Source organism: Amblyomma americanum, chromosome 2, assembly GCF_052857255.1.
Source record: "Amblyomma americanum isolate KBUSLIRL-KWMA chromosome 2, ASM5285725v1, whole genome shotgun sequence".
Lineage (NCBI taxonomy): Eukaryota > Metazoa > Arthropoda > Arachnida > Ixodida > Ixodidae > Amblyomma > Amblyomma americanum.
Genome location: NC_135498.1, coordinates 177879974 through 177952062, shown reverse-complemented (window position 1 = coordinate 177952062; position 72089 = coordinate 177879974). Strand labels below are relative to the sequence as shown.

Below are 72089 nucleotides of genomic sequence, written 5' to 3'. Positions count from 1 at the left end.
ATAATGATTCGAGGCGAAGGCGACGGTACAGATTCTTTTCAGTTGCCAGCACGTGTGCCCTACCCCAGTCAATATCGTGGCCAGTTCATACGGAGTGTTCGGCGATAGCATTAGAGTTCACTTTTTTGTTTTTAACATCATTACAATGTTCTTTTAGGCGTCTTTTAAAATCACCAATCTCGCCGATGTAGACGCTGTCACAATCGGAACACGGGACGCTGTAAACAACGCCAGCGTACTTTTCTTTGGGGAGAACGTCTTTGACGTTAACCAGCGCATGCCGTAGTTTCCTTGTGGGGACATGGTGTCACGGATCTCTCCGGAGAACACTCTGACCGAAAGAATGGACTAGGCGACGGGTGTACCCACACAGACGCACATTTAATACACGCTACGTGGCACACACACTAGAACAAAAAACAAACAAAACTAACACAAAGCACAAAGACTATAAATACACGCGACCCGGGCACACTGCTACTAGCGTCTACTACTAGTGTTCTACTATTAGCAGTCGGCGTTCGTGCTCACGGTTGGTTCGGTGTGGCTGCGGCGTTGTATGGATACCGTAGCCGGCGTCGAGGCTGCGTTCGGCGTGCTTGGGCTGGCGTCGCTGACGGTGTTCGACGTGCTCGGGCTGGCGTCGCTGGCTGCGTCGTACAAGCTCCAGGTCCAAGCGCCCGTGGAGATGATGCCGGTGTTGTTGGCGTGCGTGGCAACAGCGCTGGAGAGACCCCTGGCCGTAGCAGGTGGTAGCGTCCTCTGTTGACTCCCCGGAATGGGCTCAGGCACGGCAGGAAGTCCACGATGCGGAGTCGTAGAACGCGAGCTCACCGGAGCAGCAGCCGGCGTCGCTCTCTTCCAGCCAAAGTGTCCCTGACCCGCCTGAGCCTCCACTTCTCTGCTGTTCCCCCCGGGCCTCGCTCTCACTCGCCCTTTTATAGCCTCGGTGTTAGTCCACGTATGCCTTGTCGTCGTCTTCTTCTCTTCTCCACCAATCATCTCTCTCCACCTCACCGAATGCTTCTCCACCAATCATCTCCCTCCACCTCACCGAATGCTTCTTCTTCCTCTTCTTTATTCTTCGTTTAACTCGCGTCGTCTTCTTCACACCTTTTTCCTTTACAATTTAATTTAGGCTCCTTAATATATGTGACAAGGGCCCCCTCTCTCAAGAGGTTTTTCCATGAAAAAGTGCTCACGTCATCCTCATCTTCAAGCTATCCAGCCAGCCGACTCTCTTCTGTGGCGATTCTGGACTCAGCACACACCACACCGAAGATGTCCAGCACACACCAAACAGATACCACTAACACAGCACACCAAACTGCATTATCAGAACACTAACACACCGCTGCCGCCGTCCGTACAGAGTCCTTAATAAACATGTTCGTGTCCACAACACAGTCTCTTGTATAATCACATAACACCAACAACAGCAACAACAACAAGATAAATCCCAGAGATACATTAACACCGCAACCACAAAAATCAACAATACCAAAAAGATACATTCCAGAGATAGCTAGAGCTGCTTGATTCTCTTCTTGCAAAAGTACGGTTCCTACTACTCTCTCTGGTACTTCACTGCGAAGAACAAATTCTTTATCCAATGCCAATAGCCACTCTTTGAAGCGGTAGGCCGATGGCTGGCGTCTTGCCCATAGCTACGGGACCAACTCTTCCTTTCGGGACTGTGCGCTGGCACACGTCACATGAGCCAACAAAGCGCTTAACGTCACTCTGAACACCCGGCCAAAAGAACTCCTTGGTGATCCTAGACGCCGTTTTTTTTAACACCCTGGTGTCCGGCCATAATGGCGTAATGTCCTAAGCGTAGCACGGTCTCTCGCATATCTCTTGGTAACACCAGCTGTTGGACCCGCCTTCCTGAACTAAATATGCATTCCCTGTGCAGAAGACCATTTACCAATTGATACTCGAATGACGTCTGACTCTTCGTTCTTTTCACTCTTTCCCCGACTCTTTCGAAGCAAGCCTTCAAGCTCGGGTCTTCCTTTTGCCTAATTGCAATTTCGCCCGTTGTTACGCTCAGGCACATCGTAACAGGAGAAGAGAGCGGACGCTGCGTTGCTCGGGCTGTCGTTTGAGCTCTTGTCTCCACTGCAAACGAAAAACTGATTGCACCCGTCTGAGCTGTCATGGGCCTTTCCTCCTTTGGATGTTCTTCAACGCCGAGCATCCTCCACTCGTGATCGGGGTCTTCGACACTTCTTGCACTCGTAATGTTTCCCAGGATGAGATCGTAGATGGGTTGGTCTACGCATTTTGCCACTACCTCCCCCGTATAATATGGCGTGGACTCTAGAATCCTGGCTTCAGGAAGGTACCTCCCTGCGCTATCTACAAGAGTGACGGCCGACGCTTCCCCTGTAAGATCCTCGTCCTTCACCAGGCTTCTCCGAACCAAGACTGTGTTGGCTCCGCTGTCTCTAAACACCAATATAGGATGGTCCCTATTTGCCCAACCACCACTGGCATTGCTGCTTTCGACTTTTGTGTTCCACTCACTGCCTCATTTTCCAGCGGCGTTTTCTCTCCTTCAACTGTGGAACTTCGGGTGACGTGACAAGTTCTACTCTAGAGTCGACAACGCATGCAGCTCGGTCCTGCGTTCTGTACCGGCACTCATCCAGAGTATGACCCCTCCTCTTACAACGTTGACACACAACCTGTGTTTTCTGGGCAGCGCTACTAGTCCGACAGTCAGCTGCACGGTGTCCCACCTTGCCGCAGAGAAAACACCTTACTGGCGCCTTAGACGCACTGTCATATGATCTTGGTTTTGCCGCATCTGTCTCTAAAGCCTTTTGGGTTTCCTCCTTTGCCTTACTCAAATTTCTTAACCCTTGAGCCTCGAGGAATTGGTCTGCAGTGTCGGCGAACTCTTCTAATGAACACATCTTTCTTTCCTTCGGGAATAGCGCCAGCTTTGAGCTGCAACACGCTAAAAATTGCTCTGTGACCAGCTTGTCACGCACCCCTTCAAAACTCTTTTCTGTGTTTGACACATCAAGCCACCCATCAAAATAGTTGGATAGCCTGCAGGGAAACTGCATAGCGGTTTCCTAATCCTCAGGTTTCGCGGTTCGAAATCTCTCACGAAAACCCTCTGCCGTAAGCCTGAATCTTTGGAGGAGTGCCTTTTTGACTTTTTCGTAGTCCATGGAATCAGCAGCAGGCATGCTTCTAAACACATTCAGAGCCTCTCCAACTAAACACATGCTTAATGCCGTGGCCCATTCACTGCGCTCCCAGCCTTGCCCCAAAGCTATCCGCTCGAATCGTTGCAGATATGCATCCAAATCATCTCTCTTGTCGTCAAAAGGAGCCATCAGCTTCCTTGGGCAAACTCTGGCTGGTCTAGGAGATTCTGTACCCGCTAAGGAACGCTGATCATTGTCCGTGATCTCCTCATATCCTCCCGCGACATGCGCCTGTTTCCACAAAATAAACTCCTTCTCCCGTTCTATCCTTCTTTTCTCCTGTTCTTCAGCCTCGTGAGCTCTTCTAGTTTCTCGCACTTCTGCCTCGCGAGCTCTTTTCGCCTCGCGCTCTTCTGCTTCACGAGCGTCTGCGCGTGCTTGCGCCCTTTCCTCTCTCTGCCTCTTTGCCTCCTCCTCAAAGAGATGCATCGCCTCTTCCTTGCTTAACCCTAGCTTGAGCGCCAGTTCTAACGTTATTGCCAAATCCATCCTTTCTGCCGTCGAGAGATCGGAAAGATCCGAGACAAAGCAAAAAAGGAAATGTATCCTGGCACAGGCTCGCCACTTATCTTTGTCACGGATCTCTCCGGAGAACACTCTGACCGAAAGAATGGACTAGGCGACGGGTGTACCCACACAAACGCACATTTAATACACGCTACGTGGCACACACACTAGAACACAAAACAAACAAAACTAACACAAAGCACAAAGACTATAAATACACGCGACCAGGGCACACTGCTACTAGCGTCTACTACTAGTGTTCTACTATTCGCGGTCGGCGTTTGTGCTCACGGTTGGTTCGGTGTGGCTGCGGCGTTGTATGGATACCGTAGCCGGCGTCGAGGCTGCGTTCGGCGTGCTTGGGCTGGCGTCGCTGGCGGTGTTCGACGGGCTCGGGCTGGCGTCGCTGGCTGCGTCGTACAAGCTCCAGGTCCAAGCGCCCGTGGAGATGATGCCGGTGTTGTTGGCGTGGGTGGCAACAGCGCTGGAGACACCCCTGGCCGTAGCAGGTGGTAGCGTCCTCTGTTGATTCCCCGGAATGCGCTCAGGCACGGCAGGAAGTCCACGATGCGGAGTCGTAGAACGCGAGCTCACCGGAGCAGCAGCCGGCGTCGCTCTCTTGCAGCCAAAGTGTCCCTCACCCGCCGGAGCCTCCGGTTCTCTGCTGTTCCCCCCGGGCCTCGCTCTCACTCGCCCTTTTATAGCCTCGGTGTTAGTCCACGTATGCCTTGTCGTCGTCTTCTTCTCTTCTCCACCAATCATCTCTCTCCACCTCACCGAATGCTTCTCCACCAATCATCTCCCTCCACCTCACCGAATGCTTCTTCTTCCTCTTGTTTATTCTTCGGTTAATTCGCGTCGTCTTCTTCACAATTTTTGTCCTTTACAATTTAATTTAAGCGCCTTAATATATGTGACACATGGGCAACGTGAACTTGGAATGTGCGCGGAATGCACGCCAAGGCTTCGCTTATTCCGGGTATGTAGGGAACAGCGGCACGTTTCAGAGGGGACAACACTGGAGTTTCACGTGTCGGGCAAGATAACTGCTTTTCAACGGTGCCACAAAAGCATCTGGGTACTCGTTGCGCGCGAGTTCTTGCCGTACAGTACTTCTGGACCGCAATGACTACATACGCAGAATGCAAAGCCTACTGCAAGATGACGCCACCTACTCCCGTCTCGACAAGGACCCGACCACAAAGGTGCAGCGCGCTTTACAAAAACTTCTTTCTGACGTGTTCAAATTCGTTCCTCCTTCCCACAAAGCACTTCACTTCAAACTGTTGTGCACGAATGGTTCCGCCCCCGATCTCTACGGGCTTCCAAAGGTGCACAAACCAGGTATGCCGATGCGTCCCATCGTAGACTGCAGTCGTTCTCCTCTTCACAGTTTATCCAGCTACCTTCACCGGATCCTCAGGCTACATGTCGGTCTCGACTCAACACACGCACGCAACTCGACTGACTTCATCAAGAAGGTAATCGACGTATCACCGGACGATGACGAGCACGTGGTTTCGTTTGACGTCAAGTCGCTTTTCACATGCGTTCCCGTTGACCTCGCCGTTCAAGTGTGTTCTGCTGCCCTTGAGGTTGACAATTGTTTTCCACAAAGGACCGCCATTGACATTCCAGGTCTCCGCAGGCTCCTACAGTTGTGCCTGGACCACACTTATTTCGTCTTCCAAGGCTCTTTTTATCGACAACTTCAGGGCACACCAATGGTCGCCTCTATCTCAGTGACTGTCGCGAATCTGAATATGAAATTTGTTGAGCGCCGTGCCCTTGAAACATTCCCATCACCGCCAAGAATTTTCCTTAGATATGTAGATGACTGCTTCTGCCTCATTCGGAAAGATGATTTGCTGGCCTTTTCGTCCCATTGAAATTTCATTGAAGAAGCGGTTGATTTCACCGTCGAAGAAGAAATGAATGGCGCGTTGCCCTTCCTGGACGTATTGGTAAAACAAAACAGTGGAAAGCTGTCATTCAGCGTTTACAGGAAACCCACCCACACCGGAATATACCTTAACTTCAAATCTGTGCACCCGGCTAATCAAAAGAAATCTGTTGCCACAACCTTGTTCAAACGGGCAGAACGCATATGCAGCTTTCCTGAAGATCGGGCAGTCGACTTTGGTACTGTACGGCAAGAACTCGCGCGCAACGAGTACCCAGCTGCTTTTGTGGCATCCGTTGAAAAGCAGTTATCTTGCCCGACACGTGAAACTCCCGTGTTTTCCCCACTGAATCGTGCCGCTGTTCCCTACACACCCGGAATAAGCGAAGCCTTGGCGCGCATTCCGCGCACATTCCAGGTTCACGTTGCCCTTGTCCCCACAAGGAAAATACGGCATGCGCTGGTTAACGTCAAAGACGTTCTCCACAAAGAAAAGTACCCTGGCGTTGTTTACAGCGTCCCGTGTTTCGATTGTGACAGCGTCTACATCGGCGGGACTGGTGATTTTAAAAGACGCCTAAAATAACATTGTAATGATGTTAAAAACAAAAAAGTGAACTCTAATGCTATCGCCGAACACTCCGTATGAACTGGCCACGATATTGACTGGGGTAGGGCACACGTGCTGGCAACTGAAAAGAATCTGTACCGTCGCCTTCACCTCGAATCATTATTCATTCAAACGACTAATCGCACCCTCAGTCGCAACACTGGAAATCTAACTCCTGTATACGCACGCTCCCTGCGCCCTCTTTTCAAACGTATTTAATCCCGATGCACTTCCTAATCCTTCTCATTGTGAACATGGCTCCCGTACGGGAGTCGAAACGTCATTTTGTTGTTTTTTGGTCGTTACTGTTGGTCGGCGTCCTCGTTTTAGGTTTTATTAAATATATGTACCCTTTCCACTATTAAGATTCGATTGGAATCTCCGTTCCTCCCGTGAGCTTCGCGAATATTCTCGCTTTCCCACAATGCAGGTTGTTTCAACGTCTCGTAAACCCAGTTTTGAGGAAAGGCCATCTGCGATTTCCATCTGTTCAGTACTGTCGCCCACAAGCTGCTTTCATTCACGCTAGACGGCAGGACAGCAAGCCTCATACAAATCGTGTCTCTCGTGAATCCCGTTTCTTGTGCTCTGTCTGCTTTTTAATCTTTCAAATTGTAACTGCGAGTTTCTCGCTTGTTTATTGCCACGGGGGTGCAATTACATCTGTTTACAGGCGGGCGCTGGTATATAGAAACGGCGCCACCGTATACCAACGTTGCCACTCCGCCTGCGTTTTCTTTCTCGAGGCCCACAAAAAACTGATCGGCCTTCGTTGGCGATAGCATAAAAGATCACTGGAAGTTTGTCACTCGTTTCATTTTTCTGACAGACGCACGAACACCGCGCTAGTGCTCTTGCGTGCGCTCATATGGAGATTTTGCTTGCGCCATAAACATGCACGCCGGTTGCTCTGCTGCGATTCCTCAGCTAGCGAAAGCCATTTCTGCATATATTTTTATTGTATTTCTTTTATTTAAGTCTATCTGTACTCATTAATAAACCATACATATAAAGCTGCCGAAAAAAGGTGAAATTCAGGTAATTAAATAACTGCAGTAATTCTTTTCTCAAAATTTTAAATCCGAGATTAAAGTAATCGACTTTGAAAGTCACGCTTTGTGAAAAAGAATCGACCAGAAGCGGTGTAGTTTAGAAAAAATTCCAATTTCTCAAAATGCCTTTGCGTGCAGTTCTTATTTTGCTTGCAACATTCGATGGTGATGGGTTAAGCTCTTGGAAAATTAACTGCTACCTAAAAATTGAGCTTCATCACTGATTCAGCTTCATTACTGCTCCGAGTCCCAGGGAAAGGGAAGACAGCGCCTTTAAGCGTTGACCAGCGTCACACTGTAACATAACAGCCCGTTATGGTGGCTCTGTGGATTTTACAATCTCGTCAGCCATGCGTTCGAACACTTTCAAACAATTAGAACCACCAGCGAGTCAACCGCATCTACTGTGACTCGAACAACGCAAGCACGATTGCTTGCACTGAGCCCGCTCGCCGTGATTCAAAATGTGGTCGCAGCGACAAAGATAGGGACCCTAATACCGCATTTACACGGGCGACCTTAACCACAGTTAAGGTGACTACGGTTCCCCGTAACTATAGTTAGCCGCGCTCACACGGCAGACGAAACTGCAGTTACGCCACCTAGCCACTGTTACCCAAACCGAGCTTACTGACCACCTTTTGCTACCTTAACCGACAAGATGGCGGCGCCCGTGGCAGCAGCAACATCGAACGACTCGTCCTCCCAGAGTTGTGTCATCAGGCTTGCTTCAACAACCGCGGCCCTGATACGGCCCTGATACACATCGGACACGGATCTGACACGGTAACACGCGCAACGCTCGAATATATGCTGTGATTGAAGCGGAACTGAACGCCGGACTGCTGCCGGGATAAGGCCCATACACCAGCAAACAAGTGAAGCTGAAAATTGAAAACCTCAACAAGAAATACGGTAAGTGCGACCTTTACCGAACGATGCTCGTGCCATCGGGTTCTTGGCGCTGTTTTCTCGCATGTGCGACAGTAGCATGTGTTGTCGCTGGAGCAACGCGTCGATCGATTCTCTTCGCCGTCGTCGCACAGTTCTGGAGTGTCGAAAACGATCTTGAGAATGCATTGCTGAGGTAGTAACGACTCGAGAGTAATGTCCTCTGGCAGGAGCAGCATACGCAGCACTTAGAATCTCCGCTCGTGCACGCGTGCCCGGTGCTGCATGCAAACTTCGTCTTCCTCGTTACACACGTGTTGTTCGTCGTTTTTATTTGCAAATTCGAGCTGCAGAGCTGACAGCATTGCTGTACGCGTCGCTATTTCTGGCCACCTGCTTGAGCAACAATGTAGTTAATTGAATTTCAGGATTTCTTTCATATTTCTTTACCAGGCTTCGCTGTGTACTAGCAGCATTTGTGAAGTATACACAGTGCAGCCTGGGAAAGATATATGAAAGAAATAAATCTAGAAATTAACCAAGTAAGATATTGCTAGAATGACAATAGTTGAACCATAATGCACAGTCGTGGCTTCAATTGCAAAGCAGCAACTAGCAGGATGTAGTTTAGCCACATTGCAAATGTAAATTGCATGCATTAATTTCAGCAGTACCTGTGCATATGCATTAGACACTTATCTATGAAATTTTATTCTTGCATTGACAATGTGTACAGTGAAGCTTAATCCACTGAGAGAAATGCTGTGATCGCAACCTTCAAATGTTTGTTTTAGCAGCACAGTTAATAGTTCACATCATTTTTGTCCAGGCAGTTGAGATGGACAGGCACTTCAACTGGGTCGCCTGGTGTCTCATGGATCTTCTACTGGCAGCTCCAGTTTCCTCGGCTGCCTTCCTATCAACGATGATGGGCGAGTCGAGGAAAGTTTAGAGGTAATTTGTGATTTATACTATTGCGTGTAATCTGTCGTTCAGATCACTTCAGAATTCTATTGCTGCTCATTTCTCAGTGCGGAACTTATTATAAAATGCTGGCCAACAATAGGTAATAAAGAACAGACTCGAGCAGTTTTGTAAGCCACTCCCACAAACATGGGCACTGGCCTCCACGTCTACATTTTTGCTTTGTGCTGTTCTTTGTCATGAAACGTGAACCAACTAGCCAAGCAACTCCCACTGCTCGTCCATAAATCCTTGTTTTTTTCTAGCAATTCTACATATCGGTAGTTAGCTGTTTGTCTCCCCATATACTTAATGTTACCATGCCAGAGAAAAGACCTCTTTGTTGTACAGGGAGTTCAATGTGCATTGCTGGTTTAGGTTACGTCCTTTTTATTTCGGGTGGGAATCATGTCAAAAGGCACACACTGCGGATGGATACGACTTAAATCTCTAGTAAAATGAAGTTATGGTACGCACCAGAATTTCGGTGCCTTTATTTGCGTGATATATTAATATTGCTAGTGCTGTATGACAATTCATCTTTCACACCTGTGCATATGCAGCCTCACCTTCATCCTTCTCTTGTAGATACTCATCTTCGTACATTGATTCTATTAGCAACTGGGCTTGAATACAGTGGAGTAATACAGCAACCTGTGGATCATAAGCTGTTATTGCGAACTGTTGTTTCTCTACAGGAACATTGAAGGAAAGTAGCAAAGAGATAATAAATTTCTATGTGATATCTGTAATGTCCAAGTAATTCAATAAAACAAAGTGGTGGGCTAGTTGGTGATTAATACTTGGAATGAACGACAGCGTAAAAAAGGACAACCACCGAAGAGAAGCGTTCTTTGTGTCATGTCCTCTTCTGTGGTTGTCCTTTTTTGCGCTGTCTTCGTTCAAAGTATATAAGCAATATCTGTATTGTACTAAGTTTTTGTCTATGAGCTCTTTGTGCATGCTTTCTGTATTTATTGCCATTTCACAGAAAATACACTCAATTGCAGGTTCAGTGCTGTCTATTCCTTCTTTCTGTATCACCACATTTTTCGTGCTGTTTTTAAGCCTTGATAGATGAACCAACTGACCCAGCAATCCTTCTATTGGAACCATTGGACAGATTTGGGGGGGGGGGGGATGTATAGTAAGCTACTCCCACAACCATGGGAATTATGGCAATCGGGAGCGGAAATGGCACTTGCGTCTTCAAATCGCAGCGCCTAGATGTGCCAGAGTTCGCACCTCACTTTCCATGTACTTCTGTTCAACTCAACCTTATCAGCTCGGTTTACCCTTGGTCAACCATGCTCCACATGCTTGCAAATGTTTAACATATTGCTTGTTATTGACAATTATCAGTTTGGTATACTGTCTTGTTCAGCTGTTCATTCATTTATTTATTTGTACATACTGCGAGCCATAACTTTGCCCCAAGCAGGAGTGGCACACATTTATAAAAGCCATAAAACCATTAGCGACAACAGCCACAAGTCATTTAAAGGACATAAAATCCAACATTCATCACAACACGAATACTAGGAGCCGTAGAAAAATCCTCTAACTCCTTCACAAAATATTTCGAGTCACATAAACCTAAAGGAAGGCGACAGCACTCCGTAACAGTATTCAGGAAAAAACTGAACTGAACCCATTGGTTCATGTGAAAGTTGGGGCTAGGGAATGCTGATGTACATGTCTGTATCTTCATATATCTATTTAGTTATGTTCAGGAAAACAAAAATTTGAACCGCTGCCTTCTTTCCAGTTTGGCCATCACAAGTTCGTGTTTTTCTAATATATTGTGGAAGCGGATGATTGCTCTCTTTTCTGAGATGATAACATGTTTTCTTGTATGTTTCATCATGTGGAGCGGCCAGTTGTCAATGAGGCACCGGACGGCTCAGAAGTGCTCCTGTCATGGGAGGACAGCCTGCTTGAAGGAAGCAGAAGAGACAACCTCTCACAACTGGCGGCCAGCTCCCCCATTTGCAGTGCCAGTGCTGCAGTACCTGTACTGCAAAGCACAGACAACAGCAGTGGCGACACAAGCAGAGCCAGTCCTTGCGTAAGCAGCAGTGCCACAGCAGGGGCAAGCAGCAGTGCCGGTGCTGCCACAAGCGCCAAAAGAATGGAACCCCAAAAGAGCCGCCACAAGCGACAAGGATCTGCTATAGAACAGCTAGTTGCCATCCATAAAGGAGAAAGTGAGGCAGCAGCAAAGGCCGACCGCAAGGCACACAAAATGCGCAAGATAATGGTGTGCCTCCAGAAGGAAGCGAATGCCATAAATGCAAGCATGGTGCAACTTCTTGCAAAATTTCTAGACAACAAAGAACATAATGACTTGCTCAATACAGAGTGATCAAAACAGCTGAAAGTTATTTGATAATACAGCATGTGATGAGATGAAAGGTCTTTTACAGCTGAAAATTTTGTATTGTGTTTTAAACAGTGAATTGTATTGTGCGGGCTGGCTACCGTAGTAGCTTGCAGTATTAATTATTAACAGAGCCCATGCATACACTGCAGGGGTACACAAGTGCAATAATAAAAAAAGTCTGTTGCAAGTACATTGCTGCTGCTCTCGCAGTAACACTCCACCTGCTTCTCTACTCAGAACCAATGGCTGTTGCATGTTCACCAGGAACTGTTTGCTACAAGGCTGATATTTTTCTTGCAACATAACTGGTTTTCTTATAGAGTTATAGAACAGTGGGGAACTTTGACAACAGCAAAATAGTAATGACATGAAATTGTTCACAAAAGCATACTTTGGTTTAACTAGTTGGGATGGGAATGTAATGAAATTTATCACACTGTAAGTCTTTCAAAGCTCTAACCATTGGTTCACATTTACGTTTCATTTTTGTGTTTGCTTTTTGTGTGGATCATGTGTGCAAAAATATGAAGCTTCCACCTGTGTCCGACATGATTTCGTTACCTTCATGAGCAAAAGGGAAAAAAATTTTCGCAACTATTGCCTAATCTTTGACTAGATATAAAATGTTCACTGTAATATGGTTGTAAGTACCAACAGCTTTTTTGGTAAGAGGTATCCGCTTCCATTGGGCTAGCATCAGGTGCATGCAAAAGCCTAGCGAAAAAATATGGTGATACCCAGGGGGCCCTTATTGGAAAGGTCTGTATAAAAAATGGATTTCATTCACTGTACTGCTTTCAGAATAAAGTTGAATGGTGCAATGGAACAAACACAGGAAGACAGAGAGACAGAAAAAGCGCCACTGCTGTGTCTTCCTGTGTTTGTTCCTTTGCGCCATTCAGCTTTATGATGAACCAACTAACTCCTCAGCAAGTATTGCTTTCAGAAGTAGGAGTGCAAGACTAAAAGCTTGTACTGCTTGACAAGGTACCAACAAGTTGCTGATTGGCAATGTGGCAAGTCGATGGCCAGTTATACACGAAAATTATAAGCAAACTGCAAGTGATAGAATAGCTACCAATACACAGACCATGTGACACAAACACAACAATGAAAAAGGTAGTACAATGGCAATGAAACAGCAACATAAACAGCAGTGCTCCACAAGAATGAATCATATAAAAATGAAAAGTTCATGCTGGCATTTCACTATCGTCTGTGAGCAAAACTGTTTGAAGAAAGAGATTTGTGTACAGGAAGTAATGAAATCTTCATTATTAGTTCATTAGAGATGGTTGCATGTAGGTGAAGGTTTGTTTGCCATAAGGAATACTAGTAGTTGGTACGAACCACTTCGTTTTGTGGTTTAACAAGAACCAATAATTAGCATTAGCTATATAATGCAAGACTATTTTCTGAAAGCCTGGCCACGACGGCAGCTTTTCAATGGAGGTGTAAATCAAGACACTCGTGTACTGTGCAATGTCAGTGCATGTTAATGAACCCCATGTGGCCGAGAATTCTGCAGCCCTTCACTACGGCATCTCTCATAGACCAAGCCGCTTTGGAGCATTAAAACTCCATAAACCAAACCTATTTTATATAGAACATGTAGGTTACGAAAATTATACTAGTTGTAACCCTCATAACCTTCACCCCCGTAGGGAGTATTCATCATGTGCGTGCAATGGTAGCCATTTAAGGTGAGCCGAACCCGGTGTCTTGTGTGCATAGCTCTGTTCAGGGATCTTCCCTCATGGTAGAGGTGTCCTTCTTAGCTGCCCTTGAGTTTCCCACCGACTGGGTTCTAGCTCAAGGCAAGGTGCTTGGACAGGGCGTTCCTGATGGCCACACCTGACGTCTCTTCCCGGTAGCTTGTGCACACCGGCTGAGGCCGCCTTTCATCAGCGCTCTGAACCACACCAAACCAGCTTGAATCACAGTGGTCACTGAGATGCTCACAAATGTTGTGGGGCACACAAGCAGCACGGATCACATAACTGACATTGTGGATGTCACAATCAAGGCCCTTCGGCACCATTCTAAAGCGTGCCTTGACACGTGCAAAAGCATATTCGACAACACGTCTGGCACTCGGCAGCCGGTAGTTAAAGGTCTGTGAGGGGGACCCAGAGGCACCTGGAAGGGGTACAGCTTCATCAGGTGCGTCTGCAAGGGGAAAGCTTGATCACCAAGAATTGTGCCAAGTCCCACACCTTCAATGAGCTATGTTTCTTGTCGGAACAGCTCACTAGCCAGAGCAGCTGGCAGTCGAGACTTCTGGAACAGTGCCGGGTCATTGTTCCTACCAGGGCTCCCAACATTCGTGCATAGGAACCTGTATGTGTGGTCGACGACAGCAAGTAGAGCGACACTGTACCACCCCTTATGATTGTATTATTCAGCAGCTTCTTGCTTTGGGGGCACACCTCGATACGATAGCCATCCACTGCACCAACACCTTGAGGGAAACCACAGACTGCTGTGAATTTAAACATGTGCTCGTAAAGCTCAGCTGGTGTTGGGAAATGCACAAATCGTGCTTCCAACTACTCCACTACCACGCCGGAAAATTCGCCAAATATTAAATTAACGCAGTGACTGCTGTGAATTTACACACGTGCTCGTGAAGCTCAGCTGGTGTTGGGAAATTCACAAATCCTGCTTCCAACTGCTCCACAACCACGCTGCAAAATTCGTGAAATCTTAAATGAACTGACGCAGTGCTCACGCCAAACAAGTTGGCAGCAGTCCGCTCTTCTGCTGATGTTGCGAGGCGGTACAAGCCGATTGCCACGCGTTTCTCCAGCTGAATCGCTTTCCGCATGTTGGTATCTTGCCGGCTCATGCTTCCACAAACACCCACCGTGTACCGGAATGTGCCGCGGTTGATCCGAAAGTTTTCTCGGAGTCCGCTGTCCGGAAGGTGCGGAAGCGTGGTCTCGTACAACGAGTCTGAGCGCGGGTACGCCGACAGATCACGGACTGACAGGTGCACCGCCGCCACCAAAAAGAGCTTCGGACGTCCCCGGTGTCACTTCCTCGTCTCTTCAAGCATGACAATTTCAGCGCTAAGCGCCAGCATCTGTACGCACAGGCGTTGTAGCGCTGCCTGATGCGCCACGAATGCAGCCCAAAATTGAGCGTCGCCCTCGTTCACGACAAGGCTGCTAAGGGCCAACATAGGCTTGACACACAAAACGTCCGAAGGATTTTAACTACACAAGCACAGCACTCACTGTGAAAGAAAAGCCACGAAAATAAACAACGATAGCAGTGAGCAGTGATGCGTCGCAACGAGCAGTCACGGAGAAAAGAGGCTGAAGTAGCCAAAGCAGAACGCGCAGTGGGCTACGAAGTCGACTGTGATCATTGTTTAGAACTTGTTTTTAGATTTCGGCTAACGACAGCCAAAAGCACAAAGGAAAAAAGTTTTAAGTCGGTCTTAGCACAAGAAACAACGTTTTTCCTCTTATGTGTTCTTTTCAACGTAGGCCTGTTTAATAATACGCCTGAGTGGGCGACGTTTTAACTTCAATGAGACGGTATCACATGATCTGTTTCGTCGCACTAACCGAGATGGCTAAAACTGTGTGTAAGCGCGGCCAACTGCAGTTAACTCTAACCGTGGTTAAACGCCTTAACTGTAGTTAAGCTTAACCACGCTTAAGGCTGCCCGTGTAAAGAGGGTTTAGGGTGAAGATTCAGAAATCAAGGCCAGAATATTTGCAGACGATTGCATTATTTATACTAATGTTAATTCAATTGAAGATCAAGTTAAGCGTAATGGTTACCTGCTCAACATTAGCGAATGGTGTAGAAAGTGGCAAATGTCTTTAAACCCCAGTAAAACAGCATGTATGAAAATCCCACACAAACATCAGCCACTCGAATTTGACTACTCATTACAAGAAAACAAACTTAATCGAGTAACAGAATATACATACCTGGGAGTGTCAATTACTTCAGACCTGCGTTGAAACACTCACGTACATAACATTGTTGCTAAAGCAAATAAAAGATTAGGATTCATTAGGCGGTCACTTAAGCATGCTACACAGGACACTAAACATGCGGCTTATAAGATGCTCGTACGCCCGATAATGGAATATGCGTGTGAGGTGGGGGATCCCTACACTCAAACACTTGCAGCTGAACTGGAGCGAGTGCAGCGACGTGCACTTCGCTTTATCTATTCTCGCTTCCGAAGACAAGATCAGGTGACCCCACTTTACACTTTAGCGAACTTGCGCCCTCTTCAATGTCGCCGGAAACAAAAAAGACTCATTCTTTTCTATAAGATTATGAACAACATGGTACATATCGATAAGCAGCAATACATAAGCGAAACTACTTCACGTATCACTCGGGGTAAACATTGCAGACACGTAAAAGAACAAAAGTTTTCTAAGCACTGCTACAAGCATTCCTTCTTCCTGTCCACAGCGAGAGAATGGAACAGACTGCCAGAGAATGTGGTGCTCGCATCGGGTGTGGATGTGTTCTCTGCCGGAGTTCGTGATTGTTGGTATAGTGCCTGATATAATGCGCCTTGCATTTGTGTTGGGCATGGTGTTTTCACATTGTTTTCTGTTTCGTTGCATCGATATTTTTGCGCATTTTTATTTGTTGCTTAGAGGTCAGTTCCATTTTTTGATATGTTAAAACTTGGCACCGACTGGATGGTGCTGGTGTTTTGTTTGTCGTGTTCCGCCTTTGTAATCTGTACCCTGTATCGCTCCTATCTTGGTCCTGACCGGACTGATAGTATCTCTAATAAATAAATAAATGAGAAAGAGGCGGCGTGGGTGCAGTGAAAGGGGGACACCACCCTGAACGGCGGCGGTGGCATCGAGGCAAAACGTGCGCCCGCCCATAGGGGACACAACCTGGGCCACAGGGCGCTGCGGACGCCAGTGAACAGCTCGGAGAGGGATTCCTCCTAATTTATCGGGCAGGACGACGAGCTTCGCCACTGACTTGTGTGCGTTGCCTGGCCCGCACGTGAAGAAACGAGTTTCGCGCGCGCGCATTCATTCGTTCTTTCTGGCTTGCGCTTCGGCGCCGTTGAGAGAGGAGCTTGCTTCGCGCGCGCTATGCTCTCTCCGCTCGTGCATGGACGCCGCTGTGAGAGAAGAGCGCGCCCGCTCGAGGGTTTTCCGCACGCTTTGACACTGCTACGAAAATTTTGCGCGCGCTTTCGTGGTTTAGAGAGGGAGCAGCTCGTGTGCGCGGCGTCAAGCAAAGTCCAAAAGGGCGCTGCTTTCGTCACGCCCTAGTTTTGTGCCCAGAGCGCACAACCGCGTGGTGTACGAAGTGAAAACTGAAATTTAGCCTACCTTTCAAAGAAGCTGCAGCACGAATGCGTTTCGCGTTTTTTTTTTCTTCGCGTCTTCAAATAGTGCTAGCTCGGCTCGATCTGCTTGCTTCCGCCGTACGTGCTGGTGACATGTTTCTGCTACCTTTTTCTTTTCCCTTTGCTCGGTGTTTCAGTGGATTTTGCGCTATGCTGCTCAACCCAGTGTCACAGATCAAATCCCGCCGCGTTCAGATTTGTGCGTAATACGAAAGCGTATTTCGCAATATAGGTGCGAATTAATGAATCCCATTCTGTTGAGCTTTGAGAGTGTTAGCATGGGCGTGCGCCTGATGCGACCATTATGGTAACGCATTGCCGTTGCTACCGGTGTCGCGCTTGCTTAGGCGCTTCTGCCATATGGTCGTATTTACAGCATATGGCGTATTTACCATACGGATATCTAAAAATAATACCTGTTATTGCGGAGCCCTTCAGAAACGGCTTTGCGCACAATCTACGCACATAATTAGGACGTAAAACTCACAAACCGCTGGCACAACTCAGTTTTGATGCGCATCGACGGGGCACGTAACACTATTGCGCGGCCGCCCGAGGTCAAGCTCAGTGTTGTTGGCGTTACCGAAAAAAAGTAACTAAATACGTTACTGGTTACGTTAAAAAAGTAGCGCGTTACCGCCCAATTAGGACGTTAAACTCACAAACCGCTGGCACAACTCAGTTTTGATGCGCATCGACGGGGCACCTAACACTATTGCGCGGCCGCCCGAGGTCAAGCTCAGTGTTGTTGTCGTTACCGAAAAAAAGTAACTACATACGTTACTGGTTACGTTAAAAAAGTAGCGCGTTACCGCCCTACGTTACCTACAAAAAAGGTAGCGCGTAATCGTTACCGTTACAGAAAAAAGTATCGTACGTTACTTTGCCGTTACTTCATGGGCATAAATGTTAAGTTTTCGTCACCTTAAGAACTTACGATAACAATTTTATAAAGCTCACATTTCCCAAATAACAACTTGCGTAAACAACGGTTTTACGCGATATCCTGATTTAACGAGAATACTTTGCACAAATGTGCGGGAGCTTAGCAATTTTATAGTAGCCTAAAGATGCCTGTAGAGTTACATGTATTCGATTGTAACTGTGTATTACATGATGAAGCCATCTTATGAATGTGGCATTAAACAAAACGGCACTCCATCATCAATTCTAATTTCACAAAGAAAACATCGCTGAACTCTCAACAAATTTAGAGTAATTCTGAAAAATGTGATGTTCCAAAATGATCGGCATGCTTCCACTCTGTAGAAAGTTGTGTGTGTGTGAGTGGTTTGGGAAGAGCAGGTAGGTGAAGGCAAGTGTGTGAATGCGTGTTCGTGCAGGTGTTTTGTGCTTTATGGCTATTCCGTCTTTTTTTAGTAGGGTGCGTTGTCAAGGGCAGCTGTTTTCTGGCATGCATGCGAACCCCAACACGGGTTGTCGGGAGCACCCCTGCATTTTGTTTATTTACATCAATTTAGGTGCTCTGCGCTTTTTTTCTAAAAAACGGGGCAGAGTGGGTCACAACTGGAGCAAAAAGTAACTAGTAACGTGGCACCTCCCGTTACCGAAAAATGTTAACGTAAGTACGTTACCCGTTACAGTTCCGAATTGGTAACGACTACGTTACTAATTTACCGAAAAAAGTAATGCGTTACCGGTAACGCCGTTACTTGTAACGCGTTACGGATAACAATGGTCTAGCTACAGTGTAATTTGCAGAGCCACACTGCTACCTGTGTGTACGACAGAGACACAAGGTTAGTTCACATGTGGAATCGTGTCTGCCATCTTCGCCTACGCAGTTGTATGCGCTGCCACTTTACATGGTGTCGGCCGAGCAAGTGCACATATATTAAGTGCCCGCCAGCGCTCTCTCCTGTTGTCGCCGGTGATGGATAAGTAGTACAATTTTTAATCAATACTGCAGCGCGCGATAATGCACCGGTACTTCGCATTGAACGATTCCTGCCACCTGGGTAATTTCCGTTTACAGCACACACGTCAGTAAGCAAATGCGGCATTCCATAGAAGCCCACAAGTCAAGCAAGACGCTTCCCCACCTTTATGCAACCGCGTGCCACTTCGATCACCGCGTAAGAACTGCCCAGCGATGGACATAAACGGCGCACTGTGCAGTCGTCAGGCTGTGCTCGCATCCGCCGCGCCCGCGAGGAGACGGACACGAGGAGCACCCGGAGGGAGAAAGCGCGCGCAGCACGAGAACACGGCCAGTCAGAGCGCCCCGGCGCCGTCGTGCCCTATCGACGCTTCAGAATTCCGCCGCTACGGGAGGAGCACGGCGCTGTCGTCGCGCGGCAAAGTTTAGGTTGGGGTCCCTATTGACGCTTCAGAATTCCGCCGCTACGGGAGGAGCAAGGCGCTGTCGTCGCGCGGCAAACTTTATCGACGCTTCAGAATTCCGCCGCTACGGGAGGAGCACGGCGCTGTCGTCGCGCGGCGAACTTTAGGTTGGGGTCGCTGAACAGCTTTCGGGCCTGCGCGTCAAGTGACGCGATGTCAACAACGTCACTGCGCGCCGGCTAAGGGGCGCGAGCGATTGCCACGCGCTCGCCTCTCGGGAACTGATGCCACAGACAGGCTCGTCGACCGCCAGGTCCGCGGATTTATCTGGGAAAAGACAAATAATTAAGATTACGGACAGAATTATACATATTTATTTATCACAGAAGACTCTGTCTGTATGCATATTTACACATATTTACGACTACACATCGTTCGCGGCCAAGATACTTGACAGAAAGAAAACGATGTTGCGCTGTAATGTAGACGGATGTTGCCTTTTATACTGTGTTCCACAAAATCGTAAACAACTGACAGCCGAAACAAGTTGTTGCACCAATAAGAGATACACACAGTTACAATACCAATCTGTATATTAAAGTAGGCCCTGTGGCACGGTACGAGTTTCAGATGAATGAGAGGAAGCAGAACATAGCACATTGCCATGCCAAGAGGTAGAAAACGAAAACCATACTCGCATCTTAACTGCAGGTTAGAAGAAAATATTATTTCATCCATTTTTCAGAGTAGGTGGCCGCCCTTCATTGGCATAAAACACAACATATTACTTCGTAGAGTTGAAGACATGCAAAGAAACCATAGTACATTAAGCACACTTGTGACTAAACTGTGGACTAGGTTATATTAAATAAGTGATACAACGAGCCACTGATTTCTCTGCTGCAGGTACAAGAATGCAAAAGGAATCCGCTGCACAAACTGCATTGCACAATAATTTAGACACTAATACAATAATACATAATAGACACTGCAACAATAGTACAATAATAGACACTGCACAAGAAGAGCACATACAGACAAAAGATTTGACAAATAAGTCATTCACCTATCACAGCAGGCACTGTCTGAGGTTCAGCTCAGTAAAAAACAACAACATTGCACTTAAATGCAAAAATACTTTAAAATTTCATATTAAAAACAAAGAGCTGTCATTTAAACTCTGCGCTAGAAAGCATGCATGACGCAAACAAAAGAAGGCTCTTTGCACTACAACAGGCAGAAGTTCGCCAAAGAATTCACATGAGGAAACTGCAATAAATTGCCTGCAGTGCAGTTTAAAATAACTAAATGTGCCATGTACAAGTTATGAAAAATTACTTTTCAAGAAAGATTGTGGCTTTCTGTTTTTTTGCCTTCTGTTCTTTTATAATATTAAGTTGATCATTCCTTTGTTTGCATAAGTTGTTGAGCATTATGTTTGATGCAAAGTTTGCGACAAGTGTGACAAAGAGCTCGTAGGCATGTCCATTTTCACATGCATCTAAATCCTCAAGCCTCGGTACAGAGTTGAGCGGCCGTTGCCGAACGACATTCCTTTGGTTGGGCCCAAGGAAAAATTGTGTGCAGGCACTTTGTGTTACAAGCTTTGTAACTACAACGTCTGTGTACATGACTATTGTAATCACAAGAGCAGAGGTAAAATTGAGTCCACCTCGCTCCAGTTGTGCGAATAAGGAATGGGTGTCTTCTTCCATTTCTGTCTAACTTCCGGTAACAACCAAGTGTCCTCGGCAACTTTCACACTTTAAAACTTTCATTGTAGCATGCGCACAATACCCGCCAACTTAACCATTAAGTGGCATTCGTTCTCTGAGTGCATCGAGGTCAGCATCTACAACTTGAACACTAAAGGAGGTTCCTACATCTCTGGCACTGTCTCTTCGCTGTTTCTGAAGTCATCAGTGGTCATCTTTGGCAGGGCATCTTGAAGGCGAATTCTGCCCTCTGTCTCACAAAGCTGTCAAACAGATATGTGGTACTGCCCACCAGCCATTTGCCGGTACTGTCCAAAACGATTCTCGAGAGGATCCGTTTTTTGAACTTTCCCTAGTAGGACGTACTTAAAGTGAAGTTCACTTATGCAGCACTTTACCAATGCCAGTAAGGATTGAGCAGATAGCCTTAGGGCACTCAATGTGTCCTGAGTGAGGACCCCAGTGTCATGCCCATAAAGTTCCCAGACATCAAGGCAGGTAATGAAACCATTCAGAAAAGCTACTTTTGGGTCATCTGTACTGCAAGACATGGTTTTTTTGTAAACAGTGCGATAGTGGAAGCCTTTATTTGGCGTTTTTACGTTGACAATACTCCTCCAGCGAAGAATGATTTTGGTGAAATCTGCTGTTGCTGCCACATGTTGAAATCAGCTTCACCACTACGAGCTGCCAGGTCTGTGGCGAAATCTGCTGTTGCTGCCGCATGTTGAAATCAGCTTCACCACTACGAGCTGCCAGGTCTGTGGCTACGTGTGGATTAAAAACGTGCAGTACCAGCTTAACATTTTGCCGTTCCAAGTTGCTCGGATTAAGTGCCTTGGATGTCAAGCCATACCGACTTTATCAGTAGAGATGACTGCTCTTTATGTAAATCTCTCAAATTCTTAAATGAGGCAGTCATTTTGCTTATAGGACGAACATCATTGTTTGAAAGCTTAAAGCGTGGGTGGAAAAAGCATGTCTTCGCATTTTTCTGATTCAGCCAATTGTTTCTGATATACTTCAAAAGATATACAGCATCTACCACATAACGTAATGGCCGATCTGGATCTGCCGGATGTGGATAAACATGACGAAGCATTGGCTTTGGTGGAAACATCTTCATTACCTTTCTGTTTTGAGAGTTATTGTCACAAACAAACGCTATGACCCTGTACCCAATTTCTTCTAAGCGTATTATCACCTTCTTCAGTATGGCATGAAGTTGGTCGCCCTGTATGGTTTTTACCGGAAGAATGTGTGCTACCTTCTTGAATGAGCTTAGCAGACTTTGTATCATAAGCACATGTACAGATGTGGCTGCCTCGCTGGAATTTACTGATGCACCACACATGCTGCCCCCGTTATAATAAAAACAAGGCTTGCTATGAATTTCGTCAAGCATCAACGTCACTGTCTTTTCATGTTCCTGCAGATGTGTAATTCTCTGGGAAACATACTGAAGAAAAGTTGCATCACAAGAATAAATTTCTTGGCACCTTTGTACAGGTGAGCACACTTTCCTAATAGTGCTCGGATGGGGCAAGTCTAGTGTACTTGTTTTTTTTAATACTTGTAGGCATGCGGCGATATTGTGCGGAGAATGCATGCAAACACCATTACCTGTGCGTTGTACGAAATACGCTCTGCAGTGAGCAGTGTAAGCTGTTCCTTTAAAAATTTCACAGCCCCTTTCTTGTTTTCATTAATGCCTGGTTCCAATTTGTCTAGAGGGGAATTTACTGCAAGCGACAGGTGGCGAGAACTAAAACGCTCGCCAGACTCGTCAGACAGCATGCACAGGTTGTTCAAAATTTCTAACAAGGAGCTTACTTTGCAAACCGAGCCTGGTACAACAGCGCTACCAAGATTCTTGATTGCGGATCCTTGGTAGCAGGCTGAGACTTGAAGGATTTCGAACACTGCAAATGACGCCTTCAGTAATAATAATAATAATAATAATTGTTTTTTTGGGGGGGAAAGGAAATGGCGCAGTATCTGTCTCATATATCGTTGGACAGCTGAACCGCGTCGTAAGGGAAGGGATAAAGGAGGGAGTGAAAAAAGAAAGGAAGAAGAGGTGCCGTAGTGGAGGGCTCCGGAATAATTTCGACCACCTGGGGATCTTTAACGTGCACTGACATCGCACAGCACACGGGCGCCTTAGCGTTTTTCCTCCATAAAAACGCAGCCGCCGCAGTAGGGTTCGAACTCGGGAAATTCGGATCAATAGTCGAGCGCCCTAACCACTGAGCGACCGCGGCGGGTGGACGCCTTCAACCAAGGTTCACAATCGTTGGTGATGTTCAAAAACATCGTACACTTTTCTTTATGAATCACAGTCCACTGCACTGACATTGAGGCCACTTGCAGGCGCGCCTTTAGTTCTTAGGGTGAAGAAAATTGGTCTCTCTCCTGCTCCGCTATATATGACGCCAGTGATCCCTTGACCGCACAGGCGAGTTGGGAAGCTTTCGGCTGCTCTTAGCATCAGGTACTTCTCTCTTGCTGTGTCTGGTGCTGAAAGATAAGAAGGGCAGTTGGGAAATACGGTAGGCACCGATCCATGGCGCAACCGCGGTACTGGCAATCGAACTGTAAGAACATATCCTGTTCTTGGATCCGTGTACGATGTCGTCGTCTCGATGCATGAAGCGTCGAAATGATCGGCTCAATCCTGCACAAACGTAAAACGTTTCGTAAACATCTCAGAATCCACTTATTAAAATAGCCTAATGCTAGCCCCTTTGTCTATAAGCGTGTTTGCAGCAAAGAAATGTGGCCTCAATCAATCTATCTGGGCTTCGGAAGTATCACAATAAACGTGCTGAATAAGTAAAAGCAACCAGGAGCATATAACAGTACCATAAATTTAACATTACTTACCTTAGTGTACGAAGTGGGCACGAAGTCCTTCCTTGGAATGGCGCGTAACTACTTCTTGAAGGTGTCGTCGTCTTTTGGGAAAGAAAACACTTGTATCTTCCTGCCCGTATTATAATTGCCGGTGCACCTCGGCACACAACACTTGTGCGGCTTTTTAGTATCCACTGCACATCGCACACGGAAACAAAATTTCCGCAAAGCAACGACCAGAGGCGACAAACGCGACCACGCCGCTGCACTCTAAGAAAAAAAGGAGTGGTCTTAGTCCTTTGAGGGGGTAAAGCCACTGACGCTGTGGCGACCCCCTTTTGGTGTAACGTTACACCTTCGTCGGGGGCCTAAGTGCGCACAGTGTAATGTTTAGGCTGTTATCGGGGTAATGTTATTCCGTCTGGCCAAATGTAAGTATAACCCTTTGATGACTAACGTTACCCCTCCTCAGAAAGACTAACGCTTAGGCCATCAAAGTGTAAACATATGCTTCACTTTCTGGTGCATGTTTGCGCCCACTCAGACTAAGCTTATGCTCAATCCCAGGGCGCAAACTTATACTCGCAAGGGCTACAGTTATTCCTGTCTAATGAGCTTATTACAACCCTCCTACAGAGCAACTTTGCACCTTATCAATGAGCGTAACATTGCTCTGCAAGAGCATATGGGTTCCTCTTTCAGGTGCACCTTTACGCCATGTTAGGAAAGGTAACGTAAGCGTAAGCTTACCCTCGCAGGGGCCATTGTTACTTAATGAGTTTTTTACAACGCTTCTATGGTGCAACTTTGCACCACGTCAGTGGGCATAACATTGCTCTGAAAGTGTGTGTTTTGTTCTTTTAGGTGCATCCTTACGTCTCTTTTGGACGGGTAACGTTACCGTCCAGAGGAATGTATCCCATATTACAGTGTATTGTTACAACTTCTCGAATGTAGGGCACAGGCCCTTTCGCTTTGATACTAGGCATCCATTGTTATTAAAGTAAGATCGTTTTTGGGCCTGTAAAGCAAACCACTTCACTTTGTAGGTGTCGGTAATGGTGCATCTACATTAATGTATTACACACATCAAAACCAAACGCAGCATTACAATACACCTACAGAACAAAGCTGCTTGCTGAAAAGGCATGATAAGCACCTCACTGCCATCAAGTTCACAGATGTTTTTCTCTCCCACATTCCTGGTTATGTTCGTGTTAGTGCGATAAGATTGTGGCGTGCCGTGCTGCACTTCAGAGTGCAGTTTCGTACTCCAGTGATTGTACACCAGTATGCACGACAGGGTTTATTTCTTATGGAATTTAAAATGGCAGCATAACTCAGCAGTCTTCTGTCAACGTCATGATGGCATCCATTCTCCAAGCGAACCTGTGTGACAAAAAGAAATCCTTGAAACATGAGGGGCAGTACACATAATTAACGCATAAATTGTAATCATGAGATCAAAATTTAATCTGCGACAATTTGGTCTGAAGCGCGAAGGCTTATGTGCGGTGTTTTCCAAGCGAGCATGCTGTACAGGCCAAGAAATAAGTAAAAGAATGAACAACACAAGCTCTGGATACAAAATCATTGCATAATCGTTCATGGCACTGATTGAAGAACATGCATGCCCCACCAGCTAGACCAAACTAGAAGGCTCCTACATTTGGTGTGCAGTACACATATCTCACATGCAGTGGAAGTATAGAGCGCAGCTCCCACTTCCGTAAATGGCCTAGTTTTTTTTTAATTACAGCGTTCTTTCGGCGTTGATTCAAAGGGGCCCGATTTTGCAGCTGAAATCTACAAGACATAAGAAACCGTTCCGCAGTATATTTGACGCTTGTAAAATGATGAGCAGAGCGTCTTCACTCACCCCGTTGCTTTCGTGCATGCAGTGGTGCTACCATTTAGTTAGTCAGTTTATGACCATGGAACATTTTTTTGCAAACAAAAATGACCTGAAGTGAGCTCTTGTTCAGCTGTTGTCCAGTTATGCTTTTGGCGCTAGCTAACAAAATTGTGGCTGAATTTTTGCCGCCTGCGCGCAACAAAAGCGTATGTGCACTGAGATAGTGCGTTTCTTTCTGCAACAACTTGGAATATTATATAAGTCAGCTTCTTCAAAAGGATGTCTTCCGACCAAAAGTACTCGTTTACAGACAGCAGTCTCGCATTTTCAGAAAAAGGTTGGATTCCCCTTAATCTATTTCGGGACCGACTAACCCATCTTCCCTTTCGTGGCAAGGACAGGAAGTGATAACGAAGACTGGTAAATGTCTCGAACCCAGAGGACACACACACATTCCTCGAGCGAATGAAAACTCCGGATGGCCGCCCACTGCCTGCAGCAGAGTGTAGGCAGAAAAAGGAGGGATACCGTCCTTCGTCACAGAGCAGTGGGGAGTGGGTTGTTCCTTGTACTGGCTAGGAGTGCGCGGGGGAGGGGGAAGGGAATGAAGTTAGCGCGACGGTGTTGTTCAGTAGAAAAGTTTTAGAAAGTTTAGCGTGAGGTAGCTCACTACTTCCGGCGCACAGGAACAAAGGCCCATTCCCTTCTATTTCCTGCCTAGCCTCTATTGCAGTGCTACCGAAGGTTGACTGCATGAGTACAATTGTACTCTTGATGGCTCTCTCCAGGCCACTTTGAAGTAAACTGGCGACATCCCCGAGCTTGCTCAGAAGAGGGAACTTCACTCTTTTCGTTTCCACAAAAAATGCGAGAGTGTCGTCCGGGAACGAGACCTTTTGGTTGGAAAAAAAGCCTTGCGGAGAAGCTGACTTACACATTTCTGCAAATGGTCTATTTTGCAAGTTGTCAACCCTCGTCAGGATTAAGTGACTTGAAATAGCGATAGAAAAATGTTTGGTGAAGATTAAACAGGACCATTGCAGCATGGAGCTAATGGTCGAGTTCGGGGTAAAAAACAGGCCCTTTTTCTGCATTAAAAAGAAGAGAAAATCCTGACCGCGCCACTCTGCTGCATGTGGAAAAAAGATGCCATATGGCTTTGGGCCTCATCATAAAAAAGGTTTGTACTCCAGTTCAATCAATTTTTAAACTTCAACCACTCAGAGCAATCATCAAGGTTCTGAAAGAAAGTAGGACTCACTTTCTGAAGCTCAAAGGCCACATTAGCTGCACTCATGCTTGAGGTCGCATGCATTTGGAAGCGTACACCCGCCGCCAAGAGTTCAAGAAAGGCGACTGTGCCGAAAACAGCTAATTGCTTCGTATCCACAACTTATTGCTGGGGATATAAGGGCGCATTGCACAATTTGGACCATGACAATTAATATCTCTTCTAAGATCCACGAACTGGCGAGGGCGAAATTGAGTTGTTTTACTAAAAGTGTACATGAGCGTAATTTCCCACCGCCAACCCGCCCTCTACAAAATACAAGCAGATAAACAGTCGACCGTACTTACCAGGACTGATACGGCGTCATCGCAAAGTTAGCCTGTTGGCAGGCTATCGAAACGCGTTATTCGCTCAGCGACTGCACACCACAGGTACAGAGTCGGACAGCAGATAGCATGACAAACTCTGTCCAGAGACGCTAAGTGCAAACTGCGCCCTGCAGCAGCTGCCAGTATCAGGCAGTGCCATGACAGGTCGCGCTTCCCTCCTCCTGCGGGCAGATTTTTTCTTCTCTTCTTTTTGTTCCCCGGACCGGATTCCGCGTGTCCCCCGCGTATGCTTTCTTGGTAGAGGGATTTAGCATACCGGAGACATACTACCGGCTTTAGGTACGCTTGTTGTGCACGTGCAGCGGCCCTTCCCGGCCGGGTGCTTGCTTCTCCGCATATGTAAAAAATTCCTTGGTTAACTGTGCGAACAGAAAATCGCCTGTTTTCTTGAAGGCTGAATACTAAAAAAAGTGTGCGGTAGGAAATATCGCGAACGTACATATGCTCTGCGCTTCTCGTCTCTAAAATGGCAGCCACTATGAAGGTGGTGCAAGCGTGCTTTAATATAAGTTATCTGAAATAATGCGTATAAGTTAGAAAATGAGCAAGTGCACGCACTTAAGCGGAAAAAGCCTGTTTTCAGATTCTGTTTCTGCTAATTTTTATATGTACGACCATCGCTACTATACTATTGCTAGAAAGAAAACTAAAAGTTGACACAGCTCCGTTATATATCATTCTTCAACACCTTACAGAAAATAAGTAACCGAGTACAATTGAAATGACTCCATCAGAAATGTATATGAATACCGGGGTGAATTACAGCCTCAGGAAAGTAACGTAACAATTACTGAAAACTAGGCTGTTATTCTTCCGTTACTTTCCTCCCAACATATATAGTTCCATGACAAAAATTTACTCAGACTGCAGTGAACTGCAGCAGCTTGCTTGATGATTTGTTCTTTTAATAAACTGCACATCTCCAACCAAAAATTTTAATTTTAACCCAACGTTTCCAGGCTGACTCGGCTCCTTCATCAGGGCTGACTGAGGGCTGTAGCTAGTGTCTTTTAAGTATAGAGGGGAGGAGGGGGTCAAAGGAATGACAGCGGTGGTGCGAAAGGCATGGTGGAAGGAGAGAGGGCGTTAAGGCTGTTAGTCAAGTTGTCGCACTGTGGGGAGGCGGTCAATGGCGACTTTTTTTTGTTGAGTTGAAGAGCGAAGTCCCTGGGCATATACTGGGGCAGGTTTCCTTTTGTGCGGTTGATGTTGTTCGGGGTGGTTTGTATGTGCCAGGATTCCAGAAGGAGCCTTTTGTGGTAATTTGTTTCGGTTCCCAGGATGCGGGTTTCTTCGAAGTTGATTCTATGGTCGGAGTCCTCGGAATGTTCCAACCAAAAATAAAATTTTTGTTTGGAGATGTGCAGTTTATTACAAGTCTTCAAACCCAACCAGACAGACAAATCTGTCAAAATGTTTAGTTTTCAATGATTTGTTCTACGCTGTTAATTTCCGAGGGCAATTGTTTTTCGAAGCTGCGGTCAAAAACGTTCCTACGTTTACTCGCGAAGCGATTAGCGGTCGCACTGATCACTTTTAGAACACCTTGCGTCGATTTTGGGTGTAATGAGAGGTAAGCTGCGGCGCCATCATACAAGACAGGGGGGGGGGGGGGGGGCTACAGAGCGGTCACGTGATACCTCTCGGGAGAACTCCCATAGAAGACGGCGTTTATTGACCCGGTTGTGGTGCGGACATGATCGTTCGCGATGCTTCTCGGCAACCGATCTGTTGTCGCTCGGTCACAAAGAAAACTGCTTGCCGTCAGGAAAGCAGTACCTTCAACTCCAGCTTTTTTTTTGGAAAAAAAGAACTGATTACCTGTAATCAACTACAGAAAAAGTAATTGAATTGCCTGGAACTTTGCCGTTTGAAAAAAAAGTAACAAATTAATCATAAAATTGCAAGAAAGTGCAGCTGATTACAAGTAATCAATTACATGTAATGCGTTACGTACAACTCTGGTACGTATCGTCATATCTTCTATACTTTAAAGCCGCCGTGGTGGCTCAGTCGTTATGGCGCTCAGCTGTTGACCCGAAAGACGCGGGTTCGATCCCGGCCGCGGCGGTCGAATTTGTGTGGATGCGAAGTTCCAGAGGCCCGTGTACTGTGCGCTGTCAGCGGACGTTAAAGATCCCCAGGTGGTCGCAATTTCCGGAGCACTTCACTACGGCATCCTTCACAGCCTGAGTCGCTTTGGGATGTTAAACCCTCATAAACCATGAACCATCCATACTTTGAAAGATCTTCCAAGCGTTATTATTAAATAACGGCCAAGACAATGCGCCAGATATCAAAATCAAGCCAATGTAAGCTTGTAGTTGTCACAGGAGAGCAAATCAAGCCAATGTACACTAAAAATACAGGTACTAGTTTACTCATATTTACGAAGCCTTAGACACACACACACACACATATATAATCGATAAAATGAGCATGTAGAGATGGTCCACAACATGTGGGACACAAATTTGTGCGCTGGCCTGAACGTAGTGAAATTTGCTCAGTCAAAAAGCATACTTAATAAAAAACGCTCTTGCAGTGTTCACACGTGTGTCAAGGATTCACGCTCACTTGCGCTCGCATTAGCAAATCAGTCGAAAAGCTTCTAATGCGGGATAACTTCAAACCCTTGAGTGTACTCCTGTGAGCAGGAAGTCAGCGCTGTGCATAGACAGCAAGGACAGCACGGTGAGGGGTTAGCGTGGCTCCCGAGCTGCGCGTCCGCTGCTCTATCCCGCCTTCGGTTAGTCATCCGCCGGGTCACTGAACGTAGACCTTGTATGTAGGAGGGGACAAGTATTCCTAGGGAGTGTTAACATTGCCTCGCGTCTGAATGATGATTCAAGAGCTTTCTGCGCTGGAGCACAATAGCGCTCGGCGTCGTACATCGGCGAGACCAGGAACTTCGCCGAAAGAATGAAGCAGCACAAAGCGGATTAAAAATCTGGAGGAGCGGACTAGCGACAAAAAACTTTTTGGACTAATTGCTGCAGTGACACGAGGCCAAAGGCGCCTTCCTTTTTCCCCTTTCCTGTCCAGCCCTTGCTACAGGAATTTGCGAGTGTGCATGAGAAATGTGAGCTTTAACAAAGTTTGAGCACTCTTTTATTGATTACACCATAATTATTTATGACAAGCACGTTTTCTGCTTTCTGTTTTTCTCTTGGCGTATAGCATTCAAAAGTCATTTTCAAATTTAATTGAGAAATGAACAAAAAATTTCATTGCCAGGGAGGAGGAGAAAGCGTCAGAGGACCCAAGACTCCTTCCCACAAATCAGTAGGTTCATCTGTGTATGCGCCACTCAGCATTTCCCTATTTCTGCTCCTTTGTAAAAGATTACCTTGGGCTCACCCCCAGCCCTGTTAACAGCAAGGCTGTCAAGGGCAAATTGCATTTGCGTTATCACTCGTAATATAAAATGAAGTATTATGTAAACCACGAATGTCCTACAGACGAGCGTGGGCTTATGGTGCAAGTGTAATCAGGACACTAAATCAGGGCCCGCCGATCTTGCCATTACGTGCAGCTGAGCGCGAGGAGGAAATATGCACTGCTTGAAACGGACACAGATTAAATGCGCATAGAACGCCAGCGTTGGAGCTGATTGCCGCATCATGTCAAATTAAAGCATGGAATGTTTTTAGTTGCACTAGGAACAGTCTATATGGAAAAAATATGTAAGCATTTGAATTCCGTTTTGAGCGTAGACTGCTAAGCTTAATATTTTTACTTGATACATTTGCCACAGAAGAGAAATTGACCATTATATAAATTCTTTCCCGTCCCTCTATGAAGTCGGCACGCGCATCGAGGCACTTCACACAAAATTCTCCTCGAGCGCCCCATCGCGGCATGCGAGCAAAGTATAATCACCCCGCTGTTTTGGGGGCAAGAAAGGACGCGCAGTTATCAACACTGGTAGAGAGCGTAAGTAGGGTGTAAGTTTTCTAAAATGGGGTAAGTGATCAGTAGCGTGCTTTTAACGGGTGCAAAGTTGTTCCTAGGGTCCACTAAAGGGGGTAAAAGTCCTTTTTACCCCTTTCTCACACCCTTTTTTCTTAGAGTGTGCAACCAACCGGCCCGCGCGGCGCAGGGAGCGTGAAAGAAAGAACAGCAGGGATAACCCCCGTGTTCACAAACTGATCTTACCTTTACTTTACTTTAACGCGAAGGCCGACTTTCAGAAAGGTTACTGAAAGTGAAAGGTAAGAGAAAGGCTAAGCTGCGTTTCATAAATCCACCTTTCGGCAGCCTTGCGGAAAGCGCCCTTACCCACAGAAGTAAGAGGTATAGTAACGAGGCTAAAGAAATAGTAATGCTTGACGCTTCAGTGGATGTACTGATAACTTAATTGTTTTGTATGCTATAGAAAGCAGTTAAACATATACTGGCGCTGTCATAATCACTCAGTAGGTGAAATTAACTAACCTTACCCAAATTTTTACGCAAGTTTCCTCTTGATCTAGCCACAGTGATAGGCAGCCGTCGCTACAAGAAGCTTTGTTGAGTCGACGTCGGTGTTTGTTTATTTTCGTGTGCCTCGATCGTGGTGTTGTGCTTGTGCGCGTTTGTTGTTTAGCGCTGAACGTCAGAAATGTACCTTTTCTGAGGATTGTTGGCCAATACGGAGATGCTGGTAGAAGTTACAACTGCGATGCAAGGAAATTTCATCCCATAGCCACTTTGCTGCTGCTGCCTTGTGCGGCTCGGGGTTGGCTTAATTCTGCAAGATCCACTGCAGAAGGCGTCGCGGAAATAATAGTAATAATAATTGGTTTTTTGGGGAAAGGAAATGGCGCAGTATCTGTCTCATATATCGTTGGACACCTGAACCGCGCCGTAAGGGAAGGGATAAGAGAGGGAGTGAAAGAAGCTAGGAAGAATTAGGTGCCGTAGTGGAGGGCTCCGGAATAATTTCGACCACCTGGGGATCTTTAACGTGCACTGACATCGCACAGCACACGGGCGCCTTAGCGTTTTTCCTCCATAAAAACGCAGCCGCCGCGGTCGGGTTCGAACCCGGGAACTCCGGATCAGTAGTCGAGCGCCCTAACCACTGAGCCACCGCGGCGGGGCACGCGGAAATCGGGCGTATCTTTATTTGATTATGGGACGGGTTCGCAAGTGGTGACGAGGGTAGTATTTTTGTTAGAGCGCTGGCCAGTTCCGAAGCGCCCTCGGCTGCGGCATCGATGCGAAATCAGCTACGCTTAGTGACGAACAGAACAGCCAGGGAGCAGCGTAGGCCGTCGCCCGGCGCTCCCGCAGGCGGCATCACTGCTGAAAGCTGGGCTCTTGCGTGGACTGTCATTGCTCGAATACAGGAGATACACTTTCTGATAGCATGGGTGTTTTACTTTGTGGGGTCGGTAACGAACCCGTGCCGAAGTGTTGAGTGGCACTTCGCCCACATATCGCGGGTTCGGGACAGAGGAAGATGAGGGCATAACCAGTGTTCGCCGCGCGGCTGCGCTCTCGCTCCGAAGGAAGGAAGGAGCAGTTATTATAGAGCACAAGTGTTTATTACACAGGAAGCTGCATTACACAACACTGCACAAATCCCCAGACCTCAGCACAACCCATAGCCCAGCCGCCGCACCCGAAAGCGGGCCCGCGGAGCCGCGCGCGCAAAGCAAAGACTACATACGCGCGTGACGGCACAGCTAAGGGCGATCGCATGCCGCACGGCCAACCAGAGGGTTAAATCGCGCGCGACACAACACGAGGGAGGATGGGGAATGCGCGGAGCACATCTTCACGACGCAGGTCGCACGTCGATGGCTCAACGAGCGTCGTCACCGGCAATGGGCGGCGATGACGGAGAACCAGCCAAATCAGGCCCTCCCGAATCCGGAGCGCCGCACAGGCGGGCGACGGGGCTCCGGAGGCTCGGGCCTGGACTCAAGCGTACATACTAGGTGCGCAAGATTACACCACCCGCGCTCTTGGTCCCCCGGCAAAGGCCGGGGCCCCCGGGAGGCGAAATCTACGCACCTTTCTGCTGTCCGAGTCGGTGGCGGTCTCCCCGTTCATTTACCGCTCGGGCCTCTCGCCGAAACAACGCCCCCCCGCTGTCACTGGGAGTGACCCAATGGGGACGCGAGGTCGAAGCGGGAAGAACGGAAGGGAGGGTGATTTACAGAGCGGTTCTTCAACAGAGCTTCCCTTGGAAAGGAGGACAACCAGCGCGGCCGCCTGCATTCCGCTCGCGGACAGCCCACGGGGGGTCTCTAACGAGCAAACGGCAGCAGCGGGCGCGCACTCCGATCGCTCAAGAGGCCCAATCCCCACATCCCCTTCTTCTTAAATGCTCCGTCGCTCTGAATGCAGAGCTACGGTCACTACACACAGCACAAAACTGCCTGCGCTAACATCAATGAGCTACCAACCTTTCGCCATGCATCCAGCCCTTAAACACACTTACACAGCATTCCCACAGACGCTACAACTATAAATCACTAAGATGCGGCATTGCACAAGAAGTTCACAAAAGCATTCGCGGCATAGCGATTACAAAATAGGATCACTCGAAGCTATACACAGCACAAATATGCAACATTGTAATCTTACTTCTGCTCAAAAACTGAGTTCACGCTTCCGCGCTGCCACAACAGCTCGGAACGCGCACGACAGCGCGCCGGCAAAAGTTCGGCACAACTAACCGCCGGAGCCGCGATATCTCCGATGGAATCGGGAGTCGGTCATGATGAGCAGCAACCACCTATCACCGGAACCAGCTCACCGTCGTCGTCCAGCTGTGGCCGCGAAGCTCGCCACGAACCCGAGTCTGTGAAGATGGTGTCCATAGCAAGGCGGCGCTATGGGCAGCCCAGTGCTGTTCGTCGAGGTCCGCAGCCAAGGCCCCATTGTCTCTTGGCACGCACCGGTTATCACGGAGCTCTGGCGCACTCCGAAACAGTCAAAGCACCATGGTTCAGCGACAGGCGTGAAGAAAAATAAACATTCCAAGGCCGCAGCCCTTGCCCACTGCAAGGTCCCCGATGGCACTAAAGCCACTGAACAAGAAAAAGTATTCACAAACAAACGCACTTCTCCACTCAAGCAGGCGCGGGCCCGACGGCGCTACAACGGCCAAGGGTGAGGAGGATCTCGAGCAACGTGGACACTGACTTCCCGCGTATTCCTGCGAGCACACATACATTCCGAAACATTGCTAACAGGCATGCCCCTCAGCTACTACTCTGCATGTTCTTTTTTACTTTCTCTTCCCACATGGCCCCCGCTCAACGGATTCGTACCCGCACACACAGCCTCTCCGACATCTGGGGACACACTTGGCGAACGAGAAGCGTAAGCGATAGCAGCCATGCGGCGACCAGGCAGAGTGGAAGGAGGGCACTGGCTCACGCACGGAGGAAAAGAAAGCTTTTCACCCCCACAGCAACAGACCCTCCCGGGCATCCCGGGAAAAAAGGAAACCCCGCGAACGACCCTTCGCGCCACAATGAGACAAAGAAGGTCCTCTTCTGAAGTGAACCGAAATACGTTTCATTATCTACAATACTACACTGTACATAGGCGAGAAAACAAAGCACTTCAAAACTCATATTATACAGACGGGAAACATTTAACGCGAAAATACACTTTGAAACATTGCCAGTACTATACAGAAACGTGACATGCATTCTTCCACTCACATATGGGGCTGAAGGCTCAGCGAAGTGGCTCGCTCCGGGAACGCCGCGGAATGGGCTCGCCGTGGCGAAGGCTGATAAAGCCTGAGCTCAGCTGTCAACCGAAGATGTCCGATATCAAGCATGGGACAGAACACAAAGGTGAATGTCGTCTGAGGAGGCACCGAAGAGACAACAGAAGGCGGTCGTTTGCTTCGGTCGTGCCCGCTTGCCCAAACGTGAAATCAACGGACCTCACCAACACCTCTCTCGCTCACAACAGTAAGCGATCAAGTAGGCAGCGTAACCCGACTTCTCCGCGCGCTACAAAGGGCACGAACAAGCCAAGAGAAAAACTGCGCGTAGAGCGTAAAGATCCTTTCGCGCCATCTGGACCCTGTCTCTCACCGCGGAACAAAGGTTAACGGGTATCGCTAGGGGAGAACTCTGCGGATCAGCTCTCAGCGCCTCGAAAGCGAGCGTGAGTGCCTTCTCGCGGTCAGTCTGCCTTACTGACCTTCGTCAACAGCCGTGGGTCGTGAAGGAATTTGGTTAATTTAGAAAGAGATGCTGCGATGCTGTTGGGTGGACTTCATATTCCAGCACGAGCCGTCATGACCCACCAAGGCAAGCCCCGGGGACGCCAGCTACATCTGGCTTCGGCCCCTCGGGGCACGCTGCAATACGAGCTAGCGTTACGGCGCCAGGTCTCTCTCTCAAGAGACAGAATTCCACGGCCTCATGCGCGCGAAGCAGTACCAGCGACGTTCCGACGCATTGTCTCCCTGAGACTACCGTGAATTCTAAACGCGAAAGGGGTCACCGCGCTGGGCCCTGAAACGCTCTTAGGGCTGGAAATAATCCTAGCTGCTCCCAAGGAGTCCGGCCAGTATTGCCGCCCTTACACAGCGTCATACCAAGCCAAGCCTTTGCTCTGCCACTCCTCGGCGCTGCGCGGGGCTGCTCCTACACGTAGTCCCCTTCGGCGTCAGCGCGATAGCATACACGCAAAAGGCGGCTGGATGCATGCATCTTGCTTCGACATCGAATAAAGGTTCCTTTCTCGCGCACCCATCGACCCTAAATTGCAAATTCGCAACTTTACTTACATATCCTAGCTACCCGCAACGGAGGATAGAAAGGCGTCTCATGTGCGCGTTACCGGCTGGTTTAACTGGCCCTCAAGCTTGCAAATAAATGCAGTATCTGCAAAGGCACGAACTGCTCCACGTTTATGCGCCAATTATGTGGGGTTGGTAACGAACCCGTGCCGAAGTGTTGAGTGGCACTTCGCCCACATATCGTGGGTTCGGCACAGAGCAAGATGAGGGCATAACCAGTGTTCGCCGCGCGGCTGCGCTCTCGCTCCGAAGGAAGGAAGGCGCAGTTATTCTAGAGCGCAAGTGTTTATTACACAGGAAGCTGCATTACACAACACTGCACTAATCCCCAGACCCCAGCACAACCCATAGCCCAGCCGCCGCACCCGAAAGCGGGCCTGCGGAGCCGCGCGCGCAAAGCAAAGACTACATACGCGCGTGACGGCACAGCTAAGGGCGATCGCATGCCGCACGGCCAACCAGAGGGTTAAATCGCGCGCGACACAACACGAGGGAGGATGGGGAATGCGCGGAGCACATCTTCACGACGCAGGTCGCACGTCGATGGCTCAACGCGCGTCGTCACCGGCAATGGGCGGCGATGACGGAGAACCAGCCAAATCAGGCCCTCCCGAATCCGGAGCGCCGCACAGGCGGGCGACGGGACACCGGAGGCTCGGGCCTGGACTCAAGCGTACATACTAGGTGCGCAAGATTACACCAGCCGCGCTCTTGGTCCCCCGGCAAAGGCCGGGGCCCAGGCCGGGGCCGCCGGGAGGCGAAATCTACGCACCTTTCTGCTGCCCGAGTCGGTGGCGGTCTCCCCGTTCATTTCCCGCTCGGGCCTCTCGCCGAAACAACGTCCCCCCGCTGTCACTGGGAGTGACCCAATGGGGACGCGAGGTCGAAGCGGGAAGAACGGAAGGGAGGGTGATTTACAGCGGTTCTTCAACAGAGCTTCCCTTGGAAAGGAGGACAACCAGCGCGGCCGCCTGCATTCCGCTCGCGGACACCCCTCGGGGGTCTCTAACGAGCAAACGGCCCAATCCCCACAACTTTTTCTGGTGCGAACGGGAAGTACACCAAGCCAGCAGGCCGGCCGGCCAACCTGAATCACGTGCTCCCGGCGTCATAAAAATATGCTGACGATTGTTCTTTACGTGAATAATAAAACCTGGGATATAAAAATGTAAAAATGTCATTTTTGTATAGTACTGGCAAATACTGAGTTGCTGGTAAAAGTTACAACTGTGATAGGAGCAAATTTCTTGCGAGAACCGCCTCGCAGCTTCCGTTGGCTCGCCGTTGCGGTCCGGCTCGTCTGGCGTCCGCCAGCTGCGGGGCCCAGGGCGTCACGCAAATCGACCATATTTTTAGCTTATTTTGAGATGATGCTGTTGACAGCAAAGTGATATCAACAGTGCGCTATTTATTATAGCGCAGACGACTTCCGAAGCGCTGTCCGCTGCTGCGTCGATGCAAAACAGGCTGTATAGGCCTAGCGACGACCAGGGAAGCCGGACGCAGTTCGTCGCGCAGCGCGCCCGCGGGTGGTGCTGTAGCCGAAAGCTCGCTACTTGCTCAGGAATGCTTTGTCGCTGCTCGAGGATAGCAGGCAGTCTTTCTGATAACATCGATCTTTTGAATTTTCTGGTGCGAACTTCATAGCGTAACACCGGCCGTGTGCGGAGCTTGAGTCGAGCTGCGCATCGATGCTTGCCGCTCGGTCTGTCCGTGCTTGCAGTGGGGCGGCAGTTCGCAAGCGGCGACCAGTGCGGCGCGCCGATGAAGTTTTCGCACATGTATCTCCTGCTTTAGTTTGTGCATATCATCGGCTTAAGAAAACTTGACCAGTGCCGGAAACAAATGTTGTTGCGATGACGGCGGATACAGTCGATACCACCGACAAGGATACATCGACAGGGTAGCCGGCGACAACTTGGAAGGTTCCCGCAGCGTAAAAGCGAAGGTCGGTAAGTAGCGGCACGGGGCAACCTTGTCTGTTAGGGCAGCGGTGCTGTGGTAGCACAGACAGGAGTTCCAGCACGGCAGGCTTCGAAAAGGGGTGCCTCGCGTGAAGCCCATCGTCGAACAGCTCCATCGGGTACTGGCGATCCCTCAGCACTCGTCGTGCTGGCTTCGCACGATGGGGCACTTGATCTATTTCTTCTATTAACTCAGTGAACTTGATAAATCGGAAAGTGGTCGTCGATCGTACTCGGTTGCCATGTTGAATTGATGAAAAGAGTTGCTAATGGTAGGCTAGGGGCTACCTTTGCGAACGCGCCCTTTCCGAGGCCGAAGGGGCGGCTAAAGGTGCAGTTTTAGGGTAAGGTTGGTTTCTGAAAGCCGGAAAGGAGCCGTAAAGGTAAGGACCTCGAAAGGGAAGGTAAAGGTCGGTTTGAGAATACAGGGGTAAAATCATGTCGCTGGCGATGCGGCTTGTGCAGGTGTCAGCCTGCCGGATGTGACGTCAAAATTTTGGGCGCAGGTCTGAAAGCTGTTCAGGGGGTAATGGCCCACCTCGCACCCAAAACGCGCACAATGGGGTGTGACGTGAGGATTTGACCTTTCCCGTATTCTCGGAATCCTCCGCTGTCCGGCTCCCCTTATCCTGCAGGGTAGCGACGACCCACCCCATTCTTGTTTGGAGGACAGGAAAAAAAAAACGAAATGGGCATTCCTTCATCCCCAACTAAGAAGGGGCAAACAGTGCATAGCAATGCGAACTTCACTGGTGGTTTTCTTGGATTATCTTTGTTTGGTGGGCGTCGCCTCTGGAGGAATGTGCCCCTTCTAGTTGACAGCACACGCTCTCTTCGAACCTCGTTCTGTTCATTGTGACCATTATATTATCTGGCAAAAACCAGCTCATCCGCACTGTGTAGTCGTTCGTACGTTTCAGTGGGCTGGAATGTGAAACTGCTTATGGAGATAAACAGGTTGTCTTAAGGCAGGTTGGCACAGTCGAGTCGCGGACGTCGTGCGAAAAGTTTAAATTGATTTGCAACGCTCGCTCCCTCTTTTCCTAGTACTTCGGAAACCGTAACTAATTGCCCGAAATCTGTCTCGCGACGTTTAGGACTCGCCAGTGCGAGTCCGCCTTTATGCTTTGGAAAACCATCCCGGCGCCTTTCGCGCCAACTTTGGCAGTAAGCTGCGTCGCGCATGAGCATACATAGCTCAGTAAAACTTGTGAACACTCACTGACATCGACAGCATCTGGCCTTCCAGCTACAGGGCTGCGGCGGCCATCGCACACGCTGTGCGGGCTCGGTGGCTCCTCAGCGGCCGCTCTGCCAGCCGGCTGGTTTTTCTGCGCGCCATTTTCTCTACGGTACAGACTTTTTGCTTCGGAAAGGTCAGAACTTGCATTCATGCGCTTTCCAAGCCTTCAGTGCTTCTCTGCTGTTGTTGCTATCAGCACTTGCGACTCAGTCCATCTCAGTGGGACGGAAGATGTGGAAACTCGCCCTGTGCCGCACATATATGCGCTCACTGCACTGCAGTAGTTCGGCACCGGTGGGTCATCACTGCGCACCGAAACATCAAGCGATAGCTGGGAGTTGAGCACAGCAAGCTTAGATTTTGCACCCGCTTCTCATACTTTATCTTCCTTCAAGTCAATGGTTATAATCTTCCGTTCCTTGCTTTGTTTGCACGCTTTCGTGCAAATATACAATTGAGTTCACATTTCGCCACGCCAAATAGATCTGGGACAAGGCCTGTGTGGCCAAGGCTGATCGCATTCGTCATTCTACTTCGATACTTTATGCTAGTTCCCTCTAATGCCCAGGAAATGAAGATGTCCGGTAAAATCTATCAGATTCCTTTCTTTCATTGTTACTGGTCCGAAGAAAGTGCAAATACAAAATGTGACAAATTATGATGATTAAAGCTAATGCATTTATAAAATTGCCAGCTTATGATCATCTCTGACCGTTCAAAGCAGCAAGAATGCGCAGACCTTGCTGCACCCCTTTGAATGTAAATCAGTAGAAATTTTCAATTATCGCATTATCCGCCAATGCTGCAGTGCCCCTTTTTAAATGCTGGCGCTTTAACCGGTTGGGTTGGGTTTTCGTATGAGTGATATTCCAGCAGTCCACCTGCATCCCTTGCAGCTGAAGCTTTCACTTCACTTTGATAAATGTGTCGGGAAATGCTTCTGGTACCGTGTTTAGCGCGCGTGAGCGAAAACATAACATTTATACAGTTTGTATAGGACGCGATAAAGCCGAAGATTACAGGGCTAAAGCATTGCGAAGCAGTTGTCAATGAGCTGATATCTGTGTTTATTATCCACACAAGCATGCTAGCTCTGCACATGAGCAAGGGCTGGATCTCGAGCACTATTTTGTTGAATTTCGTATGATTTCGGCACATTGTGTCGCTTTAGTTGCTTTGTTCGAAATGCTTATTTTCTTGTGGATTCCAAATCTTTCGCATCCTTAATGAACATTTTTCGGAGCAATAGTTTGTTGCCCAATTTACCTTTTATTACAGGTTACTTTGAAATTCCAAATACTTGCCCCTTTATAATGACCGTGTCATAATGAAGTGCCATGTCCAGCATTCTCGGGAAAAATTTTAAAATTTGTAAAGTTGTAAGACACTGATATGGAAATATTGAAGGTAATGGTTCATTCCTCTGATATGTCGAAAAATCTTTCTTTTAATGCGTTTTAACGATCGCATCGAATAACTAAGACTTCATAGAAAACGCATAGGAAACGGTTTTGACCACAGCAAACACGTTAATAGAAACAAAGGAGACAACGCTGCCGTCAGCAGATCTGCGGCTATATTGATTTTTGCAGCGAAATCTTGTATAGGAAAAAAAGTCTATAAAAATGGTTTCCCGCTAAAAATGCTTTTCCAGAATTGTTCAGTATGAGGATGTTGAAACAAAAGTTTTTTTCTATAAAACAAAACGCTCGCTGTTGTATCGTTCAGACGATAATATGCAAGTAGCCATAAAAAGGGGACCATATGGTTTGTCGCTGTTCTGCGGTCATATACTAGTAAACCATGAAGTTTAATGAGTGATGTAAAGAAATCTGACGTACAAGAAACACATGAAAACTAATATGTTTACGGTTAGTAAGTGTGAATAATTATGCTGCTGCAGAGATAAAAAATAAATAACGTAGTAGGAAGAGAGGTACACTAAATGTTATGGTGCAAATGCAAGCGGCCCTTCAATTTTAGTAGAATTGCAGTTTTATTACTGCTCTCACCGAAAGGCATCATCGCTCCCCCGAACTGTAGCTTTGATTTCTAGCTCGCGCGCACGTGTCGAAAAACATAACATGGTTAGCAAGCCTGCGCTCTAATACCTTTTGGAGTAATAAGGATTGAATGTTCAAAAGCGTGCACATTACGTTTGCTGCAAGCGCTCACGAAAATTATGGGCACAAAATCTGGCTCCCCAAAAACCACCCCGCCGGTTTACGAGGCCCTTGTTTAATGCTACTCAGCACTAAGTCAAGGGATCGAATCACGGCCTTGACTGTCATATTTCGAGCGCGTAAAAACATAAGAACTGTAATGCGCAGCATGATATCAGTATACGTTTTAAAACCCCAGGTGGGCGAAATAAGTCTGGGTCCCCCTACTACTGCATACCATGTTGACCAACATGGCTTCAGAATGTGAAATGCCTCTGAAAACCGCACCAACGTTATTCACGTTACCGCAGGCCAGTCAGGAAGATTAAGTCCAGCTGCGGTATCACTGGTCATAGCATTTTGTATCGCGCTCGTATATGCGCTTTCAATAGTTAGTTTCAACCAGCTAGTGTCGCTCTAGTCAACTCAAGCAGAGAGCGATATGGACCTCCTTGGAAATATACCTGCTTCTAACCTGACAAGACAACAGGCGGTTTGCCTGCGTTCTGTCTGACAGGCAGAGCGAAGACTTTGATTGAATTCTTCATTCCATGAAACTGTTGAGAGATTAGAACTACTGTTAACTTAAAGGTATGCACTGTGGGGCCAAACAATACCGGTAGCTGGGTGCGTGTCTCGGCGTTAGGCGGAAAGAATTAGGCGGCATCTTTGGGTAGGAGTCGTGCTGTATTTTTCTATCGATAATCTCACGCTGTTTTCAGTGTATTAAATTGCGAATAATTGCGAAATTTCCTAAACAGGCGTATTGTCAGAGCTGTTGCCTAAGGTACAATGGCATGCCATCCTTAGTATTAGAAGTGGTGTTACAATAGCTCTAAATCTTGGTTTGGTTACGTTAAGGGGGGTTTAACGTCCCAAAGCACTCAGGCTATGAGGGACGCCGTAGTAAAGGGCTCGGGAAATTTCGACCACCTGGGGTTCTTTAACGTGCACTTACATCGCGCAGTACACGGGCCTCTAGAATTTCGCCTGCATCAAAATTCGACCGCCGCGGCCGGACTGTCAAGAGAAGACAGCTGTCAAGGGGAGAATTCGCCTCATGCTCACTTGATCCTACGCAGACTTATCTGCTGCATTCCCGAATTCTCGGCATCCCCTTGACGCCGCGCACATATCGACGGTTGTACTTGCCTCAGCTTCTTCAAGGCGCGAAGAACACAGACATCCGCTAGTAGAAATGGAGACAGGGAAAGGACAGGTCCCTTTGTTGGCGATGCACTGAACACAACACAGCCGCCGCCGAGTCCTCGTAGGTCGTCCGTCTGAGTATATATGACTGCACAGGTGCGGCATTCCTCGCGAACACAAGACCGACTGGCGCCAGGCAAAGTTCATTGAACTTCACAGAAAGGCTTTCGCATTACCGCTCTTAAGTAGACTTATGTGCAACACTGTTGTTTTTCTCAACCAAAGTCACTAATGTGCCTCTTTCAGGCTGTGTAATTCCATATGGGAACGCGTCTGTCCCGTCCTGTCTTCCTCTGTGCGCGTCTTAAGAAAAAAAAAGTATAGCGACGAATTACTTTTGCGAGTTATTCACAAAAAATATGAAAACGCGTCTCTTAGAACCACATTAAAATGATTCTGCAGCTTGTTACAAGCAAGTAGACTAAAGCAACACCAATGCGTTGGACAGGCGAGTCTGACCTAACGAAAAAATTTAAAACTCAATTTACCATTTTTGGAAAAGTTTCTGCGCATGCGTGGTGAAGGCGCAGGCAGCGCCCTCTATAGGCGGTTTGGTTTTTGCTTGGAAAACATGAGCCGGCCGTGCATTCCTGCGCTGTAGTGCGACGACTGATGTGAGCTGTAACTTCCACGTAACTGACATGTAACTGCAACGCGATTTATCTAAGCTAACCCCGCGTTTTGCAACACCGAGACTTGTACGTAATAAAGGCCGCGACGAGATACAAGGCGCAAAAGAGGAACCCGTTGATGGGGCCAGTAATGCGCACATCCAGCACGTTTCGAAACGGGTATTGCTGCTTTATTTCGCGCTTACTGCCAAGTACACACTGCTCGGTCGTTCTAGAACAGTTTTGCCACCGACGCAGGAAATGGAAAAGCAAATGATATATACTAGTATGAACATTCCCCATAAAGCCTACAATGTGCTACCTGAACAGCGGGAGCACGGCCGAGCGCAACTTCGCGTATATCCGCTCATTCTAACGCTCCCGCGGCCCGTTAGCACGCAAAGCAACGCTCTGCTATATCAGCACGAGCCAGGATTGATATAGTACAACGGGTTGTTCACTAATCAGCTAAGTGTTCCCTGAGGCAAAAGGTGTTGTGTTAAGTTAGCAGAAACTTCCGCCCTATCAAGGAAGCGCAAACGTAAACGGCTGTGCGCATTAGGAAAGTGCATCCCATTATACTGTCACACTCGCCCACGCATAGGCGCACATTCACACACAGTTTCCCTTGGTCATTCGGCGTTCCGTTGAGGTAGCAGAGTGCAGGTATTGCCACACATGGTCGTTTTTCAGGCTACAACGCGCAAACTCTTCGCCACACCCCGTTTCTAAAAACGGAAATGGAATGTTCTCCTCTTCCATCATACTCTTTCGTTAGCAGGCACACGTTTCCGGAAAATAAACAACACTAACACCACAAAACAAGCGCACGTGAACTGCTGAACGCTGCCTTGCGCATGCTTGCTCGAGAGCCCCTTTCCAACCAGAAGTGCCGGCGGAGCTTCTCTGTTTGCACGACAGGCGGCGCTCGCTTTTCCGAAAATGGTCAATTGCTTGCCTAAAACATTTTGCAGAATGTACCCATCTCTAAATGCGGTGAAATGACGAATCTTTCAAGGACTTTTAGCGTACTCGTTCTCGTAGATATTATTAGCTTACCTAATTTTTATTAAGCATTATCTTTTCATCTGTGTTATTAAGTTATATTTCGTGGCGCTTGACGCGGCCCATTCTCAAAAGCCACTTTAATCGCTGACACACTTCAGCCGCCAAACTTCCAGATGGCAGTCCGTAAAATGCTCTACCGTTTCCACTGCGGTTGCTGCAGTTTGGCGCACTGCATGCAGTCATAGCTGAAACTGTGTGGCTCACTGCCACAGCAGAACTCCAAACTTGACGCCACGGGTGTGCACGGGAAATGTGTGAAATGTAGCCGACAGCGTGGGCTCACGTGAGGCATCGCGCTGACGAGGGGTCGCTCAGCACTGCGCCTGTGAAGTCAGTTCCCCCGCGGAAAATTGAACACCTGACGTCACGAAAATCATGTGACCGCCTCTCGGCGAATGGCGTTCGGAGCGGCGAGGCAAAACAGACGCGCAACTATGCTCCGGGAGAATATACAGGAACACTAGGATGGATGGATGGATGGATGGATGGATGGATACGGCTGAACCCTTTACATAGGGCGGTGGCTCAAGCCACCTAGTCATGTCTTGTGAAATTTTACTCCTGTCTTGCTTTTAGCCACCAATCAGATAACCTTCGCTTGGTTACTTCTAACCTCTTAAAATCCACTTTCCCTTCACTATCCCTAAACCCCAATGCCTTGGGTAAGTCAGCCCCGCTGCCTTCCACTGTAGGGTGAAGCCCTTTACAGAAAAGTATCAAGTGTTCAGCCGTTTCCTCCTCCTCTCCGCACGCAATGCACAAAGTGTCTATCTCCTGGTACCTGACTCTATACGTCTTAGTCCGCAAAACTCCAGTCCTGGCCTCAAACAACAAAGAACTTCCCCTACAATTATCATAGATATTTTCTTTGACAATTTCCTGTTTAAAGGTTCGGTATGTTTCTAGTGCCGATTTCGTCAGCATCCCTGTTTTCCACAAAGCTCTCTCTGTTCCTTTAACCTTTTTCTTAACCGATAATTGCTGATTTGCCCCCTTACTGCTGTCCAGATATTTGCTTGTCAATTTTCTAGTTCGCTTTCTCCATTTCGTGTCAACATTCTTTATATACAGGTATCTGAAAACTCTCCTAGCCCACCGCTTTTCCTCCATCCTTCTCAATCGTTCCTCAAATGCTATCTTACTGCTAGCCTCTCTGCTCTCGAAAGACGCCCATCCCATATCACCCTGTACCCCCTGATTTGGTGTATTGCCATGTGCTCCCAAAGCTAACCTCCCTACTCCCCGTTGCCTAATTTCCAGCCTTGCTTGAACATCTGGCCTCATACACAGGACCGCATTCCCGAAGGTCAGGCTAGGGACCATCACCCCTTTCCAGATCCCTCTTACCACCTCATACCTATTGTAATTCCACAGTGCCCTATTTTTCATGACAGCTGCATTCCTACTAGCTTTATTCATTACATATTTTTCATGCTCTGTCAGATACTCAACACTGTTATTTATCCACACCCCAAGATACTTGTACTCATTCACTACCTTTAGCACGAACTCCTGTATTCTATGCTCGCCGCCCTCTACATTAAATGTCATGACTGCAGATTTTTCCTTACTATACTTGAAGCCTAATCTATCTCCCTCTGTACTGCATATGTCTAACAACTTCTGCAGGTCTTCCTTGTTGTCAGCCATTATCACTATATCGTCCGCATATATTAGTCCCGGTAATGTCTGTTTAATCAATTCCCCTTGCTTGAAAAAAGATAGGTTGAAACCTAGTCCGCTCCCCTCTAGCTTGGCCTCCAAACCTTGCAGGTACAACGTGAACAACAAAGGGGACAGAGGACATCCTTGTCTAAGCCCCCGCTGTATCTCTACAAGCCCTGATACATTTTTTTCCCATTTTATGAGCACTCTGTTACCTCTATATATATCTTTTAAAAGATTAATTACTCCATTTTCCACATCCAATGTGCCCAATATGTCCCACAAATGCTCCTGAGTAACGTTGTCATAGGCTCCCCTAATATCCAGAAATGCTAGCAATAAGGGCCTATGTTCCTTTTCCGCAATTTCTATACACTGTGTCAATGAAAATAGATTGTCCTCCAACCTCCTTTGTTTCCGGAACCCATTCTGTAGTTCCCCTAGCACCCCCTCGTTCTCCACCCAAGCCTGCAGTCTATCCTTTATAATTTGCATCACCACCCTGTAAACCACAGACGTCACTGTTATGGGGCGATAGTTACTTACGTCTGCTTTGTCCCCCTTTCCCTTATATATCATGTTCATTCTACTTAATCGCCATTCATCGGGGACTTTCTCATCCACTATCGTTTTGTTCACTACCTGTATTAATGTTTGCTTGGATTTTGGTCCTAACTTCTTTATCAACATAATCGGGATACCATCTGGTCCTGTTGATGTGCCACTACGAACCTTCTTCTCTGCCCTTTCCCACTCTCCTTGCTCAAGTGAAGCTATTGCTGTAACCGGTCTATCCTCCTTCGATAAATTATGTACCACGTGCTTTGCTGAAAATTTTTCCGTCATCCTTGTTCCTATGTGTTTTATTGCTTCATCCCCTTCTAGTCGAATACCCTCATCTGTAACAATAAACCTTTGTTCTAGCCTAGTTTTATTACTCATTGCATTTAGATGTTTCCAGAATTTTTGGGCTGCTTTTCTATCCTTTTTATTTACTTTTGACATCCATTGGGCACCCTTTCTTCTAATTTTCTCATTATTCAAATAGGATGCGTCCCTTCTACACTTTATGAAGGTATCCCATTTTCTGTCTACTTCGGGTTTTGGTTCCCCCCTCTTCTTGGAATATCTGTGTTCCCTGGATGCTTCCTTGCGCTTTTCTATTGCCCTCTTGACCTCCTCATCCCACCAACTCTTGGGTTTGCATCTTTTCCCTTTTAGCTTTACTCCCACCTTAGCTAGCTCTAGCTCCAGTAATCGAGTTAATTTGGTATAAGTCCATTCTGTTTCACTTTCCTCAAAAATTACTTTCTCGATTTGTTTGGCTGCTACTTCCAATTGCTTTTCTGAGTAAAAATTTCCCCCTGATTGTTTATCTTGATTCAGTCCTACATTGCTTTTTCTTCTGAAGCTCAACTTGATACGCTTGAGGTCACTACCTAGACTTCTGGAACCATCTTCATCTATGCTCATTACCCCTAATCTGTTATACATCCTCTGTGACATTAGTGCATAATCTATTGTCGAGTGCAGACTCCCCGCCTCCCATGTTATGAGCCCTTCACACTTCTCGGTGCTGTTGCATACAACTAAATCATGCCTGTCACACATGTCCTGCAGCATGCTTCCTGTCGAATCCGTGTACCCATCCAGGTCTTCTATGTGTGCATTCATGTCGCCTAATATAATTATCTCGCCCTGTCCTCCTAGCTCATCAATGTCGCTTGCAATACATTCTAACATTTTCCTGTTTTCCTCTTTGGCATTAACCCCTGTCCACAGGTATACAAAGCCAAGGAGTGTTTGCTTGCCTGCCACTGTTCCTTTTAGCCATAAATGTTCCCTGCATCCCAGTCTAACCCTTTGAAAATTCATACTTTTATGAATGAATGCCCCAATTCCACCTCCCTTTCTGCTGCCCTCTGTTCTATTGCAATATTCCCATGCGTAGTCTGGGTTACAGGGTGGTTGCTCCAGGTCTCTAAGATGTGTTTCCGCTAAACCATATACCATTAATTCCTCCTGTCTTAACTGTTCTTCTATTTCCTCCCATTTCAGTCTATTCCTGCCACCTTGCATGTTAATGAAACCTATATCTGAATTAACTTGGCCCTGGCGCTTGCGTCTCTTTCTTCCCCTATGGTTCCATTGTCCGTTTGATCTTAATTCTTCCTTCTCTACACTGGTTCCTTCAGAGCTCTGGGTCCCCCCAAAAAAGCTGTTGCCTGGCGACCTATCCTACTACCCACCTTCTTGCCAGTGGCACCACCGTAGTGGATGCCATCCTGTGCAAAAGGGTGGGGCCTAACCTCGTACACTTCCCTGTTGACCTCCATCACCTCGTATCTTAGTCGTCGACTCAATAGCCTAATTACCCGATTAGTCTCCACGACCCTCCTTTCCGTTTCGCGAGCCTGCCTCTGGACCTCTGGGATTGTGCATATGGTCACATGCACACTCTCAGAGGCCTCTCTAAGCCTACGCATCCCCACCTCCAACTGCGTCTCAAGATTCTGGCTCCTCCCCTGCAGTACATCATTGAGACCAGCATGGATGACCACAAGGTGTTCGCCATCCATGCTACCCACCACCACCTCCCGGGCTCTGGCCATTGCATCCACCATGCACTTTCCCGACTGAGCCTCCATCTGCACCCGCCTGTCTGCCTTCACTGCCGTCAGAACGCCTCCCTCAACCCTAGCTACATTCGAGTCCCCGACCACCAGAACTCTCCTGTGCCCCAAACGTTCGCTTCCTAATTCCATCTGTTGGCCTCCGGATCGCTCTAGCTGACTCTCCTGCCGCTGTCATCGCGCGCCATCTGTTGGGGCAGTGGCGTACATTGCGAGGAGGAAGAGGAGGAGAGATTTTTGCTCACGGGGAGGAGGAGGAGAAGTTTTTCGCTCACGGCCGACGCCGACGACAGCGGCTTTTCTGCGACGCGAGCACCTTAACGCTTTCGCGTTAAAACTCCTGACGCCAAGACAGAAAAAGACTTCGTGATCATCTCTTGCAAATCAATGTTGACGTAGCCATGCTTCCGCCTACAAAAACCTGTCTAGACGTGAGCGCATGGAGTGTGCTTGAGAAAGCGGTTGCTTGTGGGGGCGCTTGCTTTTATACCTTATTTTTTTTTACAGCTTATAAAAGCGTCGTTTCCAGTTAAGGTGTCCTCTTTTTCATTGCAACGCGCTAATATTTTTACACTGGCCAAATTCGCTTTGGTGTGTCCCTCTAAAATCGAGCTTTTGTCTACGTCATCGTGGCTTTGCTATGCTATATCCGTCTGGAACACAAGCTTATTGAGTTGTCTGAAGCGGCCACAGAACTGTGGCCACACTTTCTATCCTGGTGTCTCGGCCGTGGAATCGTCGTTAACCCAAACTCTCAATACGTCAAAGCTTCAAGACTATTCCATCTTGGCATAGCGCTGGAAAAAGGGCGGCAGCAGTTCTCCTGCGCGTGATTTACTGCAAAAGGCGCCTGGGGAACTGTTTTCAATTGGGACCTCTGCAGGTGTAGCAACAGGCCTACATGCGTGTATGAGCTGATAATGACGCTGTTAGGAGCGAATATTTAAAGGGAGACTGCGCGAAGAATACACATCAAAGCGGACAGGCGCATACTTTCAATCTGTATATTCGGCCCTAAAATGCATTTATGCACCACAGCCAAGGTCTCTTGGCTCATCGTCTCAAAGCCAACCGAGAATAATAATAAATTGCAACACACTCAGGTCGGGAAAAGAAAAGACGCCGCTACGCGCCATGCGCAGAAGCTCGCTCTTTTTTAACGCACGCATGAAAGCTTCGCCTCGAGTACAAATCAGGAATAAGTGATTGATTTATAGGGTTTAACCTAGCAAATTGACTCAGGCTTTAATGGGCACCATAACGGAGACCTCCGAAATATTTTGACTACATCGGGTTCCTTAACGTGCTCTGAGATCGCACAGTACACGGACCAGTAGCATTTCGCTTCCATCGCTACCACCGCCACCGGGATGGAAGGCAGGTCTTTCCGGTCGGCAGATGAGTACCATCTTTTACTCACCACCACAGCCACTGTGTCACCGCGGCGGCCTTCACATCATCAATAAAAAAGCATCATAAACTAAGGAGCATTCTACATTCAAATGCAAAAGCAGTGTCAGAACTTAAAGATGCCAAGACCCACAAATCAACAAGTGGAAAGAACAAACAGGTCAATAAAATAACAGGTTTCAGAACGCCAGAAAATTGACGTCTTTTGTCAAGGAAATGCGCTACAGGACTCCAACCACCAGCTCAGTCAACACCTGTTCTTCGGTCGCTATACAATTTTATTTCTTACAGGAAGTCTTCAAGAAAAGAAATGATTCCTTCCTACTGAGCGCGATAGAAGCATCCTGGCGCACATGTTGCCTGGCGTTTTGTTCGCAACAGTTGTCGGAAGAACCTTTTGCAACATAGGTTTATGGTTTGTAGGGTTTAACGTCCCAAAGCAACTCAGGCGGTGAGGGACGCCGTAGTGGAGGGCTCCGGAAATTTCGACCACCTGGGGTTCTTTAACGTGCAGTGACATCGCACAGTACACGGGCCTCTAGGATTTCGCCTCCATCGAAATTCGACCGCCGCGGAAAGGATCGAACCCGCGTCTTTCGGGTCAGCAGCCAAGCGCCGTAACCACTGAGCCACCGCGGCGGCCCTTTCTGCAACAAGAGCTTTTCTTCCTTAAAGTGTAGGCCCACTATATTTGAACACAAGTGATTACAACAAAGAGCAGGAAGCCTAGACAGGTAACGTGCGCGAACTTCCAACTTTTTATTTGTAGCGCTACTCTTGCTAACACCTTAAAAAGGAGGAACCAACTCTAGCCACCATTGCAGCATTGCAATAGCTTTTCATCTTTTGTTGCAACATCTTTGTTCGTAAGATAAGTGTGAGTGTTCCTAGAAAGATTTTATCTTGCTTATCTTGGGTTTTTTTTGCCTTTCCTGGTCTGGTGGTTTGCCAATCTTTTTGTGGTGTCAGCTGCTTTCCCTGCGGTTCTTTTTGCATGCATGACGTCCATGCGATGTGGATCGTTCATTCGCTAGTTAAGAAACAGCTTCTGCGCAGGTTTTCTGCCGGTGTCTTCTTTTCTTGCTTACAGGGAGACAGAGTTTATAGTTATACCCGGGGAGCTTTGTGGCAATGACAGAATAAACCTTTACTGCGCACAACGAAGAAAAACGCAAACACGTAAGGAACAGGGCACGCGCAGACTCGCAATTGCTTTATTGCAAAAAAAGAAGCAGGGAATATATACACAGAAAAAAAGAACCGCACAAGCAAAGGCACCTGCGCGAACAGCAAGTAAGTCAAATGACACTGACATTAATAAGTTCATGCATTGTCCAGATATGCCACTTCACATTCTGTAAGTGAAACAGAAGCCTGCCTGATACACTTATCACCTCTTGTTTTGATAAAATAAGCCTCCTTGATTTCCCGTGTTGAGCGAACCTGATGACGATAAAGTATGTTAGTGCTCGAAAACAGCAGTTTGCAGCTCCGTTCTTTATCTTTTTACCCTCTTTGCAATTCCTACAGTTAACCTCTATTTGCGAGTGCGGGATGAATGACAAGACCCGCAAATGTTCGTTCAGACGGACATTGATAAAACAGCCCGTCTGGCCAACATACACCTTTCAACAGAAAAAAGGCGACATCTAAACAACCGCACACGCCTAGGGAACATACCGTGATTTGTGAAGCTTTATTCAGTCATGAGCAGTACTAACTAGCCTAACGTGCTGCTCTATTTGGTGGCGATGAGTCATGACACGCCATTTTTGATGTGTATAAATGCATCTACTGCTTCCTTCAATAAACCGTTGGTAGTGTGCTCCTGTGCTTTTCTTGCATTGTCGTTTTCTGCGCACCCTTTCACGAAAACTGGCACCAGCTCGACCATAAGTCTGCCATTCTAGGAGCAGGGAACTTGAATATATAAAAAAGGTCAAAAACAAAGAACCATGTATTCCACGGCTCATTGTGATAAGCATGAACCGCGGCAGAATTTCGATGAGACAAACCTAACGGGGATACAAAGAACACTCGTACCATCTGAAATTAGTACGACTCAAAAGAGACAAATCCGCATGCAGGAGCACAGGAAATGGATTCACGCGATCTGTATACAGCATGTGGGCTGTAGGGGAATACAGCAATTAAAGGTATTCTGTTGCAGAATCGCTATTTATACCCACTCAAAAGATTTTGAATGCCCTTTTTCAATCACCTAGCTCTATTAAGCGCTTGCAACCTTACAACGAGCACGTGGACTCGTAACCTGGTCGTACCTGATGTGAAAGATTCCTGAAAACACTAAAGTATGCCTTGGCCTCTGTATCTGTGATAGGGTCGCCACATCAGGTCTTGTGGAGTAGTTTCCAGCACAGCTGCTTCAGCCATTGCTGTGGCTCTCTAATTTCTTCGCGCCAGAGGCTGTAGCGTGCTGGAAGTCCACAGAGTCCAGCTCAGAAGACCAGGAAAGTAGCCATTGCCCTAACTCAGCACGTAGGCAGATTCCAGAGCGACGGCCGAGCTCGCTTCTGCCTCATTTATCCCTGCACCAGGAGAGCGAAAGCGTACCTAGACGTGGCACGCAGTAATACGTTAGTAGAGCCGCTCTCGTAATGGCAACGATTGTCTGGGACCTTTTCAGGCCAACTGGAAGCAGGTCGCAGGAAGCTTGAGCCCCAACTTGATGGACACATCCTAGGCGTACAGCCCCAACTCGATGGACACATCCTACGTGTACAGGCGGAGCGCCTACGCACACGGGCTCACGCTGGATCCTGTCTGCGCAAAGCGCGACGCGCGCGCAGGCCCGAGCAGGGCGCAGATATCTGTACATGTCAAGCCCCAACTCGATGCACACATCCTAGGCGTACGGCGGAGCGCCCACGCGTCCAGCGCCGCGCCGCGACTGGCGTCGAAAAAAGGCATCCACCTCCATGCTCGCTGCGCTGGCGTGTTCCCCCTCTCGAGCCGACCGAATAAATTTCGAGCGTGAAGAAAAGGGATTTGGAGGGGCGCTGAAAGGACAACTTAAACCGCGAAGAAAAGTTCCAGGAACCTGAAAGAGCCTCAAGCCACAAAGAAGAGAGTCCCCGAGAGCCCCGCGGTCCTCCTATTGTTGTAAACCAGAGCCCGCTTCCGAAGCGCGCGCACTGAGGCGCGGATATCTGACACCTATATACAGATATCGGAACCTTGCTCGCGCCTGCGCGCGTGTCGCGCTTTGCGCATGAGCAGACAGGATCCAGCGTACGTCCGTGCGCATATGCGCTCCGCCGGTACGCGTAGGATGTGTCCATCGAGTTGGAGCTTCAGATATCCTCGATTGAGCGGGCGCGCGTCTGAAGCGGGGTCCGGTTTACAACAATAGGAGGACCGCGGGGCTCTCGGGGACTCTTTTCTTCATGGCTTGAAGCTCTCTGGGGTTCCTGGAACTTTTCATCGCGGTTTAAGTTATCCTTTCAGCGCCGCCCAAATCCCCTTTCTTCACGCTTGAAATTCCTTCGGTCGGCTCGAGAGGAAGAACGCGCCAGGACAGGGAGCATGGAGGTGGATGCCTTTTTTCGACGCCAGTCGCGGCGCGGTGCTGGACGCGTAGGCGCTCCGCCGTACGCCTAGGATGTGTGCATCGAGTTGGGGCTTACGGCGGAGCGCCTACGCGCCCAGCGCCGCGCCGCGGCTGGCGTCGAAAAAAGGCATCAACCTCCATGCTCCCTGTGCTGGCGCGTTCTCCCTCTCGAGCCGACCTAAGGAATTTCAAGCGTGAAGAAAGGGGATTTGGGCGGCGCTGAAAGGACAACTTAAACCGCGAAGAAAAGTTTCAGGAACCTGAGAGAGCTTCGTGACATGAAGAAAAGAGTCCCCGAGAGCCCCGCGGTCCTCCTATTGTTGTAAACCGGACCCCGATTCCGACGCGCGCGCTCGCGCACGGATACCTGCGCCCTGCTCGCACCTGCGTGCGCGTCGCGTTTTGCGCATGCGCAGAGAGGATCCAGCGTACGCCCCTGCGCGTAGGCGCTCCGCCGGTATGCGTAGAATGCGTCTATCGAGCTGATGTGAAGCCAGGAAGGAGATAATTTCATTGATAGGATTGGCAGCGCTGCAGTGCAGCATTGGAAATCGCTGCACTGATGGCTCATGTGCGAAAGCATTTCGCTGTTCAACGCTGGGCTGACAACATTGACAACTTCATTTGTGGTAAGGCGCCTTACGACAAATAACGACCAGGTGACCTAGCACCGTTCAACACGTTTGCTTTACAGGCGAGGTTGCCACTTTACGTCAGTTTCGGGACTCTCATTGCTTTCCAGCTCTGGAAATTTGTTCAAACGCTACGTTGTTCCGAAACATCAGCGGGATGCGATTTTCACTTCGTGTCAACACATTTGAGGTTGCACTTGAGAACGTTGTTCTCACGCAGCCACTCCCGCTGAAATGAAAAAAAAAAATTCAACTTCGCGCAGCCGCTTATGCTCGGCCGTTGGTTCCGATAGATCAGTTAAGTGCGGAACTTCGACTTTGCCACTCTTGTTTTTCAGACATCCTTCTGATTGGCTTACGATTCCTGGGCCGCACTGGCAAACGGTGACATAACTCCAGTTATGCTCAGTCGACAAAACCAGTGAAAAGTAAGTAAAACGTTAATACCTCTACCTTTTTTTACAAAATCTGCCTGCTTTTCACCCCCTAATCACGAACCGTTTACTGCGTTCTTAATGAAGAGTTAATTAAACGGTTCACCAACAGTTCTGTTATATTAACGTGGGTTTGAAAATAAGAGTGCTTGCAGCGTCGTGACCTAAGTTATAGTTACCATTTCTGCAATCGCAGAATCGCAGGGCAATCGCAGGGCCACTAATTATGGCGGACGGCAAGATTGATGATATATACAAGCATTACGAAATGGATACTTCCTTCAATTTTGAGCCAACCCATTGCGGCAGTGTGACTATTTTTAACTAGTTTATTTCATTGAACCTGTTCGTACACAGCTTAGAATTTCTTGCTCGATGTCATTACGTCGTCTGCTTTGCATGCTTATTCGCCATGATGTCTCAGCCTGAATTCTTCACTTGTGTCCAAACATTTCTGATAGCTGCGTTTAGGAACCATCCTAATCAGATTATACAAATGTGATTTATTTTTTTAATGTTTAAAGATAATACACCATCGGTAGTACGGATACACGGAGAATATGAGTAGCTGCAAACGCGTAAAGGTTGATTCGTTCTTACAACAGGATATCTCTAGGTTAGTTTCTGTAGCTAACAGGAGGGTAACTACTTGCAGTTACTAAAAATCGATAGTCTAATGTGAGAAGCAGTTACGAATTTTCGCTTAGTAGGTATACCACGACTGCTTTTTCTGAGGATTGGAGACTTGACTGATCCTGGTTCAACTCTAAGAGAGGCCTCTGGAAGTGCTCATATTGTTTAATCTTTCTAAATGAAAGTTCGCACGGGTGCATAGGGTCGCCAAGGACCTCAAAACAGTGCTGCTGCGTCGATATACCGTGAGAAAAGAGATAGGCAGGGAATTTTACATGAAGGAACTGCGTTGAAAGAGCGGTGGCTAAATGAAAGTTGTAACTGGAGACAACGAGTGAACAGAAGGAATAGGTAACTCAGTTTTCATTGTGGGGAGATGGGACGGATGGAGTATGATTGCAGTCTCAAGCGCTTTAGCCTTCAAGGCTGAGCTCATAGAGATAGATTAAGCAGCACCAAAAGAAATGTTTCAAGCCCGATTTGATATACGCTGTGGCTGCCTAATAAAATAGAAAACACATGAAGGATATATATTTTTTCTTGAACGCGCTTATGCTAGAAATAAGCGGCGCATCAAAGACACAAAATGCGTGATTATAGCTCAAAAGTGGCCACAAAAATATCCTAAAATTCCCTCCTACAATTGAAAATATACGCGCCTAAAATTTTGCGCGAATATAAAATAGGTAGGAAGAAATAAGATGGGGAAAAATGTTAACCGAGAAAGGCTTAACCGCCGCACATCTTGAAATAGTTGCCTCGATTTCAGGCAATTATACGCATCTTGAGTCCAATAGGATGGAAAAGCAGCTAACACCGTTACCAGGAGCTTGGTGAAGTTGCGTGAGGCGGTTGGATACTTTAGGCAACTCTCGACATGAAAGCCGTTGGATGTCATCGCCGAATGCTCGTGCTTCTTTTCAAACCTGTGCAGGACAGGATGCTGTGAAAAGAGAACTTTCAAGTGCTGCCTATTCTTTTTCGGTGTGAAATTCGTTTGCACACACGGCCCTGAGCGTCCCAGCGAGTCTACGACGCGTGAGGGTTGCACCATTCCTTGCCGACATGAGTATTGATGTTGATGCTGTATTGCGCGCAGCTACGAAGAAGCTTACAAAGATTAGCGAGCACCCACGAGACCTGGGCATCTACAGGCGTCTGCTCCTGTTGAGGCTCGTGCGCCAGTGTCTGTGCGTCAAAGACTGCGACCTGTCCGATGACGACGACTCTTCAGACGGAGAAGAAAGTGCTGCCCACTCTGGGCCACCACCAAAGCGTGGACGCCGTGACGAGGTCGAGAAGAAACCGCCGGAAGATTTGTAGTACTGTCCTGCGTGTTTATTGACGAGGCTTGTCTTGTCAATTTCACTGTCACGTTATTTTCTGCATGGATAGAGCGCTGTGGGGGTGTTTAGTTCGGCCTGAAAATATTGCGAATGTTTTTAGTGCTTTTAGCAGATCAAGTTTCGTTTGACAACTTTCCTTGTCCTTCCAGACAGCATTCTGGAACGTAGGTTTGTCGATATCCCGTCCATGTCGGCATCCTCGCATGTCTTGGCTGGACTGCCATGACCTGATAGTTGATTACGTTACAGATTTGTTCCGCTTCCATGGTTTATAAGTAAGTTGCTAAATGAATAGAACGATGTAGAGGACTAAACAAATAAAACAAAAGGGCAAAAAATACGCTCAAACGAATGCTTACGTTCACTGTCCCACGATCTCATGATTGCTCGCCGGCCGTCTAAACACGCTGCCTCAACGTCGTCTGCTGCCCCCGAAGATTGATCTGCTGGCCAACATTTTTCATTTCTTTATTTATTCCTCAAACACTGTCTAAGAGGAGGCCAAGGCTAAAGGCTAAGAGCCTGATGAGGCGTTGGCCCCTTGTCCAATTAATTGCACCAACAAACAGAACTCGGACATAACACTTCGGTCACTAGTAGGGATACAATGTAAACACCTCTTTAATAGGCAAAATTGTATCGCCCTATACACCAGTCTCACATGATCGAAAGTTATAAGAAAACGCCGCTTCTGTTAACGCATACAGTTTTGTATACAAAAGGACATAGGGAATAGGTAATATCAAGTGAAACCTGCGCTACAAACATCAAAACCAATACAGGAGAAAAGCAAAACAAGCACACCAGAGCATTTTTGTATCCAATGGCAAGAATTACATAAATATTCCATGTGTAAACCGCGGAACACGGTTTGGCGATTCAATAAATTTTGTAATGGTCTAGGAATAACACATATCATTGAGTTGTGTATGAAATTGCTGAATTAAACAAGAAGTGTCTGCATGCATATTCAAGAGAAAGTACACTGAACACTTAGCGCACAATTTTTTCCTACCAAGCGGAGAGCTTGCTGTCTAAAGTACTCGATTCCGCAGCGGTGTTATAAACGCTGTAGACGTGTTTTATGGAGAATTATCTAATCATTGCGTCCGCCCGTTTTTATGTATCCCGATGCTGGGAACCGTAATCAGAGAAAGCGATGGCAAATGCAAGTGGGCAGAAGTGATTTACCAAATACGATTATAAATATTGCCTTCGCGCATACATGGCAGTAATGGCATTACAGTAATAAAATTAGATTAATAAATTACTTTTCTGATTAATGTGTAATGTAATTCATTACATTTGTGGGCTGGTAATTTATTAATGTAATGAATTATTTTGGAACATTAATTTCACCGGTAGTAATTAATTACTAGCGAATTACTTTTGCTCAATATTGAGTCCGTTCTCGTCCTTGTATCGGCCATGCTTTGACCTTGCGTTTGCGGGATTGAGCGTCTGCAAAGCAAGAAAAACGTGCAGCCGGCTACAGCTAGCACTCCAGCGAAGCTGCGCAGGGCCACCTGAAGAGCTCCATAACCATGGCACGGTGTATTGGACCTATAGGGAGTATGCACGAAATCAGGCGGCGCGGTGCATTGTGGGTGAGCGGCTATCCTTTAGTACTCCTTAGAAGACGCTGCAGCCTCCACACCCGCTACTGCAGCATGCTGCGACGATTCCCGTATGAATGTGATAACCGCTCGAGTCACGCGCTACAAGTTGCCTGTTCGCAAAGACAATGACTTCAGTTGTTGAAGATCATGCAGCAACGTTATCCGAATGTGACACACAATTTTACGAGGGCAAAGCAAAAGAAATCGCCATGGACCCATCACGATGCTTAAAAGCGGCTGCGTCAAAGACATTGGCTTGTGGCCATGCCTGGATTATTTAGACATCTACGAATTCTTGATTCTGAGGACCAGCTTGACGACGCGTAAGCAGTTGAAGTCGCGGAAGGCGCTGTAGGCCCAAACTTTGTGATGAGCAGCTGGGAGCACGAGGCGTCTGTGAAGGTGGTGCCTTCCGATACCGTTATCATGATACGAAAGGTAAGACGGCTTTTTTTGCGCCATAACATGTGCTGATTGCACGTTTTGTTCGTAGGTAAACCACTCGCGGAGCCTCAATAAGGCTCCGCTAACAGTGTGGGTGCTGACCAAGGGCGATGGCAATATAAGCGCTGCGTACTGCACTTGCATGGGAGGTAACGGCGAGGCCAGCGCTCATGTTTCCGCCTTCTTTTCTTCATCGAGTACAGTGTGCGTGCGTGGCAAGAGCGTTATTTCACCGACAGCACGAATGCCTGGCTTCCAGCCCTCGTACGAAAAGTGGAAGTGTGGCCAATTGCTGCCATGGATTTCGCGCCCAGTGCGCTGAAGAAATGTCGGCTTGACTGTGAAGGCACCTTAGTTTGTGCGCCCAGTGTGACCGCGCGTACTAGGGCCCCTGCTCCAACCAACGAAGATTTGAGCTGCTTCTGTGATCTTTCAAAGTCCGGACATCGGCCAGTTCTGAGGAGCACGGACCCTACGTACAGTGACATGTACGTGCCTGCGGCAAGTTCCTGCAATGGTGCAGACCTGCGTCGACTCTGCGACCGCAGTGTACAGAGTTTGTCATATGACCAGCTGGCACAACACTGCAGCGATGCTTACAGCAAGTTGCAAATTAGTGATGATTCAGTCAGCAGTATAGAGGCAAGGATTAGGCAACCGTCGATGAGTATTCGGTGGTTTGCATACAAGCCTGGCCGTATCACAGCGTCCACATTGTACGACGTCTGTCATACAAGAGTGAAGGGGCCTTTAATCAGCTTACTGAAGCGTATGGGCTGCCCCTATGAAAATAAGGCGTGATTACCTGCTGTTATGTATGGCAAGCAAAATGCATCAAATGCAAAGTACAAACTGACTGCCACAAAGTTTCACCAACAAGTACAGTTTAAAGAGGCAGGCCTGCTAGTTTCACAAGAACATATTTACCTTAGTGCCACTCCTAATATGCTGATAGAATGTACGTGCTGTGGTGAGGGCCTAGTTGAAATGAAGAGTCCCTGGAAAGTCAGCGATGGGTACTTAAGGGGATGGATGGAAACAATTTTTAAGAGACGTAAAAGAAAAGCACAGTCAAGAACAAAACTTAAGTGACCTCCGGTGTGATGCAAACAGCTGTGTCATCCAATATGATGGTGCACTTGAGCTGCAAATCAATCACCGGTACTATTACCAAGTTCAGCTCCAAATGATTGTGTGGCAGAGAACTTACTGCGACTTTTTGTTGTGGAGCAGGAATGGAATGAATGTGCAAGGAGCGAAGGCGGATTTTCCTTTTGTTTTATCTTTATTGACAACAGCGGAGAAATTTTTCCGCAAGATTCTTCTGCTTGAGCTGGTAGGCCATTGGTACGCAAGGAAAGAAGAAAATCTTCCTTCGACACTGGGTCAGTTTGCTGGAACGTCAACTGCTAACATGTCTAAGGCCAAACTGCATGAGTCCGGTGCAGCCTCAACAGCTAACGTGCCTCAGGCCACACAAAGCCAAAAGTTGTCCAAGAGGACTGAAGGCTACAATAGTACGGGGTACTGCATATGAAAGGAACCAGAGAAAGGCAAAATGAATGCCTGCGATGCCTCGAACTGCCCCATTATATGGTTTCATTTTAAGAGCTTAGGTATGATAAGAGCGCCAAAGGCTGGCCAATGTTTTTTTTTCAGTTTTGCTAACAGTGACGCCTGCCTCACTTTTGGGAAGTGCAATGTGCATATGCAACTTATGTACCTCAATAATCCTGCACATATTTCTTATTGTGTAAAAATTTTTGTGCATATACCTCTACTCCCCATTCTTTCTTCCTGCCCCTCACCTCTACTCCATTCTGCCTGCTACTATTTATTTCCGCTGCCCCAGCTCAGGTGCTTCAGTATCAATGGCAGAAGCCGAGGCTAGCGAAAATTTTTTCATTCTTTTTATTATTGTTTAGTAAACTACTACTACTACTCAATAAATATGTGCAAACGAAGTGGTCGTATTTGGCAGTACTTTAAGTTGAGTGAAACTTCGAGCGATGCTGGCCCATACCCTCTTTCTAGGTAACTGTCACAGCTAAGTTTATAAAACACTTTAAACCTGAGTGCACAAATTTCTTAGTGTGCATATTCCCCATCGAGGTTTAATAAGTTTGAACTCTACCTACGGCAAACTGCATGACCTTATTTTTGTCACGTAAACAGACTAAAAATGAATCTTTTGGATTTTGCAAGCCTACTTTTGGCAACTGTGCCATATACAAGACACACATTTTTTGCCAGGACCATGTTTGGCTTCTGAGGTTAGACAGTGCAGCAACGAAACCTGCCGGAGCGTAGCCACTCTTTAATCAAACGGCACTACAGAGTTCCACAGATTTGTAAGGGGACAACACACACGAGAAATTTTGTCTATTTGGCATTCATCGTGCTCATTTGCTTTCAGGTCTTCAACAGGCAGGCTTCCTTTCGGCACGGTGAACTTGTTTCTCATCATTCCTATCACTCTCTCCACTTGGATAGTTGCGTTTGCTATCTCTCTTAACCGTTCTTTGTCACTGCTCCTCAACTGCCTTTTTTCTTTAGTGAAAGTAGGTATAACCAGTGATGCATGCACAAACCCACACTTTCTGCTATCAGAAAACCCCTGTCGGCTAGCACAACATCCCCATATTCAAGCAGGTTCAGTACCCCACATCCCTTTGTTGTGCCTTTGTCACTGGCTCGACCACCAGCTGCCTGTGACAAAAACGTAACTGAACCCTGTGGGCATTTTCATGGCATTATTGTGTTTGTATGTCCAGCATGTCTCTAATGGAAGCAGGTACGAGCTTGGTCGATCAATGGAAAGTTCAAAGCAGTCCAATATCACGCGTACTTTCAGGTGAAAGTTCTCTACAAAGGCCAATGGCATTGTTTTCATGATTTCTTTCTCAAGCCGACGCACCAGTGGTGCACGTCTGTCAAAATATACATCGAACCACCTCTCAAAAACTTTTGAGGCTGTCGACTGTGCGATGTCAAAGTGATAGGCGAGGTCCTAGAATGGGCAGCCTAGCCGCATTCGCATTAGAAATAACACCATTTCTTGGAACTTGGTCAGTTAGTGCTTCCCCGAGTATAAAATGTGGCCTTTCAAAAGATCAAATACACGATGCAACATTACAATTGTAGGAAGTCCGGTGTAGAAGACAACCTTTCCGTCGTTTTCGTGGAGACCGTCCTCAGTGCAAGTCTGTGACCGAAGAACTCCCTGGCATTCATGCAGCTGTCGTTGGCAGGTTGAGAGTTTTTCTTCTAGTTCGGCGACATATGTTGTCACATCTGTCTTGCAAGCAGTCTCTACAAGAAAAGAAAAAAAGTGCAGGAAAGTAAGTTTCCTGACCTGCAATCGCAACATATTTGACCATGTCGCATGTGCAGCCTTTTCAAGTGATGAATAAGAATGGAAGGCTGCCACAGAATCATCTAAAACCAAACGTCCCTAAATAGCAAGAAAAATAAGGCTTGTCTGGCTGGTCCAAATAAAGAGCTTTACATACCAATTCATGGCTCCAGACTCTTGTCAGGCTCAGCTTCATTCACACGTGGAGAGCTTCCCATATCCATGGAAATTTCCCTGCTAGTTCCTGCATAAAGCTCGTGTACAGGGCTGTCTGCAACTTTTGAAGCATCTGTAGCACCTGTGATGACAGACATCCGTAGCAATGCTACTTCAACAGCATCATGACAAACGAAAGGAACAGAGGTTTGTCCTTACTGGGAGCAAATGATCGGTGTTGGGAGCGTGCACTTTGGCGGTTATATCGCTCGTTGTCCAACGAAATGGTCCCATAACCTAAACACTGCGATGGGGCCCAGTCAGGGTTGCAGTTGTCGAAGAGGTGCGACAGCTGACCTGAAACAAGGCAGTAAAAAAGCGCCAACATTCACTGAAACTAAGTGTGTGCATGATAACCGAGGCAAACCATACTTTACTTAAATATTGAGGCAAATTTAGTTGCATGGAGCGCTGTTAGCCCTGATTGCTAAAAGTGGCAAGCTTCTGTAATCACTTGCAAAACCAAAAGGCAAGCTAGGTACCACAACATTACGCCAGAAACGCTCTTTAATGGTTATGCAGAATCACGTACCTGACATGAAGTGCCGCGAAGATACCAAGTATTTATCCGGGTTCTCGTCTGTTTCGCGCCTGTTTATGCGCGCAATCCATTAGCGGCGTCTCCGCTTGCATAGCTACTTTGTTTTCTCGCATTCTCGCCTGTGCATCTTCGTGATATGAAAAATCTACTGTCCTTCTCATTCGTCTTGAGCTTCTTGGCCTTTGTCTGGGTGCGGCTCGAGCACCTCACAACTGCCCAATAAACCATGGTGACCCGCTAAACAACACCAGACACACGCCTCGCTTCGTAGAGGCGGCAGCGACTGCGACTGGCGTGTGCTAAGGAGTACTACAAGATGGCCGCTCACCCAGCCTATAGGCAAGCGTCAGGCCGTGACGTCAAGGAGATGCGATGGCGCCGGAGTGAGCAGTGACTTTTGTTGTGTAGGCAAAAAGCGGGACCGTCCGCCTTGAGTGCACAGCGTCTGCGCCAGGTTTGTGTATTTTTGGGCATAATTCACAGCGTGACGATAAATTGTGGGGCAGTTGGTTGAGCCGCAACGCAGAAGAAAGGAAGCGGCATAAGTTTCCACAAGCTTATTGTAGTCGGATAGGCGCGAAAGCGACGGGCAGGGGCCGACGAGCAAGACAAGTTGGGCGACGGATCGGCTTCGCGGCTACCGTTGCGTCTTTGCATTCAAACTTAATCAGTTGGTTCTCGTCTCATGATCAGCATCGCTGCTCTTCGGTTCGGTAGCGAACAGTGCAAGAATCAAGCAACGCTTGCAACTCGATCGCTATCATTCTGTCGTGCTCTCAGCATATGTTTAGGGGCGATATTTAGTGTCCTTGAGGTCGTAAGTTGAATGCAGGGTCCATTTTCAGATGCTAGTCACCCGGAAGACGTACCACGGATCATTTGGCTCAAAAAAAAAAAAACTGCTGGCAGTCGCCTTGAGCGTAGATAACGTGCCGCTAAGTGCGCTACATTTGAAGCAGCACCGGACTCGTGTTGTAGTGCGCCCGACGCGTAGTTTTTTTTTTCTGTTTTCATTTTCGCAACATTCAACAAGTGTGTCGTTTCAACACCGGTCCTGCGACGCTAGGATCTCGGCAAAGTCACGCAGTGTTATTTCCCAGACTATTTTAATTTTCAATTGTCGGTTTATCACAGGTTGGCGGACACAGCAAATAACACATAAAAGCCACTCCGATTAAGCAGAATATACAGAAATGAATGTAAATTATAAAAGAAGAAGCAAACTGATTTATTTTTATTGCTTAGCAGAGTGGGCGGAAATTTCGGTTGGAGCTCAAGGAAAACGCCTATTCATGTGCTAGTGCACCTGTCTGATCACATTCGCCTTTTTTTTTTTTATTCGAGAAGTGTGCCATGAGGCATAAGTTGAAAAAGGAAAGGGGGGAAGGAATGCACGGGATTGAAAGTTAAAAGAAGGAGTGAAGAACCGTTGCGCTGAGGTATTCGCAGAGGTTGTTAATAAAACGGTTGTCCATTGTCCACTTCACGAAGTCACTTTCGCGGTTCCACCGCAGGCCAACCTCCCTGAGGAGCCGTTTTCTGATAGCAGCCGTCGCTGGGCACGTCCACAACAAGTGCCGCACATCACATATGTCCGGTGCAGCACCACAGTGAGGGCACCTGTCAGGTAGTGGCAGATCTTTGGCACGCCACCGATGACGGACAGATGGTGTCAGAGCCGCCCCTGCCCGAATCCGGCGCACGGATACCTCCTCCTGCCGAGTAAGACTACGGGGGAGAGGGTGCGAACACGGAGGAATTAGAGCGCGTGTTCGCTGGCGCAGAACTTCGGAATCGGAAACGTGGGACAGGAACGGATCTGGGGGAAGAGGGGAAGGTGGCGGATCGTCTAATGTATGAAGATGAGTCATAGCATCCGCTTGAATGTTATGTGGATCCTGGGCATGGCCGCGAATCCAGTGTATGCGCACAGGACATGGATACTTTGCGCAGAGCACATGAATAGATTGTGAAATCTGGAACGTTCGTCGAACAGCCTTCAGCTGTTTAAGGGCGGCGCGGGAGTCGGTGTAAATGTGAACTGTATTGAATGTTGGAACGAGCGGAAGGGAAGCAATGGCATTGTAAATGGCTTGAAGTTCCAATGCCAGGGGAGTGCACGTATCCGCAGTATACGTCGCGCGAGAGTTGAGATGCGGATGAGATGGACTATACACAGCAGTAACTCCCCTCTCTGCAGAATGAGATGCATCCGTGTATAATATGCACCCTTCAGGCAGATACGCTGCTGATACCGACGGGGAAACAGTGGGGCGATTGTCAGTGAGCTGGCAATAGGACCACGGTGGAAGTGTCTTTAAACGATGAAGTTTGAGAGACTGTTTTCGAGCTCTATTCTGACAGTGAAAGCGCTCGAAAAGACAAGGACGACATATACTAAGAGTGACATACGAGAGAGACATTTTCTTTTTGAGCGCTTTCACTGTCAGAATGGAAAACCAACTGACCCATTTCCTGCCATTATTCATTTATACATATTTAAAGCAGCTAAATGACATAAGTGTTCAGTAATTTCTAAGGTTTAGATTGGTTTAGGGGGTTTAACGTCCAAAAGCGACTATAGCTTTGGGGGAAGCCGTATTGAAGGGCTCCTGGAATTTCTACCACCTTGGGTTCTTTTACGCGCACTGACATCGCACAGTACACGGCCCACTAGAATTTCGCCTCCATCGAAATTCGAACGCCGCGGCCGGGATCCAACCTGAGTCTTCCTAGTCAGCAGCCGAGCGCCATAACCACTGAGCCACCGCGGCGGCTTACGTTGTAAAGAGTACGAGAAATTGTGCTGTTGTATACAACAGCACTAACCGCAATTCAGGTGGCATCCAGTTTTACGTGCATCTTCCCAACCGAAAACTGACACGGAAACGTTGTTTTCTTTCTAGAACGCAAGTTGAGCTTTTACTTCTATTGCGGTTCCGTATTGCACAGCTGGCCCTGTGAAATATCTCGCGAAGATAAGGGATCTTTGGCTGTCTTCTAATTTTGGAGTTCCTTGGTGTCGGCAAAAAAGTGTTCCCGAAAAAAATAGACATTGTCTATTGCGCTTCCTAGTGAATCATATTCAAGCGCTTCTATCAAGCACAATATGCGCCCCTTGTCGTGCGGCTGCTAAAAAACATTTTTTTCTTTTTGCCTTTTTTTCTATGCAGTGCATACGTTCGTGAATTTACTATACATTTTCGGCTTTCAGGTAAAAGCGAAAGAGGGACGCAGCATGTTTGCAGTTGTCGCGCGGTATCCTACTCGCCGTTACGTCACGTCATACCACAGTTATATCTGATTAATTATTAGTTTAAGACTGCCCAGATTAGTTCTAGCTATGCGCGGAATCTTTTCTTCTTTGCAGCGAACTTTGTTCTGGGTGCTTATGGAGAGCTCCGCCAGGTTCTCTAGAGCAACTATGACCTGTTTACGACAATCCCTACTTTTGCGTCTTACAGACAGACATATTCAGTGATACTGATACTGCTTATACTGCTTAGCTTCGGTGATCGGACGAAAACCGGCGTATTAAGCATGGTATGGCCGATGGATTACACAATCTTACACAAAGGACACAAACCTTTCGGGAAAATTCTGTTTCTTCCGTACCACCGTTGTGCCATTCAGCACTTCCTCATAGCCGGGACAATCGTGCCACGATCGCTTGTACCATTCAAACAGTTCCATTGTGCCTTCATTATTTTTGCTAGTAGGAAGCTCTTCACACCCTCTGAATTCGTGTCGTAAGGGGTCACTCAGGCCGTGCTCAATGCCTCCAAAATAGTTCACCACATACTCCACCTTCACGAGCTTTGCATCTCCCAAAAGGAGCGAACATGCAACATACCGCCCACAAAAATATCTTAGAACTATCGCTCATTGGCTTTTATCATATCACGCAATGTAGGATGCCAAATTCGCACACATGAAATGTAAAAGCTTTTCATTGTTCGCGAGAACAGGATTTTATAAGAGCTTTTAATAAGTTCTTGCTTGGCTGATGTGGCTAACTTTAGAAATGTTTGGTATGCTTTCCTGCAGCTGAGTATCCCCTATGCTTGAGGGTCACTATTTTTCGGCAGCGTGTGTGTCGCTACGCTCCAAAAAGTTGCCACAGCAGCGCCATGTTTGAATTTTCCTGCAACGCTTGTTCTTCAGCTGCAGGTTGCTTCGACCAGGTACCTGGTCAGTGGCAGCAGTATAAGAAAGAGGAACTGTTAAAACTTACCTAAGTGAACAAACGAAGATTCCTTCAAATTTATTGATTTCTAGGGCGCAGAGAAGCATGTCTGCGTGATGCACCCTGTCGACACTTCACTCCCGTCCTCCGCCAAAATTTTTCACGTCGTGAAAATGGCAGGATTAAAAAAAGCTTAATGCCTTTAGCCAAGTTCCCTCCTCGTAAAAAATTTGTCACCCCAAAGGCAAACGGAACCCAGCTTCTATAAGCAGTGGCGCACAGGTGCTTGCTGGGGAATCGTCTTCTTCGGCGCGGAGCCATCTCACTCGGGACGCCAAACTGGCCGTTGGTGGCGCTGAGCGCAGCACTGCCGGTGGAGGCGCCTGGCGGGCGCACGGTGCCTAACAACGCAGACGCACTGCGAGTGCTTAAGCGAGTAATTCCCTCTAAGCTTTTTTCATACATACTGTCACGTCTCCGCACTGACAAGCAGTCTCAATTGACATCTAACAAAGCTGGGCATCAGTTTTCTGGTAAACTTCTGCGGCCAGATTTGATGCAATTTATTTGCGCCAATGTGCCTCCAGAAAAACGCAGAATTAGCAGCTTGTCTGCGCCCCTTTCTTGGCGGATGAGTGTGAGCAAGCAGTGGATACAAATTATTCAGGGTGGGACTATGCATGCGACCTCATGTACGTCTGCAAAGCCGCTGTTCAATAAACTAGCGCTACCTTTCTTCATCATCATCATCAGCCCGGCTGCGCCACTGCTGGAAAAAGGTCTCTCCCATGTTTATCCAGTTAACTCTGTCCTCTGCCCTCCGTGGCCATGCTACCCCCGCAAACTCCTTAATATCACCCGCCCACCTAACTTTCTTGAAAGAAGGGAAACATTTTTGGCGCGCACTTTAAAGCTCAGTGGTAATGCAAAACAAGACATGTCAATATTTTGTAGGAACTATAACCAATGCGCAACTTTATTGGGTCGAAACTGAGAAGTAATGTAAAAGCAATTTTTATTACTATTGGGAAGTAATTGTAATGTAATGTCATTACTTTTGCAAGCAGTAAATTGTAATGTAATTTAGTTACTTTTTCGAGACTTCTAGGAAATAATTAGTAATGTAATTTAAATAATTTCAAAAGTAATTTTGCCATGTATGCCCTCGCGGACAGTAATTAGAGATTTTAAATTTGCAGTAGCATCTATTTCAGTTTCCACCCCGAAATCAGGCGCTGCTCAGTAGGGTTTTAGTTGTATTCAAAGTTGTGCGTAATTTTTTGCTTGTAATTAATTAAATTTCCGCTTCATTTTTATAGTCAATTGGTTACTTTTTCCAGACGGTAACGTTTCGTGTGGTTCAGTTATTGTTTTTCGGTAAGCTATAATCAGTAATCAATTAATTCTTTGCAAAAAAAGACTACCGAGGCGAAGCGTCAGTGACGATGTGATTGTGACTATTTCGGCGTAGCTAGGCCGCGCACGAAGGTGCGCATGGTCACCTAACGTGTTGCGCTTTGCGCGGTATTTGTTCCTGGTGTAGCAGGCGCCATCTATGGATGCTTCATGCAATACGTTGTGCTTAGCTAATTCAATGTAATGAAAAAAAAAACTACTTTTTCCTTGAACTGTTAGAAACAACAGGAAGATGGCGTGTGTGATGTGCGAAAAATTTCCAACACTAACTAGCCTCGTTAACTTGAAGCCGACAGCACCGGGTCGAGTCAGGGGATAAAGTTGAGCAAGGTCGGTTCAACTGGACGACTGCGTGCGTACATGAACTCCATTTTATGGAGTCGAGGCCGGTTCAACTACAGCGGCACCAAGCGTCGAGCATCACAGCGGGACAGGGTAGAGGCAGCCTCCAAGCCTGCGGCCCGCACCGCTGTCTCGGAGGCGCGACGGGGCAAGCTAAAAGCAGTTTCGCATCTATCACCGCCCTTCATATTAACCGGACTATTACTCCCGAAAGCAGAAATCTAACTTGTATCGAGCTAACTTATGACTCAAAGCACCCTCCTCGCAAAAAAGAAAAAAAAAACTTCTATCGAGGTTCGACTCGCCTGCGGTCCAAGTCGACTTGAAGCACCATGGTGACTTGTTGACTATTTCCTGGTAGCTTTTAAGAAAGAGGGTCAGCTGACGTACACAGGTGCTGTGAGCACTGTGTTAAATTGTTTTTTCAGCAGTGCAAGAGGCACAGGACGAGACATGTGCACAGACACGGCGCTGAACCTACACCTGGTTTTATTGAGGCGATTTCCATTTTTTAAATACAGTGGCAACGATCTGAATTGAAAAAACACCGATGCCCAAAATAGCGAGAATGACAGTTCCAGAGCACCGGGCTACAGTGGCAAAAGACCAGCTGCGCACATCTATTATCGTAAAGAAAACGCAGTTCTTTCAAAAACAGAGCTATTGAGGAAACGCTTACGCATTCATCTTTGGATCTATGGATTTCATGCCCTTTAATGATTTCGTAATGACTTTTGTTCCATTATCTGACAGCACCCGGCACTGACTGAAAAGTGGATAACACGGCGCTTTCTTGTTCTTTTTTCTTTCTTCTGTGCAGTATATGCAATGAATGCGAAGGTAACGGGACGCGGTGTTGCTCACGGGGTTATGTTCCCGCAACGACCAGTTTGTCCCGTGTAGTGCTTGCCACATGATAACGAAAACCTGTACACAAAATTGTTGCTACATGGTACAAAACGTTTTGGTGCTTCTTATCACAGTCTACCTTCATTGCATTGCTGTTCTTTACAATGTGGCCGAGTTTTGAGAGGTTATCGGGCGCTGAAAAAATATTTTCATTGGCACGCAAGCCCACCCTTTTGAGATTATGAGAAATGCGGGGTAGATAAGGAATGACCACACATTTTCTTTTTTGTTCCTTGTGCCTTTCAGTTGCTTCACTGCGGCCTGAATTTATTATCTTTCTTAACAGGTTCTCTGATACAGGAATCCGTAGGCCGGAAGGGTATCCTGCTGCCTGTAAGCGCACCACCTGATTTTCATATCTGTCTTGCACCAAATGATGGGATAATTTTTCTATGGCATTTCGAATACATATATTTGCGATGCCGCGCTTTACAAGCTTAGAATGTGCAGAAGCGAAACGCGTTAGAGGCTTCTGGCATCGTGGCTCGTATCGCCAGCACACACGTCTATCGCTGAAGCACATTGCAAGATATAAAAAAACGCAACATTCCTTCAGAAGGAATTTCATGCATCGAAACAAGCGGGTCAAGACAGGTGCGAAAAACTGATAAAACTTTCGAGACAGAGGCCTCTGCGTCAACATCTCCACATGTTATCAAAGCTAAAAATTCATCGACAATCTAAAAACACAAGCCATGCTTTCGTCTAGTGGACTGTCAAGGAGCCTGTCAGGGCGCGCAAGGGAAATGCCACTTATTATCGGAGCTATGCATGAACCAATGCAAACGTCATTTATCTGGAGGTAAACAGATTCATTCCAGATGGAAAACGTAGAGTTAAGGTAAAAAGTAAGCAGTTCCAAGAAGTTGCTACTGCTGGTTTCTGGAAAGCTACCGCACGAAAGGATCCGAAGCATTTTTCAACGCATTACAGCAATTTCTCTTGCGGAAGAAAATAATGTAAATCTTTTATATCAATAGAGCAGGCCCAGAAGCCTTTTCTTGGGTTTTCGATTAAGAAGTCGATTACTTGGTTAGAAATATTCACCTGAAAAGGGTCGTCAATGGGTAAGAGTTTAAGCTTGTCTTGCAAGAATAACGCAACAGATTTTTGTCATGTGCCATCCACGGGTACTATTTCTCTAAGAGGGCAATGCAGCTTGTGCGTTTTTGCTGTGAGAAATAATTTCAAGCTTGACCCCTTGCTTTTCTCTGTACACTTGGCTAGGGTTTCCAAATTCATTTCTGCACACAGTTTCCGTGTTCGGGCCTTTACTTTACATAGTGCGACAACGCTTCCGGAAAGTTGAGCCAATATCATTTTCTGCTTTCGATAAGTAGAGCTTTTTTGGCATCACTGCAAAACCTCCTTTATCAGCCTGTAATAGGGCCAGGGAGTCGTTCTTTAAAAAGGAAGCGGTGAATTTCATTGGACTTTTTCACTTGGTAGGTTTCCACTTTCTCAAAATGTCCACGCCGTCTGAAACACATCGGTCCACTTCAGGAGCCGCTGCTAGCCTGGATACCTGCCTCACCATCGTAGGAAGCTCCGGTTCCGACCACCTGGGTTCCACGGTGAACTTTGGTCCTCGTCTAAAGATGTCTTGTACTCGTTCAAGGAAGGACACTTCACCATAGGTGCGGACCGGACTGAAGCTTTCCTGATGCGTCTTCTTAGTGTTGATTCAAAGCTGCGGCAATGTGCACTGCATAAGAATTCCGTAGTTCTGTCTGCCGCCATTCAAGTGCGCCGTGCGCAGATGTGCCGCTGTATGCTCTCAGGAAGAGCCATTCTCTGTAGAGGCTAGCTTGGTTGAACTACTCTGATCGCAAGACCTTGCACTCTTATGCCACGGTTCTTCGATGGGCGAAGTCTTCGATGCCATCTGAAGGAAAGTTACGCTTTTTAGATCTTGCCATGTGCCTCAGCGATAGCCATGTGCGCTGGCAATACGAGCCACAATGCCAGAAGCCCCTCACGCATTTCGCTTCTGCACATTCTAAGCTTGTAAAGCGCGGCATCGCAAATATATGTATTCGAAATGCCCTAGAAAAATTATCCCATCATTTGGTGCAAGACAGCTATCAAAATCAGGTTGTGCACTCACAGGCAGCAGGATACCCTTCCGGCCTACGGATTCCTGTATCAGAGAACCTGTTAAGAAAGGTAATAAATTCAGGCCGCAGTGAAGCAACTGAAAGGCACAAGGAACAAAAAAGAAAATGTGTGGTTATTCCTTATCTACACCGCATTTCTCATAATCTCAAAAGGGTGGGCTTGCGTGCCAATGAAAATATTTTTTCAGCACCCGATAACCTCTCAAAACTCGGCCACATTGTAAAGAACAGCAATGCAATGAAGTTAGACTGTGATAAGAAGCCCAAACGTTTTGTACCATGTAGCAACAATTTTGTGTACAGGTTTTCGTTATCATGTGGCAAGCACTACACGGGACAAACTGGTCGTTGCCTCAA

The 72089-nt window shown here is 47.4% G+C and overlaps 2 long non-coding RNA genes across 3 annotated transcripts; one reads left to right on the top strand and one right to left on the bottom strand.

The window, feature by feature from the left end:
- Nucleotides 1-25058: 25058 nt before the first annotated feature.
- LOC144119319 (uncharacterized) lies at nucleotides 25059-27551 on the bottom strand. Its single transcript, XR_013312327.1, has 2 exons — nucleotides 27201-27551; nucleotides 25059-25156 (listed from the first exon to the last, which is right to left on the bottom strand). It is a non-coding gene; the product is annotated as an uncharacterized LOC144119319 (long non-coding RNA).
- An 11661-nt stretch (nucleotides 27552-39212) lies between these two features.
- Nucleotides 39213-56914, top strand: LOC144119317 (uncharacterized). 2 transcript variants are annotated; one of them, XR_013312326.1, is made up of 3 exons: nucleotides 39213-39322; nucleotides 54513-54602; nucleotides 56176-56914. It is a non-coding gene; the product is annotated as an uncharacterized LOC144119317 (long non-coding RNA). The 2 variants fall into 2 exon arrangements; XR_013312325.1 differs by having other exon boundaries at nucleotides 39213-39346.
- The last annotated feature ends 15175 nt before the right edge of the window (nucleotides 56915-72089 follow it).